General features: G+C 45.8%; 2 long non-coding RNA genes across 10 annotated transcripts; one reads left to right on the plus strand and one right to left on the minus strand.

Moving 5' to 3' along the window:
• The first annotated feature begins 26,800 nt into the window (after positions 1-26,800).
• On the plus strand, positions 26,801-32,709 carry LOC125536043 (uncharacterized). Of its 7 annotated transcripts, none has more exons than XR_007294892.2 (11): positions 26,801-27,116; positions 27,384-27,597; positions 27,749-27,870; positions 28,873-29,028; positions 29,126-29,584; positions 30,819-30,907; positions 31,080-31,155; positions 31,228-31,272; positions 31,358-31,514; positions 31,608-31,681; positions 32,149-32,709. It is a non-coding gene; the product is annotated as an uncharacterized LOC125536043 (long non-coding RNA). The 7 variants fall into 7 exon arrangements; XR_015615856.1 differs by having other exon boundaries at positions 26,802-27,116; positions 30,819-31,155; positions 32,149-32,234; positions 32,330-32,709; XR_015615857.1 differs by having other exon boundaries at positions 26,802-27,116; positions 30,819-31,155; positions 32,149-32,225; positions 32,330-32,709.
• Positions 32,710-33,613: 904 nt separating this feature from the next.
• Positions 33,614-37,291, minus strand: LOC125536044 (uncharacterized). 3 transcript variants are annotated; one of them, XR_007294898.2, is made up of 4 exons: positions 36,759-37,235; positions 34,519-34,630; positions 34,078-34,396; positions 33,614-33,938 (listed from the first exon to the last, which is right to left on the minus strand). It is a non-coding gene; the product is annotated as an uncharacterized LOC125536044 (long non-coding RNA). The 3 variants fall into 3 exon arrangements; XR_015615859.1 differs by having other exon boundaries at positions 34,061-34,396; positions 34,519-37,291; XR_015615858.1 differs by having other exon boundaries at positions 34,519-37,235.
• Between the last annotated feature and the right edge of the window lie 34,798 nt (positions 37,292-72,089).

The raw sequence follows: 72,089 nt of genomic DNA on the forward strand, positions 1-72,089 counted from the left end.
TTGGACAGAAACTTAGGAAAAATGCCCAGGGAAAATGGCTAGATGGATTGAGCCAAAACTTGGTGGAGATAGGTTATATGAGTAGGAGAAGGCCCTGGAAAATTTTCAGCAATAATGGAGAAATATAAAATATACTTGCTTCACTAACTGAAAAATTGGACAGAAACAAAGATTTGAAGCTGTGCTCACATGGATGCTTTGCATGAGCTCAAATCTTGTGGGGAGATTTTATTTGATGATATGAAGGGCCATGCAAAATTTCAACTCATTTGGACCATCCTAGCTACACTACTGCAGGATGCTGCTAACGCGACACTATGATCAGAGACCCTTCGAGAAACTGTGTGCGATGCCATAATCACAAACGGTGCTGTATGAAAACCGTCAGAAATGTGTAAAACGTTTGCGATGACAGATGCATCAAACACGGTTCAGATTTTAATTGCGTGTGCAATGAAGGGCATACGGTTCAGTTCAATGAACTATTTGCGATGAGGAGGAACAAAAGAAACGGGCAGCCAGATGGAGGCTTGTGCGATACACAGCATACGGTTCACTCAGATGAAGTGTTTGTGATTAGGCAACACAAAAGAAACGGTCAGCCATATCAAAGGTGTGTGCGATATACGGCATGCGGTTCACTCGGATGAACTGTTTGCGTTGAGACATGAGAACAAAAACGGTTCAACTTAACAAGATGTGTGTGATACTCGGAAACAGGTCTGTAATCAGAAATGTGTCCGAAGACCGATAAGAACACAGACGGTTGCTGCTAATAAGACGTGTGTGTTGTGCGATGGGATTGCATACAAAAAAAGCATATATATATATATATATACACACACACACACACACACTTATAAGGACATGCTTGCATAACCAAATTAAACATCCACTTACATAGGTGGCTACTACAACCATGGCATTTGCACACACCAAAGTAAACTATTGCATGCATAATTACATAGGTGGCTACTACACACTGACACACATGACATTTCCGCACACACCAATAAAGTAAACTATATATTACATGCATGATTAACTAGCATAAACGATCATCTGATCATCATCTACTTCTTGTGAAGCTTGCTCTTCTTGTGGCTCGATCCGGGCTCGTCGATTTGGGTAACGAGGGACTTCCTCATGTCAACGATCCACCTGTGCATCTCGTAGCATGTGTACACGCTCTTGGCCGCGAACCTGAGGTGAGGTTCATCCAGTTGCCGCATCCAGGCCTTGTGCCAGGATACAGGACTTGTTCTCTAGGCATCCTGCTTCATCTTTTCGTAGTAGGGGTCGATGATGGCCGAGGCGAGTTCGACTAGGGAGTCCTGCTTCGTGCTACCCCAGACCCTGTAGTGGTCACGTATTTCGACAAGGTTCTTGTAGGCCAAGCCCATAACACTGAGTGCTTTTACATCGTCCATGGTTTCCACCGTCGCGGACTTGTAGTCAGTGCTGTTGACAAACTTGTTGAAACGGTCGCAAGGCTCTATGGCCATGCAGTAGTGGTAGACAAGGACATGATGGCACACGGACAATAGGCAACGGCAACCTTCTGATCTATGTCGGGACGACCGGCGGTGTACTGGAGGTCGATGCCGACTACCTTGTACTTGTCTCGAGCAAGCAACTGCTCAACGCTGTTGATGTAGTCGTCCACCACGGCCGGGTCGATGGTGTACACCATAGAGAGATCTGTTTCCCTCGCGTGGGTCTCCACTCTATGCTCGCAGAACTCCATTGGAGCGCCGCCGTACATCCCCTCTCTCTGTGTGCTTGTTGTGTTGTGGGGCACGATCGAAAGATTGAAGAGACTAAGGTTATAATGGCCGCGGGAATTAAAGGGGAAGCCGGACGGCCAGGAATATCGGCAGGCCCTAATGGCAGTTCTAATTTGCAGTGCATAACTCCATTGTGCCGCATGTAACTGCATCGCGTGGCAACGCACGCGGCATAACCGCATGCATATGGGGCCCCCGGCGTGACCATGCGCACGCCCAACCGCTAGCAGAGCGTGCGCGAAGGGACGCGGGCAGAGTGCGGCGTGGTTGCCTCAAGGAAAAGTTTTCCACAAGCCGAGCGCGCCGACAGACACGAGCAGAGCGTGCCAACGGAGGCGACAGAGCGCGTCGCGGCGCCTAACGGTGAGCACAGCACGCTGCGGCACCTAACGGCGAGCAGAGCTTGCCGAGGGACGCGAACAGAGGACGGCACAGTGATACGTGGCAAATAAGACGAACTATGCGAGCGATGTCGGAGACATCAAGCACGAATCATATTAGAGTTGCGTGTGCGCTACGTGGCAGACAGTTGATCCATCAGAGTTGTTTGTGATGGAATAAGCCGTGTGTGTTGCAAGCAAACGCTTGCTGGTATATAACCTTAAATTTAACCAAAAAAGTGTTAATGCATGTTATAAAAATTGTATAGCTGGAAACTATGTTCAAATATGACTCCAACGATATAATCTATGGCGACATGCATTCGTATTTTATTAGTTAAATCCTACTTATAAACCAGGACGTGGTATACTGGGTAATTAAAATGCAAAAGTTTTTTTTATTAACTGTATGTGTATCTGTCCTCTCGTCCTCCTCTCGCACGTCTTGTCACCCCGCTACCGCAGACGGCTTACATCGCAAGCTTGCGCAGCGCGCGGGGGCGTTCTTTTGGCCAAACGATGGCGCCAATGAATCGTCGGTGAGCCCGTTCCCAAGCAACCTCATAGGTTCCCGTGCAAGCTTCCCGCCCGACTCGGTGAAATCCCCCAAAATCCGAATGCTTACCGGCCTGCTATAAAAACCCTCACGGCCGGCGAGTCCTACGTCGCATTTTCCCCTCCCTCCCTGTAGCTTATCTCGTCTGCTTCTCCCACAATCGCTGATGGCACCGGTCATTCGTCGTTGCTCAGCCACTCCGCTGTCATCAGAGGACAGCTCCAGCTGGGAGGCTACACCACGGTGGCGGCGCAGTCCCCGGCGTAGTGTAGTGTGCGTGGCGTCCCTGTTGGGTGTGCATGGAACACCCACCACACGCTCCGCCGCCGCTGCTCGTCGGCGGCTGTTGCCGGCCGCCGTTGCCACCACACCACCGTCAAAACCAAGGCCATCTCCCGCTCCGCCGCCGCGGCCCGAAGGCGGGAGGTGGCCGTCGTGGCCGCCACCCCACTGCCGGCCACTGTGGCCATCACCCGCTCCGCCACCGCGGCCCGAAGGCAGGAGGTTGTGGTCGTGGCCACCACCCCATCATCGACCGTTGTGGCCGCCAGCCCACCGTCGACCGCCGGGATCATCACCCGCTCTGCCACCGCCGCCCGAAGGAGGGAGGCGGAGGTGGAGGCCCGCACGTGCGTCAGCAACCTTGCGCGCTACATCAAGTTCCTGCGGGAGGAGGAGGAGCGCCTCGTAGAGCATGCAAAGAGCCTTACCATAGTCGTGGCCATAGCACACGCCAACACTGAGGCGAGGAATCAGGAGATCTACGAGCAGTCCAGCCGCTTCGAGAGGGATCGTCTGGAGCGGCAGTGGGCGTTCGAGCTGGCGAGCATCGCTGAACGTTCAGCAGCGGCACGCACCGTATTGCATTTGTCCAGCTCGTCGGCAGGCTCCTCCTCCTCCTCTGCCTATTACTGAGCGTGCTCGGCAGAGGAGAGGCTGCCGGAAGTAGCACAAAGCCCCTCCGTGGTAGTAGTAGTATTTAGGGGCTATTTTGTTCAGTTCATCTGACTATAGATGTGTGGTCGAACTATACAATGTACTTAAAATTAGCTAGTATATATAGTTGAACTAGCTATTTCAGTACGTGGTTGGCAACAATTGGGGAGAAGTTTGGTCGGTTCAGCTGTCGAGTTGAACTGTTTGTATAAATTAAGAATGACTGCTTAATCTATGAATGAAATCTATGCATAATTACTGAATTTTAGTTGCAAAAATTACATAGTGCTAATGATTTCTAGCTGCATATTTTGACAAATCGCAGTGTTACAAGGATTGGCAAATGGCAACGTTACTAGATCAACAAATGTAAATCTTTCCAGTTTGACAAATGGCAACATACCCAATATGACAGATGCAAATCTTACCAAATTGTTTGTACGTGGTTGCACACGGGTCATTTAGAACAACCGTTTGCGTTGAAGGGATGCACAAATCCTGCGCTGCTCTCACTTTGCATACGGGTGTTCTATCTAAATCGTTTGCGATCAAGAGCTGCAGAAATCCTGCTCGGCACATTTTCTCTTGGCTTCCTAGGGAAGCTGTCGGTTTGCATACGGGTGTTCTAACTAAAACATTTGTGATGAGTGTTTTATATTTAAAAAGCGAATTAAACTGCAGCTTGGGCGCCATTAATGGAGAGGATGCGAGCAAGGCGGGCGGCCATGGAAGTCAAAGGGCTCGCTTTCCAGTGAGCCTGCGCAGCGTACAGCTCACACGCTTCCCGGTGAGCCTGCGCACTCCAGGACACCTTGCACGCCTCTTGGTCAACCTGTGCACCGGATGGCGCTCGCACGCCTCCGTTCAGTCAAGGTCAAGCAGCTGCCCGCACGGCACCTCCTACATCCATTAAAACCAAGACACGTGGCGTCACGTGAATGGTTAATAGAATTTTGGATTTACTAGAATTTAAAAACCAGGCATCTCAATGTTTCGGCGACAATCAACAGTGCACTGGTGTTTGAAATTCATGCCCATTTCTTGCATGGGACCTAAGCATGCACCCAAGGACACAGATTTGAGTTTTCAACCAATTTATATGGACTGGAGCATGTGCATGTAGTTCAAATTTGAATTATGCACATAAATGCACTGAAAACTCATTTAATGCATAAAAATGTCCAAACGAACCACGAAAAATCACAAAAATTCACACAACACTCCTGTTGTTCTATGTTGACACGAGAAAAAAATTTGAAAGCAATAAGAGGCAATGGATATTGTTTTGTCCCTAAAGGTGGGGTGTTCCCTACCAAAAACCATCATGCTTGTTGTGAGAAGCTCCGGTTTGTCAGAAGCATATAACCAAACCTGCCCCAAATGGGACAAAATTTGTACCACGGCATGTTGATGCCGCTCCATGATAGCATGCCAAGTTTGATGAATTTCAGACGAGTTTTGGATTTACTAGAATTTAAAGACCAGGCATCTCAATGTTTTGCCGGCAATCAACGGTGCCCTGGTGTTTCAAATTCATGCCCATTTCTTGCATGGGACATAAGCATGCACCCAAGGACACAAATTTGATTTTTCAACCAATTTATATGGACTAGAGCATGTGCATGTAGTTCAAATTTGAATTATGCACATAAATGCATTGAAAACTCAGTTAATGCATAAAAATGTCCAAACAAACCCTGAAAAATGACAAAAATTCAAACAACACACCTGTTGTTCTATGTTGACACGAGAAAAAAAATTGAAAGCAATAAGAGGCAATGGATATCGTTTCGTCCCCAAAGGTGGGACGTTCCCTACCTAAATCCATCATGCTTGTTGTGAGAAGCTCTGGTTTGTGAGAAGCATATACCCAAACCTGCCCCAAATGGGACAAAATTTGTACCATGGCATGTTGATGCCGCTCCATGATAGCATGCCAAGTTTGATGAATTTCAGACGAGTTTTGGATCTACTAGAATTTAAAAACCAGACATCTCAATGTTTTGCCGGCAATCAACGACGCCCTGGTGTTTGAAATTCATGCCCATTTCTTGCATGGGACATAAGCATGCACTCAAGGACACAGATTTGATTTTTCAACCAATTTATATGGACTGGAGCATGTGCATGTAGATTCTAATTATGCACATAAATGCATTGAAAACTCAGTTAATGCATAAAAATGTCCAAACAAACCCCGAAAAATCACAAAAATTCAAACAACACTCCTGTTGTTCTATGTTGACACGAGAAAAATATTTGAAAATAATAAGAGGCAATGGATATCGTTTTGTCCCCAAAGGTGGGATGTTCCCTACCGAAAACCATCATCCTTGTTGTGAGAAGCTTTGGTTTGTGAGAAGCATATAACCAAACCAGCCCCAAATGGGACAAAATTTGTACCACGGTATGTTGATGCTGCTCCATGATAGCATGCCAAGTTTGATGAATTTCAGACGAGTTCTGGATTTACTAGAATTTAAAAACCAGGCATCTCAATGTTTTGCCGGCAATCAACGGCGCCCTGGTGTTTGAAATTCATGCCCATTTCTTGCATGGGACCTAAACATGCACCCAAGGACACAGATTTGGTTTTTCAAACAATTTATATGGACTGGAGCATGTGCATGTAGTTCAAATTTGAATTATGCACATAAATGCATTGCAAACTCAGTTAATGCATAAAAATGTCCAAACGAACCCCGAAAAATCACAAAAATTCACACAACACTCCTGTTGTTCTATGTTGACACAAGAAAAAAGATTGAAAGTAATAAGAGGCAATGGATATCGTTTCGTCCCCAAAGGTGGGACGTTCCCTACCGAAAACCATCATGCTTGTTGTGAGAAGCTCCAGTTTGTGAGAAGCATATACCCATACCTGCCCCAAATGGGAAAAAATTTGTACCACTGCATGTTGATGCCACTCCATGATAGCATGCCAAGTTTCATGAATTTCAAACGAGTTTTGGATTTACTAGAAATTAAAAACCATGCATCTCAATGTTTTGCTGGTAATCAACGGCGCACCAGTGTTTGAAATTCATTCACATTTCTTGCATGGGACCTAAGCATGCACCCAAAGACGCATATTTGATTTTTCAACCAATTTATATGCACTAGAGCATGTGCATGTAGTTCAAATTTGAATTGTGCGCGTAAATGCATTGAAAACTCAGTTAATGCATAAAAATGTCCAAACGAAGCCCGAAAAATCACAAAAATTCACACAACACTCCTGTTGTTCTATGTTGACACGAGAAAAAAAATTGAAAGCAATAAGAGGCAATGGATATCGTTTCATCCCCAAAGGTGGGATGTTCCCTACTGAAAACCATCATGCTTGTTTTGAGAAGCTCCGGCTTGTGAGAAGCATATACCCAAACCTGCCCCAAATGGGACAAAATTTGTACCATAGCATGTTGATGCCGCTCCATGATAGCATGCCAAGTTTCATGAATTTCACACGAGTTTTGGATTTACTAGAATTTAAAAACCAGGCATCTCAATGTTTTGCCGGCAATCAACGGTGCCGTGGTGTTTGAAATTCATTCCCATTTCTTGCATGGGACCTAAGCATGCACCCAAGGACACTCATTTGATTTTTCAACCAATTTATATGGACTGGAGCATGTGCACGTAGTTCAAATTTGAATTATGCACATAAATGCGTTGAAAACTCAGTTAATGCATAAAAATGTCCAAATGAACCCCGAAAAATCACAAAAATTCACACAACACTCTTGTATCTATGTTGACACGAGAAAAAAAATTGAAAGCAATAAGAGGCAATGGATATTGTTTCGTCCCCAAAGGTGAGACATTCCCTACCGAGAACCATCATGCTTGTTGTGAGAAACCCCGGTTTGTGAGAAGCATATACCCAAACCTGCCCCAAATGGGACAAAAAAATTACCACGACATGTTGATGCCGCTACATGATATCATGCCAATTTTCATGAATTTCAGACGAGTTTTGGATTTACTAGAATTTAAAAACCGGGTATCTCAATGTTTGCGACCGAGTGACGATGGCAGGGTGTTTGAAATTCATTCCCGTTTCTTACATGGGACCTAAGCGTGCAACCAAGGACACATATTTGATTTTTCAATAAGTTTATATGCACTGGAGCATGTGCATGTAGTTCAAATTTGAATTATGCACATAAAATGCCTGGAAAACCCAGTTAATGTATAAAAATATACAAATGAACACTGAATAATTCCAATTTTTTTGACGACACACCTATAGTTGCATGTTCAGTGCAGATAAAAGTTCTAACAATTCAAATACCATCCTTTGTAGCTGTGACCAATGTAACCAGGGAAATTCAAACCAAATTTTTTGACGTTCAAACTCAACACACACGGGTTAAGTTATCTGAATCGATTGTGATGTTCACATATCGTACACAGTTCTGAATAAGGGACAATGTCTGATGACACTTTGCACGCCAGTTTTTTAGCTGAAGCGATTCCAAATTTTCGGCTTTCGTGGAAATATCTACCTCCCCGCCCCCTCCCCCTTACCAAAAGCCACATTTCCCCTCTTTCCGCCTTCCTTTCCAAGTTGAAACCTTCACTCCTTGCTTGCAGCGCCGCCGCCTCCTCGTCGGCGATCCTCCTTCACGCTCCTCGGCCTCGCCTATCCAGGCAGGTAATCCATACCCAACCCCCATCCTCCTCCTCCTTCCACATCCCACATGCCCTTACCGCCGACGCGAGCGTAACACCTTCCACCCAAATCACCAACCCCTCCACCAAATAAGCGCCGGCTTAAGCCATGGTGCACGCATTATAGCCAGGACCTCAAGGAGCATTTGGCAGCGGAGAAGCAAATCGCGGCCGCACGCGCGGATGAGGTCGCGATGGCTGCCATTTGTGTCGACTCCCAGATCTTGAAGGAGCACCTTGCCATTTGCTAGCTACGCCGGTTAAGCATGCTCGGTTTACCCATTGCGTGTGCTGCTCCTGCCTTTCCTTCACAAATTCTAGTGAATTGTGCTATCTAATTTTACCATGCAATCTGTTACTCTAGTGTATATGTTCTATATGTCGTGCAGTGTGGTGCTCACTTATTAACTGTTTTGTTAATTAGTTGTTGTCTTCAGTTAACTGTTTGGTTCAATTCTGCAAATGTGATGTTCAATTCTTCAGGCCACAATTTTGTATTGTCTTCCATGTGAGAAATAAATCGAATTTATCTTTACAAAATTGTGGGTGCATTCTGTTATTGTATACCATGTGAGGAATAAATTGAATTTGGCTGTAGTAAATACATGAGAAACAAATACAATTACTACAATTGGCTGTAGTTAACTATTTGGTTAATTGTCTGATCTTCTATTAGGAGTATGTTATATTATGCAATGTGGTGCTCAGTTAATGTTTGGTTCATTTGTTGTGGTGTTTAGTTAACTGCTTGGTTCAATGTTATATTGTGCAATGTGGTGCTCAGTTAATGTTTGGTCAATTTGTTGTGGTGTTTAGTTAACTGCTGGGTTCAATTCTGCAATGCGATGTCCAATTGTCATTGGTAGAATTTTGTATTGTTGTGCATGTGAGGAATAAATCGAATTTGGTTGCACTTAATACATGAGAAACATATACGAGTGCTATATTTCCTAGTTCTTAATCATGCTTGGTTTGGGTAAATGGGTTTTCCCTGTGGCTTGAATTAATCTGATGAATCTGCAATGCGATTATTTTTCATCAACATATTTTACTGATAGCATGCGAACCCTTACTTAACCTGATGACTAACTACCTTATATGTGTTGCAGGGAAACAATGGGAAGCACTGAGGTTTACAATCGAGGTTAGCACGTGCATGGTCCGTTGTCTAATAGCACATTATTGTGCAATTGCAGGAACCATTCTAATAGTTAGGTTTTTAACAATTTGGTCTTGCACATATAGGTCCTGCCGTCAGAGGTTTTGACCCACTGTTCGACCCTTTTTGCATATGGGGAAATGAGTTGTCCATGAATATCAGTCAAGTCAAGAAACTCAGAAAGATTGTTAGGATAAACAAATTAGCGACAAAAAACAACAAGATCTTTGTCTACACAATGAAGAAGACAACAGTTCACTATAGGATGGTACTAACTATTATACCTTGCCTTTTTAATTCCTTTGCCCCATTTCCAATATAGAGAAGATATTTATGCACATCCTTGTTTTCAAGCCTTTCCAAAGCAGTTCACTGATGATTACCTCTCAAACCACCTGTATGGTCAGGAGGCGAGGAAGGTATTCATACAACACCCACGGTTCAATATTGAAGTGTTCCTGAAGAGGACGAAGGATGGACGGTCAATCATCCACAGGCACTGGCTAAAGTTACAAAGACCTTCAACATCAATGAAGGCTCAATACTCGCCTTTTGCTTTAGCAGTTTTCCAGATGAGATACATCTGTCTATGTACCATCTATGATGCTAATTTCGAAAGGTTATAGATGTTGCATGTGAAACTTGGTCCTGGTGTAGTTGTGTAATGGGGTAGCTAAGTGCTGAAGCTATATGATGATGTACTCTGATGTATTTCAATTATGAAAATGAAATATATTGTGTGCTTAATATGAACTATCAATTAGATTAATAAATTGATTATGAATAATCAGATAATTAGCCTGCTAGTGGCAAATTAGCCTGCTAATTGGGTTTTGTTATTGCGAATGGTTCTTAAAAAGATACCATGGGCGATGACCGCAGGCAACGCACACAGCTTCTAGGAATAAACCATGTTGGATCAATGAACAATCACACACGACTTTCTCTTGAAAACTGTTTGCATTAGGCAACCTTGCGCAAACGTTTACCACATGAAAACTGTGTGTGATGGACAGCCTTTGCCACACAGTTTCTTCCATGGACCGTGTGTGATATATTCAATAACGCAAGCGATTTAACGGGAAAAATTGTGTGTGATGTACCTGTGAACAGAAACGTTTTCCTTCGAGCGACTGTGTGGGATGTACATACGAATGGAAATGCTTAGCGGGGACTGATTGTGTGGGATGTACTTGCGACCAGAAACAATTTCGTCGTATAATTGTATTTTTTTAGCTCTACCATACGTATTTCCGTATTTGAGTGCTCGTCAGTCGCACACGACCTCATTTTGCCGAACGTGTGTGCCAGGAGGGCATATCCCCAATGGTTTCTGGGTCATGTGGGAAGGACCCCCCTATCGCCCACACTCACTTGGCAACGGTTCCAAATGCCGTCGCGGAAAGGGGTAAAAAACCGTTTGTTTAGGACCGATGCGTACCAGTGCTAGTACTTCCTTCACAAACAATTCCCTTAGAGAGGAACTTTGAAAAATTGTTGAGGAAGACTCACTAGGCAAATGAAGTTGAAATTTGGCACAAGGCAATTATATGGATAGGAAAAGAGGTCCAAAAGGTTTGGGGTCAAATGATAAAATATAAATAGCACTTGCTTCACAAAGTGCTATTTATGGCAGAATAGGAAAATAATTATTGGGGAATTAGTTTTGAACATGGCAATGAAAAGTTTTGCCATATTTGATGAAGATATGACCCCAAAAAATTATGAGAATTATTTGGGAATTTTAGGAGTGATGGAAATATAGGTTGCTTCACAACCTAAGGCGGACAGGGTTATTCCTTTAACAGAAAAAGGAACATTCCCTAGCAAAAGAATATTGGGGTTGGGCTAGGATGAAAATGGCAAGGTCTTGAGAAGGGTTTGAGGATTGACAAGCCACTCTGGAAAGAAAGAAGAGGGCATCTTCTTCAGTTTCCAGACCACATAGCCACGGAAAAATAAAACGCAAGCAAAAATCTCAGAGAAACAAAAGAAAAACAAAGGGCCAAAAATCAGGCTGTGACAGGAGGGGTGGCTTATATAGAGTGTGCCTGACCCCTCGCTACCCTCGGTTTCATAGGGGTTCAATGATAATTATGTCTTGAACGTTACTGGTAACGCTTGTAATGAATGGTCTTGATGACGACAGAGTGAATGCCCGACCGTTGCCATTCTGGGGTGACTTTAGGACTTCTGTACTCCGAGTGGATTCTTGTATGGTCGAGTGAAGTTGGATATCCGAGTGGAATCTTCCATTGAGTGGATTGCACTTCAGGGTGATTTCAGTCGGCATCTTCTGTTAAACTTTGTAGGCCTTTGACTCTAGGACAGTGTCCTTGGGTAGGGTGTCTAGGCCAGGCCTAAGACCCTACCCTAGATGCATGTCATCGTCATGTAGTCAGTATGAGTACGTAAAAAATACAAACAAAAGCAAATCCAACCTCACAAAAAAATGTAGACACAAACCCAGCAATTGTGTGCATGTAGATTCGGAGAAGCAAAAAATGGCATGCACGGCGAGAACCAACCAATTTGATGGGTAAAGGAGTGTGTCCTTCCTTATTAATTCTTCTTTCTTTAATCTATCTATAGTTAATCTAGCTAATCTAATCATAATGCTCCCGTGTCCAGCCCACTTGTGTGTTCGTTGCAATTTATCCGGGTGTAGACAATGATTCCGCCAGCCGCGCGACATGTGTCGTCTGACCCGCCGCCCTCGATCCCTCCAATCTTATGTTCTCAGCAGCTCTCCTCATCATCTCTCCCCAGCCCCACGCCTTCTCCTCCCCATACTATCGATTCCCTTCCTCTCTTCTCTCCACTTCTCTCTGTCCAGCGGGGGAACTACCATGCAACAACACTCCAGTCCCTCAATGGTCGTCACTACTTCAAGCCTCCCCCCCCTCCCTGTAGAGAGCCACCACTGAGCGCCTTCCTCCTTCCTCCACGCGCTCAGCACCATCCACCTTTCGCGACCTCGCGCGTGCCGCCACACTAGAGCTCAAGTGGCTCCGGCAACACCTCCTTCTCCCTCCTTTCTCCTTCTTCCTCTCTTCCTTCCCCTACCTATCAGTTCTTTATTTTTCCCATGGCCATCATGAGCAGGAGCACGCAGTGAGCCTCGCCGTTGCCGCCACCACAACCACCACGGGTGTCGTCGCTCCGCTGCCGCCTCCGAGTTCGCCTCGGCTGCGACCGGCGCCACCACCCTCTGCCTCGCCTCCATCCTGTGTGAGGAAAATGAAGATAGCGCCGCCAACGACCGTCTCGGGGCCGGCACTCGCCTCACTCGCGTGGGGCACACTACGCGTGGACCACCATGCAGACAAGCCGCCCCTCGCCGGCGGGAGGGCTGGTACCGCGATGCTGCTCGCCGGAAGCATCTGATACTATGACGGCAGCCAAGATGTTCCTAGAACAGGCAGGCGCGGTGACGGCGGGTGCTGTGACGATGACCAACTTGTCACGCCGGTCTCCTCCCAGTCCCCACTGCCACCGTGACTCCGCTCTGGCACTGCTCCTCGCCCCAACCAGATTCGGCCGCCGCGTTGGTCGGCCGGTTTGGTATGGAGCTCTAGCGGCCGGCCTGTGTGCGCGGGGGCAGCCTACGAGGCACGCATGTGGCGGAGACGGCCTGACGGAGCAACAGTAGCCTCCTCAGGGTCATCCTCGGCAACTACCCCCAGGCCCTAATAGATCGCGTGAAACGTTATTTCAGCCACTTATTATCTATTGGGTTTGGGAGTATAACTTTTTCCCTCTGGTTTTCTTCTCGCGCTGGCGATCTGCCGCCACCATCGAGTAGTTTTGGCCGTCCCTGACATCAATCCTTCCTCGCTAGTCGTGCGTGGCTGGCGGGCTGAGCGACGGACTTGGGTTCCTATCTGAATACCCGATACGATCTCCGTCGGCAGGGGCGAATCTAGAGGGTGGACAAGGTGGGCCACGGCCCACCCTAGAATTTTAGGTCAGCCCATATACTATAGGAGACATAGAATGATAAAAAAGTAAAAAGCCCATCAGTAGCTATAGTACTAGTTCAGCACCTGCACTGTGGCCCAATACATTTATTTATCCGACACTACTCGTTCTGTTGATTCCTTCAGACTCGTTACCCAAACTAGCCCAATACAAGCAGCTTGCTCCTTGTTGCTGATTTTGGTACAACACCAATTGTCACATTGACGCCCTATTACCATTGCTACATGAAAACTGGTTTTTGTTTCACTTTCCACATGAGAATATTTCTACAAGTAAAGGATATTGATGTGATGCTTTTTCCTAACCATGACAAATTATTTGATTGTGTAGTAAATTACCTTTGTTTTTTTATATTTCTTTAAGCTATTCGAGTTATTGTCACAATGATCCAAATTTTTTTGCTACTTAGACCTTTTAGATATTACATGGAGGAACTTTGTTTGTTGTTTACTTTGAACACCCAAGTTTTAAATCCTAGAACCGCCAGTGACATATCGTATTTGTGGTCAATTGTTTTTCAAGGTGGAGCACCCTATTTCAAAATCCTAGATCCGCCACTGTCCGTCGGGTAATGAAATCCCCATGGCTTGAACTGAGACCTCGGACCAAGCAGGGGTCATGTCACGCCTGCAGATCAGCCTGCAGCGGACTAACCAGTGCAAGTGCAGCTAGCCACTTGCAACGACCAGGTCATCGTGGGGCCCGGCGGCCAAGTGTATGCGTGTGTGTTAAGCCAAGTGTTGGCGTGCGTGTGAAGCTAGCGGTGGCTTACTTGTAACCGAACAACTGGATGAAGACGGCATCGAAACAGTGAATGAATCACTTTCCCCTCATCTCATCTCTCTCGCTCTCACCTACCCCTCTCGTTCTTCCTCACCCCGATCCCCTTCTCCTCTCTTCCCAAATTCTCTGGATTGGGGCATGAAAATATGGTATTCAGAGCCAATTTTTCCCCCACCGCCGTTGGCTGCCGATCGATCAATAACATCCACCGGGTCAGGTGTGCGCCGCTCCGGCGAGCCCGCACGATATCCTGCCCGGGGTTCGATCTGATCCTGCGAAACCATGGCACCACCATCCAAACCCTCAGCGCAGACCCGCCGTGTGCTCGACGCCATGTCGGAGACCACAGACAAGTTGCAGAACTTGCTCGAGTCCGTCATCCGCCGCCTTGACGCAAATCAGAAGACTGCCGACGAACGCCACCAGGCGCAGGTCGCCTACAACGACCAAGTCTCCGCCGAGCTCAAGCTCCTATCCAAGCAGATCAACCTCACGCAAGCCGATGTGGACGAGGCCCGCAAGGCTGCGCCGACCGTGGATCCCGCGGCGACTGTCTCTGGCACCGCATCTCCATCGAGCGTCAGGCCACCGCGGACTCCTCCGCGCACCGTCCACCACCCCCACCACCACCACCGAGTCACCCTCCGCCGCTGCCCCTCTACACCGACGGTGCAGCACAGCTTCCGTTCGCCGCCTTGTCAACCACGGTCCACCGCTGCTCACCGCGCGGTCACCGTCGTCCTCGAAGCTCGACCGCCACGGCGACCACTACATCAAGCCACCCAAGCACGATTTCCCGCGGTTCGACGGCGACACCCCGCGCATCTGGCTGGACCGCTGCACCACCTACTTCGAGCTGTACCGCGTGCCACAACACAACTGGGTCACCACCGCGGTGCTGTTCATGGACGGCCTGGCCGCAATGTGGCTCCAGGCCTATCAACAGACGCACCCTGGGGTCAATTGGCAACAATTCAGAGTTGCAGTGCAAGAGGAATTTGGTCCAGAAGAGTTCGACGTTCAGATGCACAACTTCATTCAGTTAAGGCAGACAGGAAGTGTTCAGGATTATCGCCATCAGTTCGAGATAGCCATGTACCATTTGCTCGCTCTAGATCCGACCTTGAGCACCAAATTCTTCGTCTCACAGTTTCTGATCGGCCTCAAGGACGAGCTGCACCTCGGTGTGCGATTACAAGAACCTACCAGCATCACTCGGGCCGCAGTGTTCGCTCGTATTCAGGAAGAAGAGTTGGAGAAGCAGCGCACAGCGTCCGCGCATCACACCAGTGGGGCGACCACCACCAGCTGCACCACCAGCAGCCGCTGCTCCAGCCCGCGCCGCACCTGCACCATGGCAAGGGGGCGATGATTATGCACAGGAGCGCCAACTACGCGAGTTCAAAAGAGCGAACGTCCTCTGTTTTCGCTGCGGGGACAAGTACTCCAGAGAGCATCAGTGCAAACGCACCGGCCAGATCCTGATGATCGAGGTCGGCGACTTCGGCGAGATCCTTTCAGACGACACAGTCCACGCCCTGCAACTGCTTGATGCACCGGCATTACAAGAACCCGACTGCTGCTCATTATCCCAGCGAGCGCTCTCTGGGGAGGAAACACCATCCACAATTCGTCTCCGAGCTCAAGTGAGTGATCAAATTATGTTTCTCTTGGTTGATTCTGGAAGCACGCACAGTTTCATCAGCGAAGCTTTCCTCTCTCGTCTGACAGTTCAGACAGAACAACTGCCTCCAGTTTCAGTTCGCGTGGCCAACGGGCAACGACTCCGGTGCACTCAAATCGTGCGAGGATTAGCTTGGGAGGTGCCTGGACACACATTTCACATGGATCTACGCGTCCTTCCACTCGATGCTTATGATGGAATGATGGGCATATACTAGTTGTCGTCTCACAGTCCCATGAACTGTCACTGGCAACACAAAACCATCGACTTCGACACCCAGGGCAAGAGCGTACACTTACAAGGAGTGCGTACCTCAGACTTGCCTCCAATATCCCAGCTCGATGCATATGAACTGCACCGAATGGAAGTGGCTAATAATATCTGGACTGCAACTTTAGTTACGGTGGAAACAGTGGAAAAACCTGAACCTGAACCAGTTCCGGCCAATATTCAGAAACTCTTATCTGAATATGAGGACGTGTTCTCTGAACCCAAAACCATTCCGCCCAAGAGGCAATACGATCATGCCATCAACTTGGAGCCCAGCACTGCTCCAATTAACACAAGGCCATACCGCTATTCACCAGCTCAGAAAGACGAGATTGAGAAGCAGGTTCAAGAGATGTTGCAGTCCGGGGTGATAGCACACAGCCTGAGCCCGTATGCAGCGTCGATGTTGTTGGTCAAGAAAAAGGACGGCAGCTAGCATTTTTGCGTGGATTTCCGGCGCCTGAACACAGCGACAGTCAAGAACAAGTTTCTGTTACCAGTGGTCGATGAACTGCTCGACGAACTGGGAGGAGCAGCCTATTTCTCCAAGATAGATCTCTGCGCTGGGTACCATCAGATTCCATGCGCGAGGACGAAGAGAAAACGGCATTCAAAACACACCAGGGGCATTATCACTTCAAAGTGATGCCGTTCGGCCTCTGCAATGCGCCGACTACGTTTCAGTGCCTCATGAACTCGGTGTTCGGCCGCCATGTTCGTAAGTTTATCATCATATTCCTCAATGACATACTAGTCTTTAGCTTCGATCTCCAGGAAGACGAGGAACACTTGTGCATCATCCTCGACCTGCTCCGCAAACACCAGCTGTACGCGAAGGCCTCCAAGTGCTCGTTCGCGCAACAGAAGATCGAGTACCTGGGGCACGTCATCTCCAAGACCGGCGTGGCCACTGACGCGAGCAAGACCGGTGCCATGAGCGCCTGGCCCATGCCCACCACGCCCACCGAGCTGCGCGGCTTCCTCGGCCTGACCGGCTACTATCGCAAGTTCGTGCCACATTACGGCATCATCGCCAAGCCGCTCACGCGCCTCCTCACAAAAAAGGGATTTCTCTGGGACGACAAGGCGCAGGCCGTGTTCGAGATGCTCAAGCAGGCCATGGTGAGCATGCCCGTGCTCGCTCTTCCCGACTTCAAGCACCCGTTCGCCATCGAGACGGACGCGTGCGACACCGGTGTGGGAGCCGTGCTGGTCCAAGATGGGCACCCCGTCGCGTACCTGAGCAAGGCCCTGGGTGTGCGCAACCAGAAGCTGTCAGCCTACGATAAGGAGTACCTGGCGGTCATGATGGCCATCGACAAGTGGTGACCGTACCTCCAGCGCGCCCCATTCGAGATCCTCAGCGACCACAAGAGCTTGTGTTTGCTTGGAGACCAACAGCTCGTCACTGATCTCCAGTGCAAAGCAATGTCCAAGATGGTGGGATTGCAGTTCACGTTTCGCTACAAGAAGGGCACAGACAACGGCGCGGCCGATGCGCTCTCCAGGGTGGGGCATCTTCTGTCGCTGGATGCTCTGTTCGTGTGCCAACCTCAATGGCTGCAAGAGGTGGCAAATTAGTATGAAACAGACGCCGACGCGCAAGAACTGCTCGCCAAGCTCCCGCTCTGCGACACCGACGACCAAGGCCGCACCCTGCAGCAAGGTGTGATCAGGCAGCGGGGACGTCTGTGGATCGGCGCCAACACCGCGCTTCAGACGAAGCTCATTGCTGCGCTGCACCACAGCGTCGTCGGGGGTCATTCCGGCGCCACCGCCACCTACCACCGGGTGCGCAAGCTATTCGCCTGGACCGGCCTGAAACGCGTTGTCGAAGATTTCGTCAAGCAGTGCAGCATCTGCCAGCACACGAAGCACGAGCAGACGCATCCGGCCGGCAAGCTGCAACCGCTCCCAATTCCACAAGAGCCCTGGCAGGAGATCACCATGGACTTTGTCGAGGGGCTGCCCAAGTCCGATGGCTACGACGCGATCATGGTCGTCTTCGACCGGCTCACCAAGTACGCCCACTTCGTCCCTCTCCACCACCCCTTCAACGCCGCTCAGGTCGCCAAATCTTTCTGGGACAACGTCATTCGCCTCCACGGCGTGCCGCATTCCATCGTCTCCGACCGCGACAAGGTGTTCACCAGCGTGATGTGGCGCGAGATCCTCAACGCCGTAGGCACCAAGCTCCTGTACTCCACGGCTTATCACCCCCAGACGGACGGCCAGACGGATTGCGTCAACCAGTGCTTGGAGATGTATTTGCGGTGCTCCGTCCACGACACACCCAAGCAATGGCGCCGGTGGCTCTCTGCAGCGGAGTTCTGGTACAACTCATCGCACCACGCTTCCCTCAACTGCTCCTCGTTCAAGGCGTTGTACGGCCGGGAGCCCAACCTCGGCGGCATGCCAGCGGTCAACTCCAACATGCCCACGGATGCGCCGCTAGATGAGATCGGCTGGGCAACGCACACGGAGCTGCTGCGCGCCCAGCTCACGCGCGCCCAGGCGCGTTTCAAGAAACAAGCAGATCGCCACCGCACCGAGCGCGCCTTCGACGTGGGCAAGCAAGTCCTCCTCAAGCTTCAACCGTACGCCCAGTCCTCTGTCGCCAACCGCCCTTGTCGCAAGCTGGCGTACAAGTTCTTTGGACCCTTCACGGTGACGGAGCGCGTCGGCACGTTGGCATATCGCCTGAACTTGCCGGCGGACAGCCGTATCCACCCCGTCTTCCACGTCTCGCAACTCAAGCCATTCGTCCCCGACTACACTCCGGTCTTCGTGGAGCTGCCCAAGATATCGGACCTCACGGCCGCGGACCGTGCTCCGATCGCCATTCTGGACCGCCGCATGATGAAGAAAGGAGACACCCCAGTCGTCCAAGTACAGGTGCAGTGGAGCACCATGTCGTCGTCATCTGTGACCTGGGAGGACTACTACGTGCTATGGCAATGTTACCCGGACGCGACCCTTTGGACAGAGGAAGATCAAGCTGCTCAAGAGGGGGCAAATGTCACGCCTGCAGATCAGCCTGCAGCGGACTAACCAGTGCAAGTGCAGCTAGCCACTCGCAACGACCAGGTCACTGTGGGGCCCGGCGGCCAAGTGTATGCGTGTGTGTTAAGCCAAGTGTTGGCGTGCATGTGAAGCTAGCGGTGGCTTACTTGTAACCGAACGACTGGATGGAGACGGCAACGAAACAGTGAATGAATCACTTTCCCCTCGTCTCATCTCTCTCGCTCTCACCTACCCCTCTCGTTCTTCCTCACCCCGATCCCCTTCTCCTCTCTTCCCAAATCCTCTGGATCGGGGCATGACAGGTCAGCGATGTGGAGAGGATGATGCAAGAGCTAGGTTTGAGAGAGGAGGACCTAGACGACGTGGTCTTCAACGAGAAGGATGCACCATCAGAGGATGCGCGCTGGATGGCTTTGGCTAGGGTTAATACTCCCAAAACCTATAGTCAAGCATGTTTTTATCGGAACATGAGATCGGCATGGGACTTGGCGCAGGAGGTAAAGTTCATACCGTTGGAAGACAATCTATACACAATACAGTTCTCGTGCCTCGGAGACTGGGAGAGAGTTATGAACGATGGCCCATGGCACTTCTCTGGAGATGCGATTATCATCAAACCCTATGACGGAGTGACCAAGCCCTCGACCATCAAGATGGATACAATTGAGATATGGGTGCAAATACACGACGTTCCATATCTGTATGCTCATTTAGTCCCATCCCTTGCTGCTAAGGTGGGGGAAGTTCTGTTTGCCAAACCCCCATCCCAAGACTTTGCGGGAAATTTCTACCGTGTCTGGGTCAGAATCGATGTAACTAAGCCTCTTAAGAACGCAGTGTCTATGGTCAGAAACTCGAAGCGTCAGATCTACCGAGTAAAATGTGAAAAGCTACCTGATTGGTGTGCGTTTTGTGGTATCCTAGGCCACTTGTTTAAGGAGCGCGGCACGAGAATTCACCCACTGTCTGCTCTTGCTGAGTGGTTTCTGAGATTTGGACGAGGCCCTGGTGGGAACCGAGGCCGCCGAGGAGGAAGGAGAGGAAGACGTAGTGGGGGACGCGGCCAATCAGAGCCACAGGAGGTGTTTGATGAGGATGTCGATCTAGGCGGTGTTGTGGGGAAGGCTACGATACTGCAGGATGATGGTGGAAAGTATTCTGCCTTAGATACTATGATGGAGGAACAGTCATGGAAAAGGATGGAAATAGAGCGGGGTAGTAACCCTTCGGCTACTACTTCTGGGCATGGATCTAGTTCGGCTAATAATCAACTGGCGTTAGTGCCAGCAGCTGCGACAATGGTGAGTCCACCTATCAAGAGAGACCCCAAAAAGGCAAGGACAGAACAGGAAGGCAATGACATTTTTAATAATGTTTCAAGAAATTTGGCGGGCTCCCTAGAGGGGCGCCGCCATGCCCAATGAATGTGTTCTGCTGGAACTGTCGCGGCGTGGGTAAACCTGCGATAGTTTGAGAAATTCGCGATTTCACGATGAAGTTTACCCCTACCGTGCTTTGTATTGTTGAGACTCAGATCAGTGGGGCACGAGTAGAAGCGCTAGCTAGCACGCTAGGTTATGACCAATCTTATGCTATTGATAGTCAGGGAAGAAGTAGTGGAATTGGCATGTTTTGGAATAATACAATTAAGCTTGATATATTAGGCGACTCGTGTTACCATATTGATGCGAAAATTGGGGAACCCGGTCAAGATCCTTAGCGGATAATGTGTGTATATGGAGAGGCCCAAACTCCTCTTAGGCACCAAACTTGGGATCTCATGAAGGGAATCAGTTTTACCAGCGACTTGTCGTGGCTTTGCTTTGATGACTTTAACGAAGTGCTGCAACCAGACGAGCACGAAGGAGCAGCTAACAGAAGCAATGCCCAGATACAGGGCTTTCGGGACACAGTTGATATCTGCATGTTAATGGACCTGGGTTATGAAGGACGTTTTTGGACTTCTAAGAAGAAGATAGCAGGGGGCTCATATGCACATGTGCGCTTGGATCGAGCCTTGGCCTCTACCAACTGGGTGACTCACTTTCCACAAGCATCAGTGACTCATCTAACTTCGGCTACATCGGATCATGGGCCCATATTAGTAAAGTTGGATGCTGCACAAAACAATACAAAGCCCAAGAATACTTTTAGGTATGAGGTGATGTGGGAATCACATGACTCTTGGAAGGAGACAATAACTAATAGTTGGAATGCAGCAAACGCTGGTTATGGGTTCGGTGACTTCCGAGATAAGTTGTTGTCTATAACTAATGATTTGTCTACATGGAGTAGGGAAACTTTCGGCAGTGTTCAGAAAGAGATAAAGCAGATAAAGACTCAACTTGAGTTGCTGCGCAACGATCCAGTGCATACGAGGCCATCCTATCCAGAGCTAAAGCTAAACGAGAGACTAGCGGAGCTATACCATAGAGAAGAGTTAATGTGGCATCAGAGATCCCGGCTGGAATGGCTCTCGGTTGGAGATAGGAATACAGAGTTCTTCCACATGAGAGCAAGCATTAGGCGAAAAAAGAATATGATCCGGGCACTTACAAATGCTCTCGGAATTCATGTTGAGGATCCATTGGAATTAAAGAACATGGTACTGGACTTCTACAAAACCTTGTATACTTCTGAGGGGGTGCAAGGGATGGACGAGGTTTTGAGGCATGTACTGAGGAAGGTTACACCGGAGATGAACGAGATTTTATGTGCGCCATACAAAAATGCTGAAATAAAAAATGCCTTGTTTCAGATGCTCCCAACCAAAGCTTGAGGTCCTGACAGCTTCCCTGCACAGTTTTACGAGCGGCACTGGGATATTTGTGGTGATGAGGTGTCTGCAGTAATCATGCTCATCATTAAAGGAGAGGAAAGCCCGGAGAGCATCAATGATACGGTCTTGGTCCTTATACCCAATGTAAAAAATCCTATTCATATGTCACAGTTTAGGCCTATCAGTCTCTGCAATGTCCTATACAAAATTGCCTCCAAGGTGGTTGCAAATAGATTAGAAGTCATTCTCCCAGATATTATCTCTGAGGAGCAATCAGCCTTTGTACCTGGTAGATTGATCACAGATAACATAATATGTGCATACGAGTGCTTGCATTTTATGAAGAGAAATAGATCCAAAACGAACAGTTTCTGTGCTCTGAAGTTGGATATGATGAAGGCCTGTGACAGAGTAGAGTGGGATTACTTACAGGAAATTATGGCCAGGTTGGGTTTCTCTTCGGCCTGGATTGATATTGTTATGGGCATGGTAAGATCAGTATCTTTCTCAGTACTTTTTAATGGAGAAAAGCTTAAGAGTTTCAAACCAACAAGAGGTATTCAACAGGGAGATCCTATTTCCCCTTACCTATTCTTACTTGCAGCAGAGGGCCTTTCATGCCTACTAAAATCCAATTCCCAGTCATCAGTTGTAAGTGGTGTTAAGGTGGCTCCCATTGCTCATGAGGTGAACCACCTTTTATTTGCAGATGACAGCCTGTTGCTTTTTAAGTCTAGTGTTGAGGGTGGAAATTTGGTGTCAAACCTGCTGGATCTATATTGTAATGCTTCAGGACAGAGAGTTAACAATGATAAGTCCTCGATATTCTTTAGCAAGGGGTGTCCACAGGGCACTAGGCAGCAGGTCAAAGATATCCTTGCAGTGCAGAATGAGTCACTCAGTGAGAAATATTTGGTGACGCCCACGGAAGTGGGACAATCTAAGAATGGCACGTTCAAGTATCTTCGGGACAGAGTCTGGGAAAGGATAAGAGGATGGATGCAGAAGCTTTTATCTGTGGCAGGGAAAGAGGTTCTTATAAAATCCGTGACTCAGGCGGTTCTGGTCTTCTCCATGTCTTGTTTCAGACTCCCTAGGAGGCTTTGTGAAAGCATAACATCAACCATAAGTCAATTCTGGTGGGGAAGTAAGCAAGGAAGAAGAAGCCATGTTGGGTGTCGTGGGATGTTATGACGAGGCCGAAGAACCTGGGAGGGCTAGGCTTCCACGACCTCGAGATTTTTAACTTGGCTCTTCTGTAAAGACAAGCTTGGAATGCCTAGAGGAGCTCAACTCTTTGAGTGCACGAATCCTAAAGGCTGCTTACCATCATGATTGCACTATTCTCGAGGCAGGTCTAGGGTCGCACCCCTCTCAGATATGGCGAGCAATACTAGATGGGAGGGACATTGTCAAGCAAGGAATAATCAGAAGGATCGGCGATGGACGGACGACCGGCATATGGGAGCATAATTGGATTCCAAGATCTGGACTTATGAGACCAATCTCATCGCTGGTGCTTAATCCACCTTCTCATGTTGCTGATTTGATTGATGCTACGTCAGCCTCGTGGAAGGAGGAGCTGGTTCGGCAGATCTTCACTCCGGTGGATGCCAAGGCAATTTTAAGGATCCCCATATGCTCCAGGCAGATGGAGGACTTCTGGGCATGGACCGAGGACCTGCGGGGACGTTTCTCTGTCAGGACGGCCTACAAAATGATTTTTCAGAATAAAGATGGGTAGAGAGGCATGGTTGGAGGAATCTGGAAGTTTGTCAAGTTTAGAACTGGACAGGAAAGGTTGGACAAATCTCTGGAAAATGAAGGTGCCCTCGAAACTGAAGGTATTTGCGTGGAGGCTTGCACAACATTCTCTGCCTACCGGGGATGTACTCCAGCACCGGAACATGGCCACAACGGATGTGTGTGCTATTTGCGGAGCCCAGGATAGTTGGCGCCATGCACTACTTGACTGTGTCATCTCCAGATGTACGTGGGCTCTGTCCAATGAGGACTTGGTGCAGCATTTGTCTTTCAGTCACGACCTTAATGCAAAACGTTGGCTACATTCCATGGTAGAGGCCCTGAAGGAAGATGAGCTCACCGTCCTGATTGTGACCTTGTGGGCGATCTGGTCTGCGCGTCGCAAGGTGATTCATGAAGGCATTTTCCAATCTCCTCATGTTATCAACGGTTTTATAGCTAGCTATCTATCAGACATTGACTTCCTGAAGCAGCCAGTATCAACAATGAGGGTTGCACCGGGGCCAAGGCCGACAGCATGGATCCCTCCTCAGGATCAGCATATAAAAGTAAATGTTGATGCAGCGGTAGCAAGGCACGGTGGACTCGGGGCAGTAGCAGCGGTTTGCCGCGATGGCGCGGGGATCTTCCAGGGGGCGTCTGCTCTTATTTTTCAACAACAACATTGATGATCCTGATGTTTTGAAAACACTGGCAATACGTGAAGCTCTGGCTCTCTCCGAAGACTTGTACGTTCAGAAAATAGCAGTCGCTTCCGATTGCAAGAAGGTGGTAGAGGCAATCAAGACAGGCACGTCGGCTTCATATGGCGCAATTGTGCGTGAAATAAGGGATCGATCTAGATTTTTTCTTCTTCTTGTTTGATTAGCCATGAATTTAGAACCTCCAATGTCGAGGCTCACGAACTTGCAAAGCATGCTTTAACGCTGGGTACTGGCCGCCATGCTTGGTTAGGTCAGCCCGGAGATCTTGTTTTCGTCCCTGTAAACCTCATGATGGATGAATAAAAAGCTTTGTGGGTTTGCCTAAAAAAAACTTATTCGTGAAGTGCGGGTTGAATACGAATAAGCATAAGGACTCTTTTGTAATATTGCCACGACGGTGAACCCGACAGAGTCAATCCGTGCTTTATTATTAGGAAAAGACTAGTAAACATGCCCGTGCATTGCAACGGGAGAAAAATAATAACATCACAACTCATCACCGCACACACAATGTGCTTCATCCACTTGAACACGGTAACTAATCCGTCTCGTAGTTATCCTTCTTCCTGCCATTGTTGACATAGGCCGTTCACCAAGTCGTAACGTGTCTGAACGTGGTCAATCTCAAGGCGATAAACTCACCCACCACACTGTCATTGAACCACACCGGCATAAGAGAACATTTTTTACAACATTAAAACCTAATCTTGTCAAGCTAGATCGTGAGGGCTGCCTTCCACGAATTGCTTCCTAATGTTTGTGATTGTTACATACTGAAAATTTTCTCACAACCAATATTTGTTAATTTGGTAAAATTTGTATAATATCAACCTTCAAATTTGGAGTATAGTAAATGAAAAAAAGATGAAACATAATTGTTTGCAACAGAAATCTAAATTGTTAACAAATCACCTAATGATATACACATTCCATCTATAAATTTTCAATACATATTACTACAAAAAAGATCATCTGCCCATTACGAACGAACTGAGATTTATCAAGAAACCACTCAGCAGTGTAGTACAATTTATTCACATTGACAACGTATTCTCCCATTTGCTCTTGAGAATTAAGAACAACACTAATACAAAACTTAGTTTTTACATCCACATTATACATCTATGCACGCAGATGAAGCCAATGGTAGTGATACAAATAAAAAAGCGGCTAATCAATCGGCGTGACTACCGCTCGCCAAAGTACGGCTCACACACGAAGCAGACTCACCTTTTTTGGATATGGCATCAAGTTCATAATCGATTCCTACGAACTTCACGACAAACCCAAAAACTGCATAGATGTTTCTTTCGTGAAATAAACGATAGATGCGATCATGAGAAGATGCGCTACTAAACTGAACCAATAAATAAAGACGATTTAAGCCCGTGCATTGCAATTGAACATATAAATCCCGCTATGCTACCCGCCCATCTGAGGCCATTGAACTCTATTTTGAATCTGGTCCGATCGTTCTACCCTGTTTTGTACCTGCTTGCTGGTTTTTACCCTGCTGTCAAACATATGAGCGTTCATTTTTCTGTACGTTCGCCACTCGGGCTAGAGCATATGACAGCTGGGCCACCCTTGTGCGCGGGGCCACCGTCTCAGCGGCTACTACAACTGGTGTCACGCGTGTGCGTGTCGATCATCCAAAAGGGGGCCGCAGTGGCGAACGTGGGTGGCAGGGCGTACAGCGTGGAGTGGGAGCGCGTGATTGGGGTGGACTGCAGCGATCAGGATTGGGCAGCCATTCTCTCTTCCGTGAAAATATCTCCCTTCTCTCCCTCATCCCGCTCCTCTTCTCCGTGTCGCCGCCGCCGCCGCTCCCCCTCCCTCTCGGCCGCCTCGTCTCCTCCGCCTCCACCACCTCCTCCTCCCGTGTCTCCTCGTCCCATCTTGCTGCCGCCGGCTCCCCTCCTCTCCCCCTGATTCTCCCCTTCAGCTCGGCCGTCTCATCTCCTTTGCTGCTGCGCCGCCTCTTCCTCTGCCTCCGTGCTCAACAGGAGGAGTCGGGGTCGCAGCTGCACCACACGACTGTGGGCGAGGGCGAGCTCCAGCGCGAGCATGCGGAGAGCTATCCACTGGATCCGGCCGGCCCAGATCCACACGGCTCCGTCAACGACACGCCCGGGGACCCTGCCGGTGTGGGTGTGCCAACGTCGTCTCTATGGTATTCTCTCTTCTCCAATCCCTTCTTCCAGATTTCTCTCCTTCTCTTTCTTATGTATTCTCTTTTTGATGAACAGAGGGGGACGAATCAGGACGGATCCACGCTGTCGACGCCTCTTCTTTGCTGCCATGGACGAGCCCTCGCCCAGCGACCACCTCCATTCAGCTGGTGGAAGATGACGATGGCCAACTCCCAGGTGCAGCCGGTGGGGAGGCGAAAATGGCAAGGGCAGCAGGAGAAATCCCTCCTCCTTGTGTTGCTGCATCACTGCATCCCCCGATATTCTAGCAGTAGCTCGCCTGCCTGCTTTGAGAAGAAGAGATGGAAGGTGGAGGTGGGAACATGACGCTAGGAGGATAAGGCGTGGGCGTCACAAGAAGTGGGTTGGAGCAAGAAGTAGAGCAGGCAATGCCCCTCTCTACATTGGCATCTACACAGCCAAATCAAGGACTTAAACTCCTGGTAAGATCCTCTTTTATTTGTTTTCTTTTTCTTCCATGTCTGCATATCTCTAACTTTTATTAGTTTACCCTTCTAATTTGTGTGATTAGTTTGTTGGTTATATTGTTGTTACTGGCTCCTAATTTGGGTGATGGATAAATGGTTTAGATTTTGTGTGTAAATCTGCAACGCTACATTGGTTTGGAAGTTAATTTAGAACCTTTGTTTAATTTAATGGCATGCTAAAGCTGATGCAGATGTCCATGTATTTGCTAATGCTGTCCATAGGAACGGCTCCTCCTATCCCCTGCTCCTCTCGGATTGGCGCAAGTCCGCCTCCTCCCCCGCCTCCCTCTCCACGCGTGCAGCAGCGACCTAGGAGGAGCTCGAGCCGCAGTGGTGGTCCATGGCACCTTCGTCGTCGTCCCCGGCTGGAGAAGCATGGGCCGCAGAGACGGCCGGATCTGTCCGGCCCTCGCGCTATCGTTCGTTCACTCTCAAGGTCCGCCCCGGCGTCCTCGCCTCCATCCTCTCTCATTGTCACGTACGCCCTCGTGGCCGGACGAGGCGACGTGCAAGCTGCGGCGGCGCAACGACATCTTTGCTTGTTTTTGTACTTGCTGAAACAATCAATGACGTCTTTTTCCCTGCAGGATAATGTGTTTGTTCAGCTGATTTGTATAGTTCCAATACCGGGTTGTTAAGGAAAATCCAGATGATGCATTCTACGAGTTGGAGACCCCCCAACAGCAAATTCAGTCAGACGTCTTTGATGGTAAATATTAATATTTTGCTGTGTCGTTATACTGTTTTTTCAAAGCCTAAGCTGGTATTCTTTTTCCAAAATAGTGGTTTGAGCCATAGTTCCAAGAATGGAGCTGGACAGTCTTTTTGAGGAAAAAAAATGATGTCGCAGAGGCCAGGAATAAAATCAATACATTAGTATATGTGCGTGCGGTAGACCCCTTTCTTTGTTTGCCAAATTAATACATTAGGCTTTTTGTTCCTTAATAGATCTCACTCTTTTTCTTTGTTTGCCAAATTAGTATATATGTGTGCAGTAGACCCCTTTCTTGTGTTACATGGCCTTTTGGATTGTCGCCATCTGTTACCTTTATACTCCTGAGGTGGCTGAATTTTTTGAATGAACTGCCCTACTGGCAGTATGTTCTTCAGAACCGCTGCCTAATTTTATTTCGAGAACTAATCAACTAATTGAGTTGGAGATGTTCCTTACTGTCACACCATACATGGCTATGCCTCCGATAGATTCTTGTGGATATTTGAAACTAAACGTGTTCTTCATGAAGATATTTTGGCGAAACTGTAGTTACCATGTTAAATCCTTTTGGTTGGGCTTCACACTCTGACTGTGCTTACCCCTTGCAATTGGGAAGTGCTTATGCAGTGTTTGTTTACCTAGGCAGTACCGCAGAAACTTAAGAAACCATTTCTTAAGCAAAAACAGATAGCCTTTTGCTAGCAGTTCTTATTTTTTTGGAAATATTTTCCAAGGTGTGTATTCTCATATAGGCATATATTTGCGAGGTGAAAAACTAATTGTGATGCACACATTATTAAGCCCTGTACATAGGGAAATATGTCCAACTCCAGTAATTCATCATATCTGTGTGAACACGTGAATCATGAAGAGCTACTTGAATACACGTGAAATGTCATTTCAGGACTTAAGATAAGATGTTGATATTATGAGGTGAAATGCTCGTTTACTTAATCTTCTAATTACCTGATATTATGAGGTGAAATGTCATTTCAGGACTTAAGAGAGATGCTGATACTATGAGGTGAAATGCTCATTTACTTAAGAGAAACGTTCACAAGGATGACTGACCGTGTGCGGCACTGACCTCGATGGCGTGCCGCATCATTTCTGCCCGACCTCAATGTTTACCTCGTCACCCACGGCCAGATGGTAAGTACCCGCAAATCTCACACTGCCACTGGGGTGCTCTGCCTCCACCTATTTGCATTGATGCATGCTCAATTGCTTATTGTGGTGCGCCCTGTAGGTCGAAGACATCCCGACGAAGCAGCACATGCTTGTCCCTTCTTTCGTTGGCGGCGGGAGAAAGAGGATCCACCCGCTCCCTTATGCTGATTCGAGCCTTCCTTGTGAGTTGGCTCCAATTTTTTGCTCTTTTGTATGTGGGTGTACATACCCGAGGTGAGAAAATAAGTTCAGATTACACTAAGGTGGATCTCTCGATTAATATGCAACTTTTTTATGAATAAAAGTTCTGATATTGTAGTAAGCTTATGTGTGATTTAGTATAGAATTATGCTTTCAAGGTTGTACTAATAGATGACCTTCGCCATTCTCTAATTTTCCCTAGCATGGATTGCCTACTCTACAAGATAAAGTGTCGGTTTATGAGGATATTTTCCAAAAAGAGTTGTTAGGGTATGATGTACTCGATTGATCTATGAGATGACCTGCTTGGTGGTGAAGGTTTTTTACATCTGCTGAGGTAACCATCTACTGACTATATCTTCTAATTTTTGCTTTTTGAGTCCTATGAAATGGTGTAAGTGAATTCATTATAAGTGGAAATTGTGGTTGGATCATGTTAAGGACTTATGTCTTCTGTAACTGATTTTGGCGAAGAAGAACAACTGCATTTTTTTTCTCTAGCTTTTGAACGTTGAATACTTTGGTCCTCCTATAGGTGCTTCTTTCTCATGTGTGTACGTGTTATATTTATGAGGTTGCTATGGGTTTGAAGTGGTTGTGATCTATACTTGAAGATCCATTAACTGGACTAGGCTTTCTGAATTCTGATAGAATGAGAAGCCTGCAGTAAATATCCAAATGTTCCTCTACCATCACAGCTTGAGTTAATATAATAGTTAATATATAAGGATTTACAATGTTTTAACCCTGACCAATATGTGGTAAAGATAATAATACCAGCACTTTTAGTTGAGCGAAATCTAAGACCACAATTACATCGAGGTGTTGCATGTATGATGTATCTCAGTTCATGTTCTTCAACATTTAAGTGTTTTGGATGATCATGCCTTGTTTCTATGGATTGCCATTTTATCCAACGAGAATAGTGAAACATCAAATTTAGTTAACCATCTCATATTTGCATTTGCTTTGTGATGTTTCCATTCTACCTATAATATTTGAAATAAGATCTTTTATTGCTCACTGGGAACAAGCATCACTTTCTTGTAATATCTTTATCTTCCTTGAGTTTTTCCGTGAGTTTGTGCTACTCTGCCAAGGAGCTCCAGCAAGCATGTGTGCCTGCTCTCCTTGCTCCTGAGCTCTTGTACCAGCAACAAAGGCTCGTGTGTGGTATCAGCAAGAGATTAGTGTCGATTTTTTCGAGTTATTGGGACACCTGAGAACTAGCAGTACCACATAAAAAAGTCTGAAGTTAGGCATTTTTAAATCTAGACAGGTCGTGCTTCATTTTGACTAACTACTACCATCTCCGAGTCTATATCTAAGTGTTATTCTTTATTAGATGCCACTAATTCCTTTTGCACTGCATGATATGTAGTTTAGTTTCCTCAAATCTTAAGGCTTTAATATTGATGCTGCCATCAAATTGACTTTCCGAGTATACTAAAATTTGGAATTATTACTTGCAATTATTATACAAAGAAATTATCAAAGGAAAATTTATTTATTTAAAAATTTCTTTAATTCCAAATGGCATTGTACTTACTATGTATTTTTGAACTGAAAAGGGAGTTTCCATGTTGCTGAGGATGGTCCACTTCTTTGCTTAGAATTCCAAATTCAAATCTCGCCGGCGCCGGCTAGATGGATCGTGCTGGTATATTATAATATGGTCATTAGCGCATTGTTGTCTTCAAGTTAAGCTAAATGACAGCCAGAGCAACTTCCTTTATTTCTTGAGAATTCTACTGATCATGCTGTATCTTGTCAACTTTTTCCTCTGGACGTTGGATCAATTGTACATATTAAACGACTGGTTCCGTTCGTAGTTCTTGAGCCCACTCTTCTCATACCATCGGACATCAACTGCCGCCACTCGCACTTGTCGTGCTGCCTCTTGATGAGGTATATCCGCTGCTGATTCCCGCTTTGAAATTCCCTTTCAGTCGTTTAATTCCTGGACTGTTTGTTTGGCAGATGAACACTCCTATATCTGCATTCAAAGGAAAAGGGCACACCCAGGTATCAACCTTGCCATTGTCCTGTCGTGCATTCTGAAAAATTATTTTTCTTTGCTTAGAACTGATTTTTTCCCCTTTTAAAACAGCAAATCACCATGCCCAAAATGTGCTCGCCGCAAACTTTTTACTGAGCCCTCAAAGCCTAAGGACACTGAACTCTCTGCCTCTGCTGCCAAGGTGGCTAGCCAGGCTGAACAAGGTGCTCCTGGTGGAAATGTTGTTGAAGCTACATCTGTGCCAAATGTTCGTGCCTTTGTTTTATACCTGAATACCTTTCCTCTTCTGTACAAACCATGCTTCATATGCAGTAATATTTGATGGCACCAAATTAAACAGGTCAGTCAAGAAACTGAGCTTATAGCTACTGAAGATCCAAAGAACAACCTTCCTGACCACACTAATTTCAAGAGGTAAAGACTCATGGCCAGTTACATTCAGCTGCCTCAGCATGCGATGTGGTGTCATGCCTGTTGTTTTTTCTTTACCATGCCTTCTTTAAAATCAAAAGCATCCTTCTCTATAGATCTCAGTAATGTTTTCTTCACTGATGCATGCAATGCCATTTGACCAGACTTTCTTTTCTATCACTGCTGTTTTCAAACTTATCCGAGGCTCAATAAAACATCCTTCTACCTTCAAGATGTAATATGTGTTCTTATTTCTTGTTCCATGTACAGACAATCCTTGCTGCTGCATGCAAAATAATTTGCTTCATACATGCACACTAATTAGCCACATGATTGAACTTGCTCTGCAATAAGATTCAGCTGGTCTTCTGCTTGTTTATGTTGTCTTCTATATGATGTGCCTAATGCTTATGTCCTTGTTTTTTTATTACACTCTATAATTCTTCTTTTTACTAATGAACGACATTCAGGACAAACACTGCTGTCAAGCCAGCTGGCGCTCCAAAGAAAGCGAAGCAGTAGTTCTTCCATGGACTAGGCTAGATATGTACATACGGTGCAACTGGCGCTTCTTGAGTTCCATTTTTCCTACAGGCATGCCAGATGATATGTCGCAATATGATGATAACTCTGAATCCTCTTCTTTCTCAGGATATCTTCTATGTTCTGCTTGCTTATCAAGCGAAATTCACCGTTAGAAGGGTGTTTTGCCGAAGAGAGCTTCTCAGCTCTGCTGCGTCACAGCAACGGTCTGGCCATCGGGTCTGAAGATCGTCAACTCAGCACACTTTTGGGCGTGCACCAGGTTTATTTTGTGCAACTTTGTAAGACAAGGCTTTGACACTCGCATAACTATGTCGAGCCACTGTCATGATAATTCCTCTATTTAGGTCCTCGAACAAATCAAGTACTATGCGTTGTAAATATCACCATCGGCCCTTTCTGACTTATCTCCCTCCTTATGACAATTTCAACCTTCTGTAAATGCCGCTGGGCCATGCTGCTTAATCTAAGTCTTTTCGTTCTTGTTATACTGTGTGCGCTTTCTTATGTCTTGTGTTTGCTGCTAGGCTTGCTAATCTAAAACTAAAAGTCCTTCTTTACTGATTCACCTTGCAAGATAAGCATGATGTCTCTGCCTGTCGGTTCACTCTTCCAGCAGATCGTTCGAGGTTCTTTTTGGCCTTCTTTAAATATCTGTTCAGCGCACGGAAACTTGATTTGTTTTTGTAAAAGGCCTGCTAACATCACACTTTCCTTTTTACCCCTCCTGATCTTGCCTAGCTCCCTGGTACCATTTAAACAGCCACACATATATGCTTATCTTTGTGGTCTTCTAACAGTTTTATTTTTACTACAGCCGTCAGTTGAGCACCTGGATGATAACAAAGAAGTGCTTGTTCACTGACCTTTCTTCTTCACAAGGTTTTATAAGCAGAGTTGAGCACAAGACAAGAGAAATTTTGGTGCTGTACAAAACTCTTGTGTTATATAGGCAGGAGCATAGCACAAATTGTATTACATAAGGACAATCACACATACACTCAATCTATGCATGAATATTTTGATACACACTCTAACACTACCTCCCTTGCTCTCGCCCCTTGCGCCATTGGCGCAACGGGTCATCTAGTGAGATAAAATGATGGAATGCAGAACCAGCTCTATCATAGGGTTGAGTGTTTGGGGCGCAGAAGCAGCTCCGCCTAGGGTTGAATGCTCTTAGGGGAGGGCGGTAGCAGCAGAGTATTCAAGCTAGTTGAGACCAGTGCGTGTGTGTTTTTACATTTTCCTGATAGTATATTTGTATTTTCAATAGTACTCCCTCTGTCCCGAAATATAAAAACGTTTTTCACACTACACTAGTGTCAAAAACATTCTTATATTATGGGATGGAGGGAGTAACTTATTGGTATTTCTGGTGCAAGCAATAAATAAGCAGTTGCAAGCACACCAAATACATACATTAATCCACTACTCAATACATACTGGATCACAGTGCTAAAGTCTGTTTCTACAATTCTACTTATAGGGTTTACATCTTTTTTAGATGATACAAAGCACAACACGTGCTCTCAGGCGAGAGGATAGAGCATTAGTATTGGGGTGCATATGACACAATTACACGGCAAGGCAACGGACTTAAGCATTAGTAGTGGTGTGAATACTACACAATCACAAAATGTAGTACTGCAAGCCAGCGCACGTGTATGTTTACTGATAGAATGCCAAACATATGCATCTCCCTCGGGCATTTGTGCTAGTAAAGAGAGAAAAAGGGAAACTGAATTAGCTTACTCTTGACATTTAAACACTGAAAATAAGAGGGAAAATAGAGGCGTGTGTAAAAAAAAGAGGGAAAACTGAGACAGCAGTAACCACCTCATTGATGACGTTACCTGAGAAACCATTTATCCATCACATCTCCAGAATCTGCAGAGGACCCTCGTGCAGGAGCAAGGGAATCAAGCTCATCGAAGAAAATTACTCATGGACGTGCTGATTTAGCCTCAAATGGACAGTAAAAACTGAAAACCCGAGTATATGTTCATATTTCATGGCAATTACAAACATGGCTTGTGCAGATGGATATACCTTCTCAAAGATGTCCTTGATATTCCTCTCTGACTCTCCAACATACATGTTTATAAGTTCCGGACCTTTTACGCTAAGAAAGTTTAATGAGCACTCAGTTGCTACTGCTTTCGCAAGTAATGTCTAAAAATTCAAAAGAAAACATCCTAGTTAGCATGTATTATCTTGTTGTTGGATACAACTAACTTTTGAAAAATGGGAATGAAAACTCAACTAAGACAAAGTATAAAACTCAGTACACCTACCTTCCCAGTGCCTGGAGGTCCATATAACAGGACACCTGACCGTTCAAGCAATTTAGAGCAGTACACCTGATACAGACATAAGGTTGCACTTGTAGAACTTATTTCTTTGGACCTGGGAGTCAAAAAGTCAGTAATAGATGACAAAATAGATTTATTTAGGTAGTTGTGAAATATATTTTTCAGCTCCAGTAGTAACAATGGAGATGTCATATTTCAAATAAATAATGGACATGATATTCTACAGTAACAATGAAGTTTCAAATAAATAATTGCATGATATTCTATAGTAACAATGGAGATATCATATTTCAAATAAATAATGGATACGATATTCTACAACTGCCAAATATCAGAACATAACCCAAGAGAATTCATGATTATCCTCACCAAAAGATCATTCTAGACTGAATACCTGTGCTACATGCTTCGTTTGACTATGTAATTTTGTCGACAATAGAATACATCAGAGTAACAAATTAAAAATTGATAGCAAATTTCCCCATGATCTTCCACTTTTATTTGTCCATGAACTTATATTCACCAATAATAACATGCAATATTTTCAATCGCTGAACCTATCTACCCAAATATGTATCTTTCAGAAAAGACCAGAGAATTGTTCAAATTCTTGTTGAAATTGAGCTAGCTTTAGCAAAATTCCTACGCCCCAAAGAATCGTGCATGGAAAAACCAACACAAGTAAAGAAGGTAACTGTGTAGCTTACATTGAGCTTCCAACTTCGATCACTGGTAGCTACAGAGTAAGTACAAAACAAGCTAACGCATTGTCCAGTTAGCATGCAACTGACTCCAACGTACAAGTAGAATTCATTGCCCCAGCGCCTGCCGCCGAAGGCGCTGCCCCTGTGAGCCGTAGCATCCCATCCCGCTGACCATCGTATCCAGCCCCCATTGCGCATGGCAGCCGCAACAACTTCTGTCTCCTCCTTGTCCGAGCATGCCCACAACCCGTACAAGCAGCTATTCCCCAGCCTCCTTGCATATTCCCCGTCGAAATCAATGACCGCCGGAGAGGAGTAAGGCAAGACGGGGAGGCCTAGAACAAAGGAAGGCGAGGGGTGCGCGCGCAGGTTCCTCATTGATGCATGGCATCAGCAAAATGTCCAGGCTGCGTCCTGCGACACCACATCACACTGTAGTATGCCCTTTATTCCTTTGGTTAAGTTTGACAGTGTTGTTTCCATCCTTCGTACACCAGTGTGTGAACCATACTACCGATACTATGACATATATCAAGTGCCTTATCAGAAGAAAAGAAAAACTACTATAGCTTACACGCTTGATCAAGGCAAGAACATTTGTTTGGGGTTTAATTAGGATGTGATGGATTGGATACTATGTATTTTCTTTTACTGTGGATGGGTTCTCTTGTTGTAGATCAGTTATGTCACCGTGATGATGCACTTGATTCCCAACTGCCTTGCATGCTGTTGTGCAATGCACAGGCCCGATCCAACGGACAACCAAAAGATCTAGACAGAACAGAGTTCTGCTATTTGTGATAAAGGGTTATTCCATGGGCTCAAGGTTCACTGGTCACTAACTATTCCATTGTTCGTCTTCTGATTTCTAGCAATTCTATCAGCTTCATCGCATAGCCTAGTACAACAGAACAGAAGATGCAGGTCATCTGTTATAAAGTACTTAAATGTGTGCTTACAGCTATTGCATGATCTGAAGGAATAAACCAAATCAACAGCGACTCTATGGTCTAATTATCAGCTTTGCACTATTAATAATAGTGCAAATAGAACTCTGGTACTAATTCTACAGAAAAGATACACCAAATACACCATCAGGTTCAGTACCAACACCGGTTTAGACATCAAAACATATTTATAGTATAGTGGTACAGCTGCAAGTGTAAAGTCATGCAAATTCTCGATGGTACAAACTGTAAGCTGGCAAATTGTCGATGCAATGTAGGTGCCAAATAAGTGTTGGTGTCATACCACAGTGCACTGACACAAAGCATAAAAGGAGAATGGCATATTAACATTTCATTGTTGTACCAAAGAACAGACCATAGCTTCACTGCTAAGATTAATGCGGTAGTAGCACTACAATGACTTGTCAATAGTGACCTCGCTCTAGAATGAGAGCAATTACAATAGGTTAAAGCTGTTGACCAAAAAAGAGTATCAAATAGACAGAAGCTAGTTTTGCTGAAATAGATCGGGACTTTGAGAGATTAAGGAGAGACAGGTAGTGCATGTAACCTTAGGGCAGGATGGCACCCACGATCTGGTTGCTGGGTCGGCGACCGGAGCAGAGGGCGTCGGTCAAGACCAGGAGTTCCCGAACTTCATCCACGATTTTGCATCATCCTCGCGGATCAGACCGCCACAACCGCCGCTGGGGGACACCCCTGATCCACTGCACGAGGAGCAGAAGCGCCACCATCCCCGAAGCACAGGACGTCGAGGTGGACGTGGATGCTGTCGCCGAAGCCTTAGAAAAGGACGGGGTGCCGCCGCCGTTGAAGCGAGGGGATCGAAGGTCGGGGAGGCCCGCCGTCTAGGATCCAGGACCAGCGAGGAGACAGCAGCGGCGCGCCCAAGCTCGGCCGCACCACTGCGGGGCGGAAGGCCGGCGAGAGCCAAGCGGCGGGAGGAACGGCGGCGGGGGTGGACACGGAGAATAATTTTATGAGACCAGGTCTCACGGGTTAGCAAGCGAGACCCATCCTGATGGATGACACGTGGCATTTATAAATCACAAAGCATCTATCCCACCTCTACCTAAAATCAGAGGGGGAGAGATTTGTGAATGCCACGTGTCATCCATTAGTGTGGGCCTCACCTGTTAACTATAAGACCTGGTCTCATATAATTGTTTTCCCGCACGAGACGGGCATCTAGATAAGATAGAAAAAAGGGTCACAGATTGAATTTCTTACAAATGTGGGGTTCTTTTGCAAAGACGGAGCGTTTTCTCAAGTCCACTTAAAAGGTACTGCGGATTCAATAAACAAAAATATAAGTATTGTTTTGTAAAAACGCCGCGACGGTGAACCCAACGACATCAATATAAGTACTTCACTAGTAAATATGTCCGTGCGTTGCTATGGGTTGATTTATTTGGATGTTTTGGCCGGAGAATTTAATCGGAGTTCAATCTTCATTTTGGCGGTTGGCCCATTTAGGATTGCCATTGTCTGGACCATGGGCCATAGATGTGAAGAATTGTACTCATTCCCTCAAACGATGCCTCCTTCAAGAACCCCGCTACCCTAGGGTTGAATTTGAGTTGTGCGTGGAAGAGTTTTTGAGTGGGAGAAACATATGGTGGAAGGGCTGAGGTTGGAAAGGAAGGGGAGAACTTCATGTCGGGTGCCTATTTTCTCAACTTCGAAGCATATTCTTCAAGAGTTTAATTACTAATTTAAAGGATTTTTAGATATTATTTGAATTATGAGCAATGGTACATACATGCTAATTTTTGGTCAGACTTCCAAGTACTTCAGGAACTTAAATACTACTCTCTCTGTTCACTTTTATAAGACGTTGTAGGTATTTCAGACAGAAGTTAAAATAGTTCAATGTATGTTATCTGAGACGTCTTTTAAAAATGAACAAAGGAAGTACTAGGGCCGGAAAAAAAGCTCAAAACTCGTGAGCTAAACGAATAACTCGTGACTCGGCTCGAATCGACTCGAACTCGAAGAATAACAAGTCGAGTCAAGCTTTAGTTTAAGATCGTTTATAGACCAAGTTAAACGAGCCAATCTCACAAGTACTAGTTTAACTCGTTAGGCTCGATATAAAAGATCAGCTACTCCAAATCCAGAAAAAAATCAGCCACTCAGCACCCTGCGTCCCAAGCGTATAACACAAGGCCCAACTGTTGAAGGCCCAGCCGCCCAGGAGACTCGTGCGTTACAAGGAAATTACAATTGTTTAGTGATATATATGTTTAATATGTACATAATCATTTTATCATATTTGAGGGTTTTATGTTCATATTTTTAACGAGCTTAACAAGCTAAACGAGCCGGCTCGCGAGTTATACGAGTCGAGCCAATCTTGGGTTTGAGATCGTTATAGTAACGAGTCGAGTCGAGCTAGCTCGTTAACGAAACGAGTTCTAGCGAGTTGAGCCGAGCTGGCTCGGCTCGGCTCGAATTCCAGCCCTAGGAAGTACTACTCTTTAATAGATGAAAATAAAAGGATTTCTAATTTCGATAGTAACATAATGTTGGATCCATTCCTTTTGGATTGTCACTTTTTCCATCATGATTCTTGGGAAGAGACGTTGGTAGTAATTCACCTTCGACAATTTATTTGTGAAAATATATGTCTCTTTAAGTCGCACATAAGAAAATCCGGTCAAATTTTCATTGAGAAGATAAAATGGTCCTACCTCATGTGCCGCGTCAATAATCATGGGTTGAAGCCATCATGGATTGGAGCATGCTAAGTCCGGAGGCGAATCAATTGTTGGAGTGGAGGGGATCGAAGAAACCTTGATGGAAGTTCAGGACGGATTCTTCCGTGCCTCGGTGGAGCAGGAAAGGCTGAACGAATGACTTTTAGGAGGAGATGTTTTTTTATTTAACGTGAAATTATGCATGTAGGACAGTGGGGGAGGACTCCCTAATGTATTTTTTATGGAATTGTTCATCTATAATAATTGTATAATTTCTCAAAAAGAAATCTAATTACTAAAGGAGAGATCAATTTCCAAAAAAGATATATCTAATGGACAATTTTGTTAGTTTTGGAGTGGGTTCTGATGTATTTTTCATCTAATGGCAGTAATAAATAAATAAATAAATAAAGGAGAGGTCGCATGGAGAATTTCGATAGTGATGTCCTCCTTCTATATAGACATAAATATTCTTTCCTTCTCTCTTCCCTCCTATGCACCTCGTATAGCTCCTTCCCTAATTTTATTTACGTCGCCTCTAATTAGCCTATCTTTCCTTCTTTATTTAATATATGCACATGTTTCCCTCTTTCCCTATTAGTGGAGGGGATCGCATGAAGATTAGCCTCTTTGCCTCTGAATTAATATATGCAGCTTGTATAGCCTCTCTTTTTTTCCTTATTTCTGTCCACGTCGCCCCTCTTTCCTTCTTTTCCCTCTCATGTAATAATTAGCCTCTCTTTCCTTCTTTATTTCTCACTAGCACATATGCCCGTGCGTTGCAACGGGTGATAAAATATTATGCATTTAAAGTTAGTGAGAATTATATGTGCAAGCAAAACCCTATGTGCATCCGAAAAAAGAAACGATTAGCTTTTCGGTTTCGCTGCGTGTGGAGGAATCAATCCGCTATTTTTTCATTCATTGATCGATGACGTTTAAGAGTTTTGTTATGTCATCGTACGTCGGCGAAGACCCATGAGTTATTCAATCTACTTTTCCTTTCAATCCTTCCAATCGAGGGGACTTTAAGGTATGAAGTGTCTCAATATTCTAGGAAACATGAACAATATTTTAAATCTGGAATAGTTTTTTGAAAATAATGTACACTTTAAAACACGAACAAAATATGAAAGGAAACATCTTTTTCAATTCACAAATATTTTCTGAAAACACCAATTTTTTTATAAAAACATTAACATTATTTGATTTTGTGAACATTTTTTAAAAAGGGAACATATGTTTAAAATTCGTAAGATTTTTAAAAAGTGTGTATCTTTTATACAAAACATTATTTTTAATTATGAAAATTTCAGTAAAACAGAATATTTTTCGAATTTGGAGCATTTTTGAAATGCTATTTTCTTTTTAGACATCTCAAATTATTTTGAAAAACAATAATTGTTTTTAAAAAAATGGGAACCTTTTTGCAAGTTCCGAATATTTTTTTAAGATAGCAAAAAATTTGGAATTCTTAACATTTTCAAAAAAAAACAATTCTTAAGTCGGAATTTTTTTTTGAGAATTTTTAATTTGAAAATAAATTCTAAAAGAAAAATAAACTTGGAAGGAAAAAAGAGATAGGAAAGGAGACTAAAAATAGAAGTAAAACATAGAAAGAAAGAAAAATTCGGCCATCCCATTATTGGTTGTCCTGTGAGAAACTCCAACTAAAAACATGAAAATTATTTAAATATGTGAACATTTTTTTGAAACAGGAACATCTGTTGAAAATTCAAAAATAAAAATAGAAAATGTGTATCTTTTTTAAACGAACATTATTTTTATTGTGAAAATTTCACTAAAACAAGAATATTTTCTGAATTTGGAGCATTTTTTAAATGCTATTTGATTTTTAGACATCTCAAAAAATTTTGAAAAGCAATATTTTTTGAAAAAATGGGAAACTCTTTGCAAGTTCAGAATATTTTTCGAAATAGCAACAAATTTTTGGAATTTTGAACATTTTCCAAAAATAATAATTCTGAACGTGTTTTGAGGATTTTAAATTTAAGAAATAAATTCTAAAATAAAAATAAACTTGGAAGGGAAAAAAGAGATACGAAAATAAGAATAAAAATAGAAGTAAAACACAGAAAAAAAGAAAAATTGGCCAGCCCAATATTTGTTGCCCTGTGGGAAACTCCACTATTTCTCGCCCTGGACGGAAAATAGAATTTTCCCAAGTGCGTGGGCAGAAAAATAAGTCGGCTCGCTTTGCTGGGCCATAGCATGTGGCCCACGTACGAAAATTCTTTTTCTAGCAGACAAACGTATATAAATTTAGTACCACCTTGGATAGGAATTTTTTTTATTTTCGGCGGTGAACGGATGAAAAAATTGGTGAAACGCACCTTGCTTTATTAATAGGTATAGATATAGATGTAATCAGCCTCTTTGTTTGTTCTCGACTTGCTGATATTTCATGTAATTTGCAAAGTATATAAACATGTAAGAATAACTCCAAGGTAGCGAGGTGGTACTATTCAACATTTGTACAGTAGCCTAGTTGGTTGACCATCTCAAAAAATAGGTGAGGTCTTGAGTTCGATCTCATGCGCAATAAATATTTTTTGTCTGCTCCATAGTTGTCTTAGAATAAGGGGTGTTGCAGGCCTATGTTGGGGGCAGACGAAGTGTCTTGGCGTGGTGGCATTCCTTCGGTTGTGCATATTGGAGGTCGTGGGTTCGACTCTGTCGGACACACTTTTTTGAACTCCACTTATTCGGCTCATTGCCATGTATCGAAGAACAATGCACGGACAATTTTTTTTTGACCAGGAACAGTAGGAAAGGCTTCTACTGTGTTAATATATTAATATAGTAGTGAAACTGTACAATGGGTATTTACATGGGGGGGAGGTGAAGGTACAACTTGCCAACTTTGTGACAAGTGAGCTAAGAAGCAGAGGGGAACCACTAAAGGGAGTGCACAAAGTTCAGCACAAAGAGCCTATGCTCCTCTTTGACTCTATGTTGAAGAAGCCCGAAGTCTTTCTTGAATCTGTCCAGCCAAGAGTTGAGGGAAGGTGTTACTGCTCTAAAATGTTTATTATTCCTCTCCTTCCAAATGCTCCAGGGTGCCACAATGAATTTCTCTAGGAGCATTGGGGTGGGATGAAAGTTTTTTTGAGTTACAACAGCTTGCATTCGGCCATGGAAAGGTTCCCAGTTAATCCCAAGCTTGGTCCATCAAAGCTTACTAAAAGAGCATGTGAAGATCATGTGCTCCACTGTTTCCTCAATATTCATTCCACATAAGAGGCATTTGTGGTCATCTCCTATGTTATAGTGCCTCCTTTTCAACATGTTCCTCGTATTGAGCCTGTCATGGAAGAGCAACCAGGCGAAGACCTTCAACTTCATCATGCATTTTGATTTCCAAATCCAGCAGAATATCTGTTGCACTTGGACATCCTTGAAGAAAAATTTATAGTAATCCGTTGATTTGTATATGGTCTTGCCCCACGTGTAGTGTCAAATGTCCGTAGGTGACGTGGATGGCTGTAGCCGAGCCGCAATTGTTTGCATGTCTCTGACCTCCGCAAGCGCTTGAGGGGTCAAGGGCAGGTGGAACGTTTCTCCCAGCGATGTGATCCCTAAGAAGTCTTTGACCAAGATATCTTCGTCCAGAGAGTGAGAGAAAGCCCGAGGATGGGAGTCTTGAATTATTTGCCCCGACCACATATCTTACCAAAACAAAGCTGTGGTGCCACACACAATTTTGACTTGAGAAACCCCTCGAAACTTAGGAGTGAGCTTGAATATGTCCTTCCACCAGAATGAGCCAACTGGTTCAGAGGCATGTGGAATTTTTTGGGTATAATAGGAATCCCATGTGAGTTGCACCCAAGGTATATCCAACTTATTGTAGAATTTATGCAGGAATTTCAAAAGCAATGCTTCATTCTGTACTCGAAGATTGAGCACACCAAGTCCTCCTTATTTTTAGGTTTACAGACCATGTCCCGGGCCGCCAGAGAGTTACATTTATCACCTTGTTCAGTCTTTTTGATCCATAGGCATCTACGCCTAATTTTGTCCAGAAGTTCAATGAGCTTGGGTGGGAAATGTAACGTGCACATTGCGTAGATGAGAAGAGAGGTAACTGTGGAGTTGAGTAGAGTCAACTTGCCAGCATGGGACATGAGGGACAGTGTTGAGGACAAGCTTATTTCAACCGTGCTGACTAGGGGCATAAAGTCATGAATAGTAGGCCGAGACGTGCCCAGAGGCAGACCTAGGTAGGTGAACGGTGTAACACCCTCGATGCGACTATATCTCCCACGTGTCGAGGCACGACTTAGAGACATAATCGCATTGAAGGCATATGTCGCAAGTTAGGCAATCTTCACAACATCCCATGTAATATGATAATAAAAGGGGAGATAACATAGTTGGCTTACACTCGCCACGTCAATCAAGTACATAAATAACATTACATCATCCAAACACTCATGCCCGACTACGACGCCAAAATAAAAGATAACCCAACATGCGACACGGTCCCAATCACCCCCAACTGGGCACCACTACTGATCATCGGGAAAGGAAACATAGTAACGTTGAGAGTCTTCGTCGAACTCCCACTTGAGCTCATACGCGTCTCCTGGAGCGGAATCATCAGGCCCTACATCTGGTGTAATAGTAATCTGTGAGCCACAGGGACTCAGCAATCTCGCACCCTCGTGATCAAGACTATTTAAGCTTATAGGTATGGCAAGGTAAATACAAGAGGAGCTGCAGCAAGCGACTAGCAAAATATGGTGGCTAACTTATTCGCAAAAGAGAGCGAGAAGAAGAGGCCAAGCGCGAGCGAGAAACTAGAGAGCAACCTGCGCAAACATTACTCCAACACCGTGTCCACTTCCCGGACTCCGCCGAGAAGAGGCCATCACGGTAACACACTCGGTTGATTCATTTTAATTAATTAAGGTTCAAGTTATCTACAACCGGACATTAACAAATTCACATCTGCCCATAACCGCGGGCACGGCTTTCGAAAATTCAATCCCTGCGGGGGAGTCCCAACTTAGCCCATGACAAGCTCTCACGGTCAACGAAGGAATAGACCTCCTCCCAAGACGTTCCGATCAGACTCGGTATCTCGGTAATTCAAGACACTTCGACAGGTTAAAACAAGACCAGCAACACCGCCCGAATGTGCCGACAAATCCCGATAGGAGCTGCACATATCTCTTTCTCAGGGCACACTCAGATGAGCCAGACGTCGGGTAGGCCAGCCCAGAGTTGCCCCTGGTAGCCTAGACATCGCTCGGTTGGACCAACACTCAGAGGAGCACTGGCCCGGGGGGGGGGGTAAAATAAGATGACCCTTGAGTCTGTGGAACCCAAGGGAAAGAAAAGGCTAGGTGGCGAATGGTAAGACCAAGGTTGGGCATTGCTGGAAAAGCTTTAATCAAGGCGAAATATCAAGGGGTTCCCATTATAACCCAACCGTGTAAAGAACGCAAAATCCGGGAACATAACACCGGTATGACAGAAACTAGGGCGGCAAGAGTGGAACAAAACACTTGGCGAGAGGCCGAGCCTTCCACCCTTTACCAAGTATATAGATGCATTAAGGTAACATGGCAATATAATGATATCCCAACAAGTAAATAAAAGATGTTCCAATAGGGAACGGCCTCCAATCTTCACCTGCAACTAGCAACGCTATAAGAGGGGGCTGAGCAAAGCGGTAACATAGCCAATCAACGGTTTGCTAGGACAAGGTGGGTTAGAGGTTTGACATGGCAATTTGGGAGGCTTGAAAGCAAGTGGTAGGCATCGTAGCATTGGCATAGCAAAAGAGCGAGCAAACTAGTATAGCAAAGATAGTAGTGATTTCGAGGGTATGATCATCTTGCCTGCACAGTTGTCAGAGTTGACTGGATCCTCGAAAGCAAACTCAACGGGCTCCTCGTTAGCGAACTCGTCTCCCGGATCTACCCAAACAAGACAAACAAGCAACAAGGATACAATCAACCACGTGCAAACTCAAACAACACGATGCAAAGATGATATGCTATGCGGGATGCAAAATGCAAGATATGACAGGAAATGCATGAACCTGGCCTCAACTTGGAAAACCAAGTGTGCCACTGGAAAGATGAGATGAAATCTCTTGAAAACGATATAAAGAACGCCAGAATCAGAGTTACGGTTTGGAAACGGCAAGCGATTCAAAAATGACACCGGTCTGCGATTTACAGCAAGTAGGCATCTAAATGCAATGAAATGAACATGCTACAGCACCCAAACATGACAGCAAAATACATGGCAGGGATGCACACAAGATTCTTAACAAAAGTCTAGCACTGAGCTACGGCCAAATCATCCATTAACAGGTTCAAACAAGCATGGCAAAAATGCAAATGGCAAACAGATCTCAGACTTAATGAAATCAACACTTGTCTGGAATTTCAGATCGGGTAGCACTCTTCGGAGCAACAAAACTACATGCTACAGGACCTGAACATGGCAAAGTAAGGCATGGCATGGAGCTACTCAAAGAGCTTAACAAAAGTCCCTTAGTGACCTTGAGCCAAAAGGGATCAGAAAATACAATTGCAAGCACGTGAATATAGCAAAAACATAATCAGTTTCAGACTTAGTGAAAAACTGACACATGCTAAAATATAACTCAAGTAGGCATGTTTACGAGCTCGATGCACTCACTACGGTGCAAGTCATGGCAAGTCAAGCATACACCCATCAAGAAGGAACGAAATACAAGCTAGACATGGCAATAACAATAGCATAGCATGCACGGACCAACTACAACATCACCGGCAAAATTGCAAACAAGTTGACAATCTACCCAGATTCACAAAGTAGCAAAAGTAGAGCTCGATTGACTCAAACTAGGGTGCTCCATAATTGCAAACAAAGACATGGATGGATAGATCACTACAAGATTAACAAAACTCCCTTACTGATCATCCTCAAAAGAGGCACGGATCACTAGGAAACAACAAGAACATATGGCATCATGAGATAAACAGCTCCAGGACTTTGTGAAATCACTAAGTCCCTGAAAACAGAATTAGCAAGTGCACCTCTTTGCAAGCTTGCACAAGTCACCACACACATCCTAAAAATACATGGGTTGCACCTATGGAGAGATGACAAAACCCTTAACAAAACATATGTAGAACTCACGGGCATATCATGCACACAATAATCATGGCGAAAATGACAAAAGTGCTAAACGGAGTAGCAGATCTGACAATTAACTCAAGTAGCCCTCTTCTAACAGCATTTCGAGCATCAAGATGAACTCAAATGAAAATGATGCAATGGAATGAAATGATGTAATCTCTGAGATGAACATTTTGATATGCTATATGCATGAATCGGAGTTACGGATGCAAAGTTACGGGGCCTCGAACAGGAGCATATGGATCAAGAATTTCGGGACTTAGACGAAATTTACCCCTAGGGTTTACTGTTCACCGAAACCGGATCTGGCAAAAACACTGTTCACGGCGGCGGATCCAGCGCTCGCCGGCGACGAGGACTCGCCGGAGAGGAGGGAGGGCCGGCCGGAGCGGTCGCCGGCGCGGGCTACGGGCGCGGCCGGTGGCGGAGGCGGGCGGCGCGGGCGAGCTCGGCCTGGGGCGGCGCGGCGAGCTCGGCCGGCGAGGAGGTGGTGGCCGGCGCGGGCTCCGGCTCGCCGACGAGGAGGAGCAAGGCGGCGGGGTCGGGCTTCCGGGGCGGCGGGGCGGAGGCGATGCCCCGGGCGGCGGCGGCGGAGGACTGGGCCTCGGGGGCCGGCCTTGGGCCTCCCGGGCCCGGCGCGGGAGTGGCGGCGGCGGGCGAAGTGGGGCGGCGGCGCGGGCCAATGGCGGAGCACCACGTGGCGGCGGCGACGGATCCGGACGTGTCCGGACGGACAGAGAAATGTCTGCCGGCGCGAGAGGTGGGTGGATCTAGGGTTTCGTCCGTGATTCGAATGGGGGGAGATATATATAGGCATAGAGGGAGCTAGGAGAGTCCAAATGAGGTGCGGTTTTCGGCCACGCGATCATGATCGAACGCTCTAGATGATGGAATAGAGTTAGGTGGGCTTTGGGCCAACTTGGAGGGGTGTTGGGCTGCAACACACACGAGGCCTTTTCGGTCCCTCGGTTAACCGTTGGAGTATCAAACGAAGTCCAAATGATACGAAACTTGACAGGCGGTCTACCGGTAGTAAACCAAGGCCGCTTGGCAAGTCTCGGTCCAATCCGGAAATGTTTAATCCCCACACACGAAAGAAAGCTAGAAATGACCACCGGAGGAGAACGAAGCGCCGGAATGCAAAACGGACAACGGGGAAAATGCTCGAATGCATGAGATGAACACGTATGCAAATGCAATGCACATGATGACATGATATGAGATGCATGACAACGACAACAACACACGGAGACAAAAACCCGAACCTGAGGAAATAAATATAACTTAACGCCGGAAACGGCAAGAGTTGGAGTACAAATAGGGAAAGTTACATCCGGGGTGTTACAACACTCCACCACTACGAAAGGATCTCGTCCCGAGATCTAGGACTGAAAGAACGCCGAGTACTCAGAACGGAGGTGATCCTCGTGTTCCCAGGTAGCTTCACGGTCGGAATGGTGTGACCACTTGACTTTGAGAAATTTGATTGACTTGTTGCGAGTCTTGCGTTCAGTCTCTTAAAGAATAGCAACTGGGTGCTCACGATAAGAGAGATCTTCTTGGAGCTCAATGTCCTCGAAGTTGACGGTGCGGTTAGGAGTCTTGAAGCACTTTCGAAGCTGAGAGACATGGAACACGTCATGAACATTTGCAAAGTTTGAAGGAAGCTCGAGTTGATAGGCGAGGTCGCCTCTCTTGCTGACAATCTTGAAAGGTCCCACGTATCTAGGGGCAAGCTTCCCTTTGATACCGAAGCGACGAGTACCTTTCATAGGAGAGACACGGAGGTAAACATGATCTCCGATCTCGAAAGCCAAATCATGGTGCTTACTATCATAGTAGCTCTTCTGGCGGGATTGGGCTGCTTTGAGGTTATCTCGAATGACTTTGCACATTTCTTCTGCTCCTGTGATTAAGTCATTACCCAAAAGCTGACGTTCACCGGTTTCAGACCAGTTGAGAGGGGTACGGCACTTCCTGCCATATAGAATTTCAAAAGGGGCCTTGCCCGAACTTGCTTGAAAACTGTTGTTGTAGGAGAATTCAGCATAAGGAAGACAATCCTCGCAGTTCATGCCGAAGGAGATCACACAAGCCCTGAGCATATCTTCAAGAATGTGGTTGACACGCTCGACTTGACCGCTAGTTTGAGGATGGAAAGCTGTGCTGAAACGGATGTTAGTGCCCATGGCCTTCTAAAAAGAATCCCAAAACTTCAAGGTAAAGATGCTGCCATGGTCTGAAGAGATCACTTAAGGAATACCGTGCAGAGAGACAATTCGAGAGGTATAGAGTTCCGCCAATTGAGCTGCGGTGATCGACTCTTTGATAGGCAGAAAGTGAGCCACTTTGGTGAGTTTGTCGATGACAACGAATATAGCATCATTGCCACGCTTGGACTTTGGAAACCCAGTCACGAAGTCCATTTCAATGTGGTCAAACTTCCATTCTGGAATGGCAAGAGGTTGGAGGAGACCTGCTGGCCTTTGGTGTTCTGCCTTCACTCTTCTGCAGACATCACATTCGTTCACGAATTGAGCGATCTCGCGCTTCATTCGAGTCCACCAATAAGCTTGCTTAAGGTCCTGATACATCTTCGTGCTCCCAGTGTGGATGGAGAGGAGAGAATTGTGAGCCTCGTTCATGATCACTTTACGAAGTTCACCTTTGGGCACAACAATACGATCCTTGAAGAAAAGAGTGTCCTTGTCATCAAGGCGGTAGCACTTGTACTTGGGTTGACTCTTGGCAATCCCAATCTTCACCTTTTTCACCATAGCATCAAGAAGCTAGGCTTGGCGAATCTGGTCTTCTAAGGTAGGAGAGACTAGAAGGTTGGCGAGGAATCCTTGAGGAACAACTTGCAGATTAAGTTTGCGGAAAGCTTCACAAAGCTCGGGTTGATAAGGCTTAAGAATCAGACTGTTGCAGTAGGCCTTTCTGCTCAAAGCGTCAGCAATCACATTGGCCTTGCCTGGAGTATACTCAATACTCGGATTATACTCTTGAATCATTTCGACCCATCGAGTTTGCCTGAGGTTGAGATTAGGCTGAGTGAAGATGTACTTGAGACTCTTGTGATCAGTGAAAATGTCCACTTTTCTTCCCAATAGAAGATGTCTCCAAGTCAAAAGAGCATGCACAACTGCCACCAACTCGAGATCATGAGTGGGGTAGTTCTTCTCATTAGGCTTCAACTGGAGAGAGGTATAAGCAACAACTTTCTTCTCTTGCATCAATACTGCGCCAAGACCTTGGAGAGAGGCATCACAAAAGACCTCGTACGGTTTGGATTCATCAGGCGGAGTCAGAACTGGAGCAGTGATCAACTTCTCTTTCAAAGTGTTGAAAGCAATATCACACTCCGGAGACCAAACGTACTTGACGTGCTTCTGAAGAAGATTTGAGAGAGGCTTCGTGATCTTAGAAAAGTTTTCAATGAATCTTCGGCAATAGCTTGCGAGACCGAGAAAACTGCGGAGTTGCTTCATGTTCTGAGGAGGTTCCCAATTCACAATTGTAGACACCTTCTCAGGATTCACGGCAATGCCCTTGGCAGAGATGATATGACCAAGATAAAGAACCTCATCGAGCCAAAATTCACACTTGGAGAACTTGGCGTAGAACTGATGTTCCCTGAGCTTATCAACAACCAAACGCAAATGCTTGGCATGATCTTCCTGTTGGGGAACGTAGCATAAATTCAAAATTTTCCTACATGTCACCAAGATCTATCTATGGAGTCATCTAGCAACGAGGGAGGAGTGGATCTACATACCCTTGTAGATCGCGCGCGGAAGCGTTCAAGAGAACGGGGTTGATGGAGTCGTACTCGTCGTGATTCAAATCACCGATGATCCTAGCGCCGAACGAACGGCACCTCCGCGTTCAACACACGTACGGAACGGAGACGTCTCCCACGCCTTGATCCAGCAAGGAGGAGGGAGAGGTTGATGGAGATCCAGCAGCACGACGGCGTGGTGGAAGTAGCGGGATTCCAACAGGGCTTCGCTAAGCGCTGCGGGAGGAGGGAGATGTGTCACGGGAGGGAGAGGGAGGCGCCAGGCCTTAGATTGGTTTGCTCCTCCTTTTCCCCACTATATATAGGGCCAAGGGAGAGGGGGAGGCGCAGCCCTTGCCCCTTCCTCCAAGGAAGGGTGCGGCCAAGGGTGGGGAGGAGTCCATCCTCCCCAAGGCACCTCGGAGGTGCCTTCCCCTTGTAGGACTCTCCCCTTTTTTTCTCTCTTGGCGCATGGGCCTCTTGGGGCTGGTGCCCTTGGCCCATATAGGCCAAGGCACACCCCCTACAGCCCATGTGGCCCCCCGGGGCAGGTCGCCCCACCCGGTGGGCCCCCGGGACCCTTCCGGTGGTCCCGGTACAATACCGATGACCCCGAAACTTGTCCCGATGGCCGAAATAGCACTTCCTATATATAATTCTTTACCTCCGGACCATTCCGGAACTCCTCGTGACGTCCGGGATCTCATCCGGGACTACGAACAACTTTCGGGTTACCGCATACTAATATCTCTATAACCCTAGCGTCACCGAACCTTAAGTGTGTAGACCCTACGGGTTCGGGAGACATGCAGACATGACCGAGATGACTCTCCGGTCAATAACCAACAGCGGGATCTGGATACCCATGTTGGCTCCCACATGTTCCACGATGATCTCATCAGATGAACCACGATGTCAAGGACTTAATCAATCCCGTATACAATTCCCTTCGTCTATCGGTACGATACTTGCCCGAGATTCGATCGTCGGTATCCCGATACCTTGTTCAATCTCGTTACCGGCAAGTCTCTTTACTCGTTCCGTAACACATCATCCCGTGATCAACTCCTTGATCACATTGTGCACATTATGATGATGTCCTACCGAGTGGGCCCAGAGATACCTCTCCGTTTACACGGAGTGACAAATCCCAGTCTCGATTCGTGCCAACCCAACAGACACTTTCGGAGATACCCGTAGTGTACCTTTATAGCCACCCAGTTACGTTGTGACGTTTGGCACACCCAAAGCACTCCTACGGTATCCGGGAGTTGCACAATCTCATGGTCTAAGGAAATGATACTTGACATTAGAAAAGCTTTAGCATACGAACTACATGATCTTGTGCTATGCTTAGGATTGGGTCTTGTCCATCACATCATTCTCCTAATGATGTGATCCCGTTATCAATGACATCCAATGTCCATGGTTAGGAAACCATAACCATCTATTGATCAACGAGCTAGTCAACTAGAGGCTTACTAGGGACATGGTGTTGTCTATGTATCCACACATGTATCTGAGTTTCCTATCAATACAATTATAGCATGGATAATAAACGATTATCGTGAACAAGGAAATATAATAATAATCAATTTATTATTGCCTCTAGGGCATATTTCCAACACTTCCTTGTTCTTCGAGAAAACCAGAATGTCGTCGAGATAGACCAAAACGAAGTCATTGGTGTAGGCATTAAAGATGAAGTTCATCATGCGAGAGAACGTCGGAGGAGCGTTGGCGAGACCAAAAGACATGACAGTGTATTCATATGAACCAAAGCTTGTCCTGAATGCCGTCTTGGGAATATCTTGCTCACGGATTCGAATCTGATGATAACCCATACGGAGATCAAGCTTGGAGAATACTTGGGCACCTTTGAGTTGTTCGAACAGCTCATTGATGTTGGGAAGTGGGTATTTGTTCTTGATGGTATTCTTGTTCACTGGACGGTAATCAACACAGAGTCGGTCCGTTCCATCCTTCTTCTTCACAAAAAGAACACCACAACCCCACGGAGAAGAACTAGGCCGGATGAGACCCATTTTCTCTTGAATATCGAGTTGCTTCTTCAGCTCCTTCAGCTCTTCAGGTCCGAGCTTGTAAGGACGTTTGCACACAGGTTCCGTACCAGGCTCAAGATCAATAACGAATTCAACTGGCCGGTGCGGAGGCATTCCTGGGAGCTCTTCTGGAAAGACGTCTTGATATTCGCAAACGACTGGAATTTGCGAGATGGCATCCAATTCACCCTTCTCATTGAGAGAAAACAGACGGATGGTATCGTCATTCGCGGCAAAGACAATTACATCCTCAGACGAATGAGTTAATTGAATCTGCCTGGCAGCACAATCAAGCTGAGCCTTGTGCTTAGAAAGCCAATCCATCCCGAGAATAAGATCAATATCCGAGTTACCAAGAACCACTGGAGAAGAGAGAAACTTGTAATCGCCCAATGTGATAGAGACATCTGGGGCAATAGCGCTTGCATTCATGAATTTACCCAGAGAAACAACAGATAACCGTCTAGGAAAATCTTGCAAAGGCAACTCATGCTTAGAAACAAATGGCCTCGAAATGAAACAATGCGATGCACCCGTGTCAAAAAGAACTTTAGCTGGAATATCATTAACAGGAAGGTTACCCATGATCACATCTGACGAGTCCTCTGCCTGAGCTGCATTCATCAAGTTGACCTTGGCGGACTTGGGGTTATGCTTGACCACAGCTGTACTTACCGATCTGACAGGAGGAGGAGGAGGAAGGCGCCTCTGGTTGAGACACTTGTTGGCATAGTGACCCTTCTGTTGGCACTTGTTGCACGTGACCTCTGAAAGCGGACGGTGATACGGGGCACTCGATCTTGGAGCTTGAGACGAAGTCTTGTTCTGAAAGCCAGGGTTGGGTGGGTGGGAAGAACCACTGCCACCTTTGCTCTTCTGCTGATACGGTTGACGGAACGGAGGAGGAGGAAGCCAAAACTTCTGCTGCTTGGCCACTTGAGTAGAGGAAGAAGGAGTAACATCTCTAACTCGCTTCTTGGAAGCATCACACCTCAACTGAGCAGCCTCTTGCTTTAGTGCCATGTTGTAGAACTCATCGTACCTCAAGGGCTCGAAGAGAACAAGAGCTAGCTAGATTTCTTCTCTGAGACCACCCCTGAACTGGTATATCATGCTCTTCTCATCAGGGACGTCCTACTTGGCAAAGCGGGCGAGCTTCTGAAACAACTTGTTGTAGTCATAGACAGACAAAGAGCCTTGCTTTAGGTTGCGGAATTCCTCACGCTTGCTTTCAACCACGCTCTCGGGAATATGACGAGCTCGGAAATCTCGACGAAAATCATCCCAAGTGATAACACGTCCACCTCTGGAGTCCTTGTACTGCTGGAACTATTCTGCAGCTTGATCTTTGAGTTGGAAGGAAGCGAACTTAACAAAGTCCTCATGCCTGACGTTACTGCACTCGAAATGCTTACACAGATCCACAAGCCAATCGTCAGCATCGGTTGCCTCAACACAATTGCTGAAAGTCTTTGGCCCATTAGCAAGGAACTGGTTGAGTGTAGCAAAGTGACTCTGATTGCTGCCTTGATTCCCTTGATTGCCTTGATTGCGCTCTTGAAGAATTTGCATGATCAACTGTGTGTTTGCATTGGTTGCGGCCATCACAGCTTGCCATGCCTCTGGAGGAGGTGGGGGTGGTGGCGGATCAGGATTCGGAGTCATGCGCGTTGGAGGAGCCATCCTAAAGAGGTTGACCACCATTAGCACATTGACAGACAAATATTGAAGCTGAATCCAACGGAATGAAAATTGCAACATATAGTCTTCACATCCGAACAAAATGAACGAATGCATTCCTCTTGAAATGGTCACATATCCATAAATTGAGAAGCCACATAGAATTAAGGCAGAGAAATAAACCAACAAGGTACGGATCAAGAACGAATAATCGGTAAGAAATCCCAATCTCAAACCAATATCTGTGGAAGAAGAACTAGAGCTACAAGAATTCCCACCTATGAAACTCCCGAACCTTTCCGGTTATGCAATCAGGTGTTGGGGATACAGGGGAAGCATAATATCTCACCCAAACTAGCAATTCCTACATCCAGCTGTATCCATCCTTCAACACATAACCAAGAAACCTTCGGAAACCATCTACCTCAACCTTCGAAAAGCATCCGTTATACAAGTTATGGCGATACTCCCGAACTCCCGCCCCAGTACTAGGTGGCGTCGAGGTTATCACACCAACGAACTGCATAAAAGAGATTTTTGATGTCGGCGTACTAGACTCAGGTATTCCAGAACTGCAACGATAAAATTATGATGACAACACCTCAGAGCTCAACTCCCCGGGACACTTCCACTAAACCCCTGACAGGAGGCACCAAGAAAATGTTCTCATCATAAAACCATCGGAACGATTCCAAGATACCCGCGTGATCCTAAAATTTTTTTTTAGTGAAATTTGAGAAGAGAAGAGTCAAAACTCTACGTAAGGATGCCTTACCAGAGCGATGAGGAGACTGGGAAGTAAAAAGAATTCCTAAACTCTCCGATATATAATTCCTAAATGACTCAAAACATTTTTCTAGACTCAACTCGTCCGCTAATAACGATCAAGCAATGGGGCTCCTAAGGTTGGGGAAGGCTCTGATTACCAACTTGTAACACCCTCGATGCGACTATAGCTCCCACGTGTCGAGGCACGACTTAGAGACATAATCACATTGAAGGCATATGTCGCAAGTTAGGCAATCTTCACAATATCCCATGTAATATGATAATAAAAGGGGAGATAACATAGTTGGCTTACACTCGCCACGTCAATCAAGTACATAAATAACATTACATCATCCAAACACTCATGGCCCGACTACGGCGCCAAAATAAAAGATAACCCAACATGCGACACGGTCCCAATCACCCCCAACTGGGCACCACTACTGATCATCGGGAAAGGAAACATAGTAACGTTGAGAGTCTTCGTCGAACTCCCACTTGAGCTCATACGCGTCTCCTGGAGCGGAATCATCAGGCCCTACATCTGGTGTAATAGTAATCTGTGAGCCACAGGGACTCAGCAATCTCGCACCCTCGCGATCAAGACTATTTAAGCTTATAGGTATGGCAAGGTAAATATAAGAGGAGCTGCAGCAAGCGACTAGCAAAATATGGTGGCTAACTTATTCGCAAAAGAGAGCGATAAGAGGAGGCAAAGCGCGAGCGAGAAACTAGAGAGCAACCTGCGCAAACATTACTCCAACACCGTGTCCACTTCCCGGACTCCGCCGAGAAGAGGCCATCACAGTAACACACTCGGTTGATTCATTTTAATTAATTAAGGTTCAAGTTATCTACAACCGGACATTAACAAATTCCCATCTGCCCATAACCGCGGGCACGGCTTTCGAAAATTCAATCCCTGCAAGGGAGTCCCAACTTAGCCCATGACAAGCTCTCACGGTCAACGAAGGAATAGACCTCCTCCCAAGACGTTCCGATCAGACTCGGTATCTCGGTAATTCAAGACATTTCGACAGGTTAAAACAAGACCAGCAACACCGCCCGAATGTGCCGACAAATCCTGATAGGAGCTGCACATATCTCTTTCTCAGGGCACACTCAGATGAGCCAGACGTCGGGTAGGCCAGCCCAGAGTTGCCCCTGGTAGCCCCGGACATCGCTCGGTTGGACCAACACTCAGAGGAGCACTGGCCCGGGGGGGGGGGGGGGTAAAATAAGATGACCCTTGAGTCTGCAGAACCCAAGGGAAAGAAAAGGCTAGGGGGCGAATGGTAAGACCAAGGGCATTGCTGGAAAAGCTTTAATCAAGGCGAAATATCAAGGGGTTCCCATTATAACCCAACCGCGTAAAGAACGCAAAATCCGGGAACATAACACCGGTATGACGGAAACTAGGGCGGCAAGAGTGGAACAAAACACTTGGCGAGAGGCCGAGCCTTCCACCCTTTACCAAGTATATAGATGCATTAAGGTAACATGGCAATATAATGATATCCCAACAAGTAAATAAAAGATGTTCCAATAGGGAACGGCCTCCAATCTTCACCTGCAACTAGCAACGCTATAAGAGGGGGCTGAGCAAAGCGGTAACATAGCCAATCAACGGTTTGCTAGGACAAGGTGGGTTAGAGGTTTGACATGGCAATTTGGGAGGCTTGAAAGCAAGTGGTAGGCATCGTAGCATTGGCATAGCAAAAGAGCGAGCAAACTAGCATAGCAAAGATAGTAGTGATTTCGAGGGTATGATCATCTTGCCTGCACAGTTGTCAGAGTTGACTGGATCCTCGAAAGCAAACTCAACGGGCTCCTCGTTAGCGAACTCGTCTCCCGGATCTACCCAAACAAGACAAACAAGCAACAAGGATACAATCAACCACGTGCAAACTCAAACAACACGATGCAAAGATGATATGCTATGCGGGATGCAAAATGCAAGATATGACAGGAAATGCATGAACCTGGCCTCAACTTGGAAAACCAAGTGTGCCATTGGAAAGATGAGATGAAATCGCTTGAAAACGATATAAAGAACGCCAGAATCAGAGTTACGGTTTGGAAACGGCAAGCGATTCAAAAATGACACCGGTCTGCGATTTACAGCAAGTAGGCATCTAAATGCAATGAAATGAACATGCTACAGCACCCAAACATGACAGCAAAATACATGGCAGGGATGCACACAAGATTCTTAACAAAAGTCTAGCACTGAGCTACGGCCAAATCATCCATTAACAGGTTCAAACAAGCAAGGCAAAAATGCAAATGGCAAACAGATCTCAGACTTAATGAAATCAACACTTGTCTGGAATTTCAGATCAGGTAGCACTCTTCGGAGCAACAAAACTACATGCTACAGGACCTGAACATGGCAAAGTAAGGCATGGCATGGAGCTACTCAAAGAGCTTAACAAAAGTCCCTTAGTGACCTCGAGCCAAAAGGGATCAGAAAATACAATTGCAAGCACGTGAACATAGCAAAAACATAATCAGTTTCAGACTTAGTGAAAAACTGACACATGCTGAAATATAACTCAAGTAGGCATGTTTACGAGCTCGATGCACTCACTACGGTGCAAGTCATGGCAAGTCAAGCATACACCCATCAAGAAGGAACGAAATACAAGCTAGACATGGCAATAACAATAGCATAGCATGCACGGACCAACTACAACATCACCGGCAAAATTGCAAACAAGTTGACAATCTACCCAGATTCACAAAGTAGCAAAAGTAGAGCTCGATTGACTCAAACTAGGGTGCTCCATAATTGCAAACAAAGACATGGATGGATAGAGCACTACAAGATTAACAAAACTCCCTTACTGATCATCCTCAAAAGAGGCACGGATCACTAGGAAACAACAAGAACATATGGCATCATGAGATAAACAGCTCCAGGACTTTGTGAAATCACTAAGTCCCTGAAAACAGAATTAGCAAGTGCACCTCTTTGCAAGCTTGCACAAGTCACCACACACATCCTAAAAATACATGGGTTGCACCTATGGAGAGATGACAAAACCCTTAACAAAACATATGTAGAACTCACGGGCATATCATGCACACAATAATCATGGCGAAAATGACAAAAGTGCTAAACGGAGTAGCAGATCTGACAATTAACTCAAGTAGCCCTCTTCTAACAGCATTTCGAGCATCAAGATGAACTCAAATGAAAATGATGCAATGGAATGAAATGATGTACTCTCTGAGATGAACATTTTGATATGCTATATGCATGAATCGGAGTTACGGATGCAAAGTTACGGGGCCTCGAACAGGAGCATATGGATCAAGAATTTCGGGACTTAGACGAAATTTACCCCTAGGGTTTACTGTTCACCGAAACCGGATCTGGCGAAAACACTGTTCACGGCGGCGGATCCAGCGCTCGCCGGCGACGAGGACTCGCCGGAGAGGAGGGAGGGCCGGCCGGAGCGGTCGCCGGCGCGGGCTACGGGCGCGGCCGGTGGCGGAGGCGGGCGGCGCGGGCGAGCTCGGCCTGGGGCGGCGGCGAGCTCGGCCGGCGAGGAGGCGGTGGCCGGCGCGGGCTCCGGCTCGCCGACAAGGAGGAGCAAGGCGGTGGGGTCGGGCTTCCGGGGCGGCGGGGCGGAGGCGATGCCCCGGGCGGCGGCGGCGGAGGACTGGGCCTCGGGGGCCGGCCTTGGGCCTCCCGGGCCCGGCGCGGGAGTGGCGGCGGCGGGCGAAGTGGGGCGGCGGCGCGGGCCAATGGTGGAGTGCCACGTGACGGCGGAGACGGATCCGGACGTGTCCGGCCGGACAGAGAAATGTCCGCCGGCGCGAGAGGTGGGTGGATCTAGGGTTTCGTCCGTGATTCGAATGGGGGGAGATATATATAGGCATAGATGGAGCTAGGAGAGTCCAAATGAGGTGCGGTTTTCGGCCACCCGATCGTGATCGAACGCTCTAGATGATGGAGCAGAGTTAGGTGGGCTTTGGGCCAACTTGGAGGGGTGTTGGGCTGCAACACACACGAGGCCTTTTCGGTCCCTCGGTTAACCGTTGGAGTATCAAACGAAGTCCAAATGATAAGAAACTTGACAGGCGGTCTACCGGTAGTAAACCAAGGCCGCTTGGCAAGTCTCGGTCCAATCCGCAAATGTTTAATCCCCACACACAAAAGAAAGCTAGAAATGACCACCGGAGGAGAACGAAGCGCCGGAATGCAAAACGGACAACGGGGAAAATGCTCGAATGCATGAGATGAACACGTATGCAAATGCAATGCACATGATGACATGATATGAGATGCATGACAACGACAACAACACACGGAGACAAAAACCCGAACCCGAGGAAATAAATATAACTTAACGCCGGAAACGGCAAGAGTTGGAGTACAAATAGGGAAAGTTACATCCGGGGTGTTACAAACGGCATGGTACCAATTGTACACTCAAAGATGGCAGCAAGTTGTGCAGCCAGATCCGCGTCCAAGTTTATGGGAATTAATGTGGACTTGTGGAAATTGATTTTAAGGCCGATGGACTGTGCATATTTGGTAAGGATGTCTTTAATAATCGAGGCTTGCTGAGGGCAGGCAGGCATGAGCAGGATCGTATCATCGGCGTATTGGATAATAGGGTAGTCCATTTGTCCGGTGGATGGGAAGGGAAGCTAGATTCTGCCCTCCCTATAGGCTTCATTAATGGCTGATTGAAGGAGGTCGGCTGCTAGCACGAAAATGAGTGGAGACAACGGATCGCCCTGTCTGACCCCACGCTTGCAGTGGAATTGTCTGCCCGGAACACCGTTTAGGAGAACTGAGGATCTGCCCGAAGAAAATATTGCATGTATCCAGGACAGCCATTATTCATTAAAGCCCATATGTCTCATAATGTTGATCATGGGATCGTGCTCGATGGTGTCGAAAGCTTTGGCGAAATCCAACTTGAGAAGAACAATCGGTCTCTTGGAGGCTTGGCATTGGTGAATGTACTGAAATGTCCATGCAAGGCAATCTTGTATAGATCTCCCACGTATGAATCCATATTGGTTATGATGAATAATTTTCAAAATGACCTTCTGGAGGCGGTTGGCCAGGAGCTTACTAATGAGTTTAAGGCAGCAATTGAGTAATGTGATTGGCATGTAGTTATTAACTGTGGATGGGGACACATTCTTCGGGATTAGAGTAATCAGTCCATCATTAATGCTTTGGAGGTTAAGTGTTCTTGCATGGAATTGATCGCACAACGAATAGAAGTCATTTTTGATGATTGGCCAACATGCTTTAAGGAAGAGACCATTAAAACCATCCGAACCAGGTGCCCTATCGCCTGGCATTTCTTTAACTACCAAGTCAATTTCCTCATGCGTGAAGGGAAGGGTGAGGTGATCCAAGTTTGCATTGGGCCGGATTAGAGACGGAAGATCAAAATGCATCTGAGTGGGACTAGAGGTGCCTAGTCTGTCTGAATACGCGTGGAAAAGCAGAGCCTCTTTTCCATTGTGATCTTCCACCACTAGCCCATCAGGAGTTTGCAGATTAGCAATGTTGTTTTTGTGATATCTATCAATAGCCATTGCCTGGAAAAACTTTGTATTTTCGTCACCAAACTTAACCCATCGGACAGTGCATCATTTCTTCCAATACTGTTTCTGATAGTCCAATAGCCGAAGGAGATGATTTTTGATAATCTTGCAGAAATTGTTCTCTGGGAGTGTGAGAGGCCGCTGATTTTCCAGTTCATCCAAATCTGCCAAGGTTTTATTAGTGTTCTCAATAGCCACCGAGAGCCGTGAGATGCCTTTGCTCCAAGTTTTGAGCTCCTGTCGGAGACGTTTGAATTTACGATAGAGAACGGTGGCCTCATTGGTCACCGCAATAGGTTTATCCCAAACTCTTTTAGCCAAGTCCATGAAGCCAGGGTGTAGAAGCCAATAGGATTCAAACCTGAATAACTTGGCATGAGGGATTTTTGTCTCAATGGTTACAACACATGGTGTGTGATCTGAAGTGGGCTTGCAAAGAGGTTTGACCATGGTATTGGGGTAAACACTTGTCCAGTGCATAGAGGTAAAAAACCAGTCGAGTTGCTCGAGGAGTGGATCGTGTTGCATGTTACTCCAAGTGTATAACCTACCTTTAATAGGTAATTCAACTAGGTTATGTTTGTGGATAATGTCATTGAAAGTGGACATATCGTTGACATCACCCCCTGGCTTGCTGTGATTTTCTGGCCCTCTAATATAATTAAAATCCCCAAGAAATAAGCAATCCTCATTTGCCTGGATGTCCCTGTCATAGATCCATTGAGTAAAAGTGTCCCGAGCAGGCCCTGTACAAGGGCCATAGATGTTGAAAAGTGTCCACGCTTGGGCAGATATCGTGCTAGTGAGTTGAATTCCCAGAGCAAAATCTTCCTGGAGAACTACCGAACCAGAGAACATGGAGCAGTTCCACACTGTGAGTAAACCGCCCGAAGCCCCGTGAGAGGGAATGTAAGCAAATTTATCGAAACGTTTAGGACAGCAAGTTTTAATAAACGGTAGATCGATAACAGGTTTTTTAGTCTCCTGCAAACAACGATGGCACAACCACTAACAGAAATCGCGTTTGACAGCGCTAGTAACTTTTTCTCTGAATTTAACCCGCGCACATTCCAACATAGCACGTCCAGCTACGCAAAAGTGGCATAAGGGACCGCGAACTTAAGCTGAAGACGAAGAGGAGCCATCCGTTGGGCTATTGTGGATGGTAGCCGGATCTTCAATAGCAAGCAGAGCAGCTTCAGTGAGTTCCCGGGGCGGGACAATGCAACGGTTGATGCCAATGTCCTGCATGGTGCGGAGAGGTGTTGGTGGAGGAGCCTGATCCAAGATCACAGTGCTGGAGCTCGGAGCAGCAGAAGGTATCACCCAGGGCTTCACTTTGGAGACAGTAGGGCGCACATCAGAAATTTGTGGCACTCTGAAGCCATCAAAGCACGTCGATCTTGTGCTGCGTCTAACTTCAGTGGTGACCACAGGAGCCTTGTACTTCGAGCAGCGAGGGCGGGCTGCAGAAGGTCCCGGCACATCAGACAGGACTTGGGCAAGGCCCAAGTCAGAGTCGTCCTCCAACGGGCCATGAGAGACCAGAGGAGGCCCATCCCTGGAAACAGTAGATGGTGCCAAGCTGGGCAAATCATCAAAGGGAGCACTATCTGACGGCAGAAAGTTCAGAGCAGTATCATCTGCATCCAGAGGAGCAGTATCATCTGACGACATAGGGATCATATCAGTTCCATCTGCAGTATCAGTTGGGAGAGCGCCAAGATGTTCAAAGGGCAGATCGGCAGGAAGCTCTTCTTCTAGTGCCAATTCACTGATCTGCACCGAACTAGAAGTTGGTGCGGCATGCAGGATATGCGGAGAGAAGCACATCACGTGAGTGGTCAACTGATCTGCCACCTGAAAGATAGAACGAGGAGGAACTGTCTGAAACTCTAGTGGAGGCAAACCATATCCAGAGCTCCAGGTCCCAAAAGCAGCAACCACAGACAGGATGGACCTGGAGAGATAAGCAGTGAAGACATTCCTCGGGATCAAGTCTGAGGTTAGCACTATAGCCAGCTCATTTTCCTACTGACATTCATAGTGGCAGCAGAAATAGCAACATCCACGTTGATGACATTGTGAATCTCAGGAGGAGCCACAAAAAGAGTGCTGATTTGACTATTGGAACCAAGAGAAGAGCCCTGAGTGCTTGCAGAAGAGGCAGTTTCATACCAGACCGAATTCAGACTGTCAGTGACATTATCTTCAGGTAGAATTCCATCTTGCACACGGAGACCCTGAGCAGCAAGCCACACTTGGAAGTTAACCAGAGTAGCTGGCATTTGAGGAATAGGAGGCTACGGCCATGGGTCCCATTGGGCATCTTGTGGTCCGTCTTGCTGAGGAGCCAGGTGAGGCGCTTGATCATTACCGATCCCATTCTGAAGCAGCCAATTCTGAAGTTGTTGCTGATAGAGCTGCTCCGCTGTGATTCCCTCCCCAAACATGGGATGCGGGACACCATTGGCCGGGGGTGGTTCTTCATCAGCTGTTGGAACCTCAGGATCATGGGCGTTCCAATCTGCACCACGGAGAATATAAACAGCAGCGGTCCAGCAAGCTCTATCTCCACCTAACTGACGGATGACAATGCTTTCAGGTATTAGGCGCATATGAATGACCTGGACCTTAATAAGCACCACAGAGCGATCAGTATTAGGGCTATTCCAAGTTACTAGTCTGCCATAATCCTCAACCGAATGCTGAAGATAGAAATCTGTCTGATAATCATCTGGAAAGTCGATGTAAAGAAGCCAAACTTCAGGGCCATAGGTGGTGTTGCGCATATTAAGAGCAGCATTGTGACGCACAAAAGAGATCACTAGATCTTCATCATCAAGCTGGAAAGTGGTGTTGACTGCAGTATCACGTATGAAAGAATTGGCGAAGGCAAACATACCCACTCCCAGCGGATGGTCAGAGGTCTCGGTGGTATGCAGTCCTGCCTCATGCAGCATGCCTTCGATCGTGTTGCGGAGATCTTCCCGGAGATGCACGGACAAATTTTTAGGAAACACCTTTTTTGAACTCCACTTATTCGGCTCATCGCCCTGTATCGACGAACAATGCATGGACAAATTTTTAGGAAACATCTCGATGGCTCACATAGGCTAACGACGAAGAAAAGCCCATATGTTGACTTATGGTTCGGCCTAGTCAGCGACGAATAAAAACGTCAACGTACAATAAATCCACCTTGAATTAGTACCACCTTGGATTTTGGAAAAAATATGGACTGAAAGCGTAAATTCACGGGAAGAAGCGTATTGTGACGGTGAACCCACGGAGTCAGTCCGTGCTTTATTATTAGGGAAAGAGCAACGAACAAAAACGTCAATGTACAATAAATCCACCTTGAATTAGTGCCACCTTGGATTTTGGAAAAAATATGGACTGAAAGCGTAAATTCACGGGAAGAAGCATATTGTGACGGTGAACCCACGAAGTCAGTCCATGCTTTATTATTCGGGAAAGATTATTAGATTAGAAGAAAAAGATTATTATAGGGAAAGATAGGGAAAAGATTAAGGGAAACACTTATATTTAGTAGTCTGATGCAAAACTTTCCTCAGACGCGCCCTACGCCGTTGATGCTCTTGTAATCCAACGGCTTGTACTTCTAATCCGAGCCGAGTAGATCTCGCCCGCCCCATCCAAATAACCCCACCAGGTTACGTGCGAGTTAGAGCATCTCCAGCCGTTGAGCCCCCCAGGAGGCATTTTTTCGCCTCCTGGGGGCTGCCGGCGAATTTTTTTGCCCGGGGGCGCAAATCTTTCCACTCGTTGCGCCCCCAGGAGCAGTGTTGAGGCTCAAGTAGGCAGCGACATTTCGCCGAGCAGGTCACAGGCGATGTCGTGGGCACGCTCCGGTGCATACAGGCCCTGCTCACGGCGCAGTCCCTCCATTTGGAGAGGTCAGGGGAGGAAGCGAGTCCGGCGAGGTCGTGCTCCATGTACTCGAAGACGGGGTAGATGCTGGCGGAGGAGCGGGAGGTGATGAGGCCGTGGATGGCGATCACGTCCGCGCTGCCCCACGACATGCTGCTGGAGGTCTTTAGGCGGCTGCCGGTGCGCGGCGGTGTGCCGCCGCTGGCGCCGCGTCATGTCCCGCGTGCCTGGCCTCCCTGCCCCACCACTTCGGCTTCTTCCGCAACCACGGCCCGTCCGCGCTGTTGCCGTTCGTCCTCACGGTGGGTGTTGCGCTCGCGCCCCATCAACGGCGTCGGGTGCGCGTCCACTGGCGACACAGGAGAAGGAGGAGGAGGGGGAGGAAGAGGTGACGGTCGCTTCACCGCTGATACTACCGGCGGCGAGGGGAGGGGTTTTTGTGGTGGATATGGTGGCTGCGGCGCTGCGGAGGTCGCTGCTGCTCTGTAGCAGCGTGCGCGCCGAGGATGGCGCCGGCACCGCGGCTGCGGGGATGCAGATAGGGCAGCCCACGGAGGTGCGCCACGTCTCGCACATCACCTTCGACCGCTTCGTCGGCTTCCTCCCCATCGTGTTCCTCCCCGCCGACCGCATCTCGCTGCAACAGCTCATCCTCGTCGACTGCCGCGGCCACCGCCTCCTCCTGCGCGAGCTCTGCGGGAGGAGCAAGAACCAACCAGGGGGAGGAGCAAGAAAGAGGGCGAGCACGGCGGCGGGGCTGAGGCTGCCGGGCAGCCGGGCGGCTAGGCGTGGGCGGCCAGGCGAGCATGGTGGCACGACGGTGTCCATCCTGGTGAGTACGCTGCTACACAGCAGCAGCGACTAGGCGAGCACTGTGGCTAATAAAAAGGGAGGAAAAGGGAGGAGAGAGCAGAGAGACGATGGCAGGTGGGCTGCTACCTCTTGAGCACTGCGTTGGATTTCCCCGAAGAGGAGAGGATGATGCAGCAAAGTAGCGTAAGTATTTCCCTCAGTTTTTGAGAACCAAGGTATCAATCCAGTAGGAGGCCATGCGCGAGTCCCTCGTACCTACACAAAATGATAGCTCAACGCAGCCAACGCGATTAGGGGTTGTCAATCCCTTCACGATCACTTACTAGAGTGAGATCTGATAGAGATGATAGATAATATTTTTGGTATAAAGATGCAAGGTAAAATAAAAGGCCAAATTAAAAGCAAAGCAAAAAATAAAGTGATTGAAGATTGATATGACGAGAATAGACCCGGGGGCCATAGGTTTCACTAGTGGCTTCTCTCAAGAGCATAAGTATTTCTACGGTGGGTGAACAAATTACTGTTGAGCAATTGACAGAATTGAGCATAGTTATGAGAATATATAGGCATGATCATGTATATATGCATCACGTCCGAGACAAGTAGACCGACTCCTGCCTGCATCTACTACTATTACTCCACTCATCGACCGCTATCCAACATGCATCTAGAGTATTAAGTTAATGAAAACAGAGTAACGCCTTAAGCAAGATGACATGATGTAGAGGGATAAATCCATGCAATATGATATAAACCCCATCTTGTTATCCTTGATGGCAACAATACAATACGTGCCTTGCTACCCCTACTGTCACTGGGAAAGGACACCGCAAGATTGAACCCAAAGCTAAGCACTTATCCCATTGCAAGAAAAACCAATCTAGTAGGCCAAACCAAACTGATAATTCTAAGAGACTTGCAAAGATAACCAATCATACATAAAAGAATTCAGAGAAGATTCAAATATTGTTCATAGATAATCTTGATCATAAACCCACAATTCATCGGTCTCAACAAACACACCGCAAAAAGAAGATTACATCTAATAGATCTCCACGAGAGAGGGGGAGAACATTGTATTGAGATCCAAAAAGAGAGAAGAAGCCATCTAGCTACTAACTATAGACCCGAAGGTCTGAGGTAAACTACTCACACTTCATCGGAGAGGCTATGGTGATGATGTAGAAGCCCTCCGTGATTGATTCCCCTTCCGGCGGAGCTCCGGAACAGGCCCCAAGATGGGATCTCGTGGATACAGAAAGTTGCGGCGGTGGAATTAGGTTTTTGGCTCCGTATCTGATCGTTTGTGGATACGTAGGTATATATAGGAGGAAGGAGTACGTCAGTGGAGCTTCGAGGGGCCCACGAGGCAGGGGGCGCGTCCTAGGGGGGCGCCCTCCACCCTCGTGACCGCCTCGTGGCTTTCTTGACGGAGGGTCCAAGTCTCCTGGGTCTTATCTGATGAGAAAATCACGTTCCTGAAGGTTTCATTCCATTTGGACTCCATTTGATATTCCGTTTCTTCGAAACACTGAAATAGGCAAAAACATCAATTCTGGGCTGGGCCTCCGGTTAATAGGTTAGTCCCAAAAGTAATATAAAAGTGGAAAATAAATCCCAATATAGTCCAAAACAGTAGATAATATAGCATGGAGCAATCAAAAATTATAGATACGTTGGAGATGTATCAGGCATCCCCAAGCTTAATTCCTGCTCGTCCTCGAGTAGGTAAATGATAAAAAAAGAATTTTTGATGCGGAGTGCTACTTGGCATAATTTCAATGTAAATCTTCTTAATTGTGGTATAAATATTTAGATCCGAAAGATTGAAGACAAAAGTTCATATTGACATAAAAATAATAATACTTCAAGCATACTAACAAAACAATTATGTCTTCTCAAAATAACATGGCCAAAGAAAGTTATCCCTATAAAATCATATAGTCTGGCTATGCTCTATCTTCACCACACAAAGTATTTAAATCATGCACAACCCCGATGACAAGCCAAGCAATTGTTTCATACTTTAACATTTTCAAAAAAAATTCGATCTTCACGCAATACATGAGCGTGAGCCATGGATATAGAACTATATGTGGAATAGAATGGTAGTTGTGGAGAAGACAAAAAGAGGGGAAGATAGTCTCACATCAACTAGGTGTATCAACGGGCTATGGAGATGCCCATCAATAGATATCAATGTGAGTGAGTAGGGATTTCCATGCAACGGATGCACTAGAGCTGTAAGTATATGAAAGCTCAACAAAAGAAACTAAGTGGGTGTGCATCCAACTCGCTTGCTCACGAAGACCTAGGGAAATTTGAGGAAGCCCATCATTGGAATATACAAGCCAAGTTCTATAATGAAAAATTCCCACTAGTATATGAAAGTGACAAAATGAGAGACTCTCTATCATGAAGATCATGGTGCTACTTTGAAGCACAAGTGTGGTAAAAGGATAGTAACATTGTCCCTTCTCTCTTTTTCTCTCATTCATTTTCTTTATTTGGGCCTTTTCTCTTTTTTTATGGCCTCTTTTTTTTCATCCGGAGTCTCATCCCGACTTGTGGGGGAATCATAGTCTCCATCATCCTTTCCTCACTTGGGACAATGCTCTAAAAAATGATGATCATCACACTTTTATTTTTCTTACAACTCAACAATTACAACTCAACACTTAGAACAAAATATGACTCTATGTGAATGCCTCCGGCGGTGTACCGGGATATGCAATGAATCAAGAGTGTCATGTATGAAAGAATTATGAACGGTGGCTTTGCCACAAATACGATGTCAACTACATGATCATGCTAGCAATATGACAATGGTGGAGCGTGTCATAATAAACGGAACGGTGGAAAGTTGCATGGCAATATATCTCGGAATGGCTATGGAAATGCCATGATAGGTAGGTATGGTGGCTGTTTGGAGGAAGGTATATGGTGGGTGAATGATACCGGCGAAAAGTGCGCGGTATTAGAGAGGCTAGCAATGGTGGAAGGATAGGAAAAGTGCGTATAATCCATGGACTCAACATTAGTCATAAAGAACTCATATACTTATTGCAAAAATCTAGAAGTTATCAAAGCAAAGTATTACGCACATGCTCCTAGGGGGATAGATTGGTAGGAAAAGACCATCGCTCGTCCCCGACCGCCACTCATAAGGAAGACAATCAATAAATAAATCATGCTCCGACTTCATCACATAACGGTTCACCATACGTGCATGCTATGGGAATCACAAACTTTAACACAAGTATTTCTCAAATTCACAACTACTCAACTAGAATGACTCTAATATCACCATCTTCATATCTCAAAACAATTATCAAGCATCAAACTTTTCTTAGTATTCAACGCACTCAAAAGAAAGTTTTACAAATCTTGAATTCCAAGCATATTATCATTAAGCAATTTACCATGCTATTTAACACTCTCAAAAATAATCTAAGTGAATCATGAGAGATCAATAGTTTCTTTAAAACAAATCCACCACCGTGCTCTAAAAGATCTAAGTGAAGCACATAGAGCAAAATTATAAAGCTCAAAAGATATAAGTGAAGCACATAGAGTATTCTAACAAATTCCAATTCATGTATGGCTCTCTCAAAAGGTGTGTACAACAAGGATGATTGTGTTAAACTAAAAAGCAAAGACTCAAATCATACAAGACGCTCCAAGCAAAACACATATCATGTGGTGAATAAAAATATAGCTCCAAGTAAAATTACCGATGGAAGTAGACGAAAGAGGGGATGCCTTCCGGGGCATCCCCAAGCTTTGACTTTTTGGTGTCCTTGGATTATCTTGGGGGTGCCATGGGCATCCCCAAGCTTAGGCTCTTGCCAATCCTTGTTCCATAATCCATCAAAAGATTTTACCCAAAACTTGAAAACTTCACAACACAAAACTCAACAGAAATCTCGTGAGCTCCGTTAGCGAAAGAAAACAAAAGACCACTTCTAAGTACTGTAATGAACTCATTATTTATTTATATTGGTGTTAAACCTACTGTATTCCAACTTCTCTATGGATTATAAACTATTTTACTAGCCATAGATTCATCAAAATAAGCAAACAACACACGAAAAACAGAATCTGTCAAAAATAGAACAGTCTGTAGTAATCTGTAACTAACGCAAACTTCTAGAACTCCAAAACATCTACCAAAATAGGAAGACCTAGACAATTTTTTTATTGATCAGCAGCAATTGCAATCAGTATTTTATCACGTTCTGGTGATTTTTAACAATTGTTTTCGTGAACAGAAAGTTTCTGGAAATTACAGCGAGATCAAATAACTATCATCCAAGAAGATCCTATAGGTTTAACTTGGCACAAACACTAATGAAAAGATAAAACCACATCTAAACAGAAGGTAGATGGATTATTTATTCCTAAACAGAAGCAAGAAACAAAAAACTAAAAATAAAATTGGGTTGCCTCCCAACAAGCGCTATCGTTTAACGCCCCTAGCTAGGCATAAAAGCAAGGATAGATCTAGGTATTGCCATCTTTGGTAGGCAATTCTTCAATGAGGCATCTACCTTCCTTAGAGATTTCTTTCTTTTTAGTAATTATCAAACTTTTAGGCACAAGATAGAAATATTCATTCATAGCAAATGGTTCCTTAATGATAGCAAAATGATTGGGATGAATACTTATAGATTTAAGATCCGCAGTTTCCTTACTAGAGGATTCACCCTTATTTTTAGGAACATACACAAGCTTGGCATTTTTAGTAGGAGGACTTGGAGTATTCTTTACGGAATAAAAAGCGGTTCCCAAGTTTGTAATGAAAAAAATGACCAAAGAACAGTAGGGTAAGTCCCCTACTGTGAGTCATTTTCATTTATAAAGAGAGTATCCAAATTACATAATCAAGTGGTTGTTGGGGGGACAACCAAGTAGGTACAATCTAGGGGGAGGAAAGTAAGGAAATTATTGAAAAATTAAATATTGTCTATCCATGAAGACATGCCCTCTTTTAGAGTGGGTTTAGCCCTCAGCATGGTCATTTTGAAATATCTGACAAAGTCAATCTTGCAATCATTTATTGAGCAAGGTATCCCTTCAAAAATCAGCCCATTCCTTTGGTTCCATATGCTCCAGCAACCAAGAATCATGATTTCCCTGAAGTGGTAAATTTTATATCTGTGTTTAGCATTAATAATCATATTGTTGATCTCCATATCCGAATTCCATTCAAATCCAATGTTCCACCAGAAACCTTGACTAAATGGACAAGTGAATAGAAGATGAGTCCTATCTTCATAGTCTTCATTGTTGCATAGAACACATACAGTGGAATCCAGGTGCATGCTTTTTCTGGTCAAAAGATCACATGTATTTATTCTGTCATTTAGCATGAGCCAACAGAAAAATTTGTGTCTTGGAAGACAACATGATTTCCATATCCATTTAAATGTGGTAGCTGCATCTTCACCATTCATAAGGTATCCATAGATCTTCTTTGTAATGTTCTTATTGTTACCCCAGTTGAAGGTCCATGTGTCCTTATCATCTGAGTTTCTGATATTGTTTAGTTCTCCTGATAGTAAGTGGAATTGTTGGTGGGCTTGAATGGAAAGTGGAAGTTGGAACAGGCTGTAAAGTTTGTAATGATGCCCTCAAGTTTATCGATTCTAGTGGAATCTTGATTTATTCTTTCATTAACTATGGGTTCCTTTTCCTTAATATTTTTCAAAGTTACTCCTACCTTAGATCCATATTGGGTAATTTAGTTGTGGATCTTTTTATCTAGATTTTCAATTAACTCAACGGTAGCAACTTTATTTTCAATAATTTCAAGTCTGTGCATTACATGCTCCAAAGTTAACATAGTTCCATTAACCAAAAGAGGTGGTGAGCCAAATAAATCTATCATACATTATAAGCATCAAAAGTATGGCTACCCAAGAAATTCCCTCCGGTAATGGTATCAAGGATATATCTATACCAAGGATTAGCACCTACATAAAAATTGCGGAGAAGAACTAAAGTAGATTGCTTCCTGGTAGATCTATTTTGAGCATTGCAAATTATATACCAAGCGTCTTTTAGATTTTCTCCCTCCCTCTGTTTAAAATTTAGAACTTCATTTTTGGGAGACAACGGAGAAGATATAAGACTAGCCATAACGACAAGGCAAGCGAGAAAAAGGCAACCGGAAAAGAGAGGGCGAATAAAACGGCAAGGGTGAAGTGGGGGAGAGGAAAACGAGAGGCAAATGGCAAATAATGCAGTGTGGGAGATAGGGATTGTGACGGGTACTTGGTATGTTGACTTTTGCGTAGACCTCCCCGGCAACGGCGCCAGGAATTCTTCTTGCTACCTCTTGAGCACTGCGTTGGAGTTCCCCGAAGAGGAGAGGATGATGCAGCAAAGTAGCGTAAGTATTTCCCTCAGTTTTTGAGAACCAAGGTATCAATCCAGTAGGAGGCCATGCGCGAGTCCCTCGTACCTACACAAAACGATAGCTCAACGCAACCAACGCGATTAGGGGTTGTCAATCCTTTCACGGTCACTTATTAGAGTGAGATCTGATAGAGATGATAGATAATATTTTTGGTATTTTTGGTATAAAGATGGAAGGTAAAATAAAAGGCCAAAGTAAAAGCAAAAGCAAAAAATAAAGTGATTGAATATTGATATGACGAGAATAGACCCGGGGGCCATAAGTTTCACTAGTGGCTTCTCTCAAGAGCATAAGTATTTCTACGGTGGGTGAACAAATTACTGTTGAGCAATTGACAGAATTGAGCATAGTTATGGGAATATCTAGGCATGATCATGTATATAGGCATCACGTCCGAGACAAGTAGACCGACTCCTGCCTGCATCTACTACTATTACTCCACTCATCGACCGCTATCCAGCATGCATCTAGAGTATTAAGTTAATGAAAACAGAGTAACACCTTAAGCAAGATGACATGATATAGAGGGATAAATTCATGCAATATGATATAAACCCCATCTTGTTATCCTCGATGGCAACAATACAATACGTGCCTTGCTGCCCCTACTGTCACTGGGAAAGGACACCGCAAGATTGAACCCAAAGCTAAGCACTTCTCCCATTGCAAGAAAAACTAATCTAGTAGGCCAAACCAAACTGATAATTCGAAGAGTCTTGCAAAGATAACCAATCATACATAAAAGAATTCAGAGAAGATTCAAATATTGTTCATAGATAATCTTGATCATAAACCCACAATTCATCGGTCTCAACAAACACACCACAAAAAGAAGATTACATCGAATAGATCTCCACGAGAGAGGGGGAGAACATTGTATTGAGATCCAAAAAGAGAGAAGAAGCCATCTAGCTACTAACTATGGACCCGAAGGTCTGAGGTAAACTACTCACACTTCATCGGAGAGGCTATGGTGATGATGTAGAAGCCCTCCGTGATCGATTCCCCTTCCGGCGGA

Source organism: Triticum urartu, chromosome 2A (genome assembly GCF_056163025.1).
Source record: "Triticum urartu cultivar PI428250 chromosome 2A, HENAU_Tu73, whole genome shotgun sequence".
Taxonomy (NCBI): domain Eukaryota; kingdom Viridiplantae; phylum Streptophyta; class Magnoliopsida; order Poales; family Poaceae; genus Triticum; species Triticum urartu.